The 72,089-nt window shown below is 40.8% G+C and overlaps 1 protein-coding gene across 1 annotated transcript; it reads left to right on the forward strand.

The window, feature by feature from the left end:
* The first annotated feature begins 12,273 nt into the window (after positions 1-12,273).
* ATG2 (metallopeptidase M24 family protein) lies at positions 12,274-22,994 on the forward strand. The gene is made up of 10 exons (XM_086502536.1): positions 12,274-12,439; positions 12,542-12,674; positions 12,826-12,910; positions 13,992-14,141; positions 14,386-14,539; positions 21,337-21,552; positions 21,626-21,762; positions 22,102-22,196; positions 22,402-22,581; positions 22,694-22,994. Exons 2-10 carry the CDS (start codon positions 12,578-12,580, stop codon positions 22,753-22,755), a joined length of 1,176 nt encoding a protein of 391 aa, XP_086358662.1. The 5' UTR covers positions 12,274-12,439; positions 12,542-12,577; the 3' UTR covers positions 22,756-22,994.
* Positions 22,995-72,089: the final 49,095 nt, after the last annotated feature.

Below are 72,089 nucleotides of genomic sequence, written 5' to 3' on the forward strand. Positions count from 1 at the left end.
CTGCACCATCAAACTGTGTCAGACCATAATGCTGGAAGTCAAATGAAAAATCAGCCATAATGCTCGCAAAAGAGCAACCAACAATGAGTAGCAAATGTCAACCAAATCAGCCCTAAACTGGCTCGAATCGCATCAACAAAAGTCTGCAAATATGGCTCAAAACCTGATGCAAAGTTGCACCAATAACCGTGCAAAACCTTGCACAAAATCACAAGTCAATATGACTCAATCGCGCATAAATATCTGACAAAATTTTGGCAGAGTCTCCTTTGTAACTGGAGCAAAATCTCAACAGTAAACCTCAAAGAGACAATAATATATGCCACAATGGCCAATCCGGGAATAAATTCGACCGGAATCACCTCACAAAGTCATACATATGAGCATACCCGCTCTTGCCGGAGTACCACTCAACGGCACCTCAAATGACATACATGTGAGTGATGATTGCTGCCAAAATACCTTTCAATCGATGACCAAATGTCTGCCAGATAACTATAGCAACATTTCGCAAAACCTTGCAAGATCTGTCGCTATGCGCAATGCGAAATACGGCACATAAGGGCATACACAAGTGACTCCAAACTCCAACGAAATGATGACTGAAAATCACCTGTCAAAGTGGGAGTAAACTCAACCACTAAACTGTCAAAGAGTAACCTACGGATACGTAGAAGCTATGGCGAGAACCTGGATAAAATCCAACAGAGTTTCTTCTATAAATTGAGCCAAATCTCAAATAATCTCAGCCACAAACAAATACACAAATCCATATATGGCATACATAAACCGCCAAGACCATGGCAACATAGCTCACTCTCGCATGAGTGGCTCTCTGGACAAATGCATATCCAAAAACCTGTGTACACCTATGAATTTGCTGGTTGCTGCAGAAAATACTCCGTGTGTGTGAGATATACCAAAAACAGTGTTTTTGGGACCCGAAAGTGCACAAATAAACCTGCTGCTGTACCTTCTGTAATTCAAAGCATAATTTCAACAAATAGACATCACCATCGCGTCCGGAGCGTGCCAAAACCCTGACCTAGACTCCTGGATCATGTAGATCTGACTCTGTATGACGAAGCTACGCAAAAAACTGCGTTTTAGAGCCCGAAAATGGCAAAAACGAGCTGCACACAGTCTTGAACCAGCTCCTGCTCCGCTCTGCGTGATGCAATGTCCTCTCAATGCAAGCTCCAACGCAAGAGCTTTGCCACAACAACATCCAAGCTCTCGAATGTCAAGCTCTCCTCCGCCGAGCACTTCTCTAACGAGCTCCACTGAGCTCAAAAGCTCCTCTCACCAAGGAAGCCGCAACCGCCTCCTCGACCAAGCTTGACCACACCAAGCTCCTAAGCTCCAAAGACAATGCTCCTCAAGCTAAAATCTCTCTCCGTGAAACTCCGCGATCGAACTCCACCGTCGAGAGCGAGCGAGCTATCGCCTCGAAGCTCTCAAAGCCGTCGTGCTCTCCGCGGTCACCATAGCTCTGATACCAATTGAAGGGGATCGGGGAGCACCACAGACGGAGAATGAGAGAGAGAAGGAGACGCACAGCACACAGATATGGGTGGGGAGACTCAAAGAGTGAGCAGCCCCCTATACACTTATGCTATGTATAAGGTATACAAGTCAGTGGGTGCCCAGACTCTGGGCGGCCAGGCAAGGCACATACGCCTATACCCCAACAAGATGTACAATTCATGATCTCAGTTTTGGTGATGAAATTGTTGCATCTGGCCTTTTGTGCCATGGGCTGTATAAGCTCACTTTGTACGACAAGTAAGGACAAAATCTTGCAAATGCACTTGAAGATTCAAGGATTGTTTGAGATGCAAACTATGGCATGCACGTTTTGGGCATTTGAATTTTGCCAGTTTGCTGCATTTGCAAAAATCTGATATGGTTGCTTCTTTGCCGCCTCTTGAAGCACATGTCAAACATCTTTGTGAAGGCTGTATTTTGGGTAAGATGCAGTGTTCGAAGTTTTTAAAGAATGGTTCAGTTAGAGCCACATGCAGGTTGCAACTTGTGCATACTGATGTTTGTGGGCCCATGCAAACTCTGTCCTTGGGCAATTACCTTTATTTCGTGACTTTCATTGATGATCACTCCAAGCATGCATGGGTATTTCCGCTTAAAGCAAGTCTGAAGTTTTTATGTGCTTCAAACATTTCTGACTATGGCTGAAAATGTATTGAAATGTACTATGGGCACCCTCCATTCCGATCTAGGGGGGGAGTATATGCACTTCTAGCTAGTCATGGGATAAAACACCAATGTACAGTCCCTTATACGCCTCAGCAAAATGGTGTTGTTAAGAGGAAAAATAGGTCACTTACGGAAATGGTACGATGTATGGTTAAAAGTCAAGCTTTGCCGCATTCTTTTTGGCTTTGGCTTGAGACCATCATGTGTGCCACTTATGTACTTAACAGGTGTCCTACAAAAGCTTTGCAATCTATTACTCCATATGAAGCATGGCATGATAGAAAGCCTTCGATTGAGCACATGCGTATATTTGGCTGTTTGGCATATGCTTTGGTGCCACAAACACGTCATAGAAAGTTGGATGATAAGGCTCTCAAATGTATTTTTGTTGGTTATAGTGCTGAAAACAAAGGTTACAGGTTGTATTATCCGCAAACAAAACATATTTTGGTTTCACGGGATGTAGTGTTTGTGGATGATTCTTCTGTTCAGCCCCTGCTGTCATGTACTAGAGACAGTAATGTAAGCTCACATGACATTTATAATACTTTGTTGCCTCTTTTTAGTGGTGGAAGTTCAAATATACATTCCAATGAGGCAAATATACAACCTATGGGGGTTTTCAAAAATGTTACAGATCAGCCTATTACTGATGCAGATGTACATGATGTACTTGGTGAGGAAAGGGCTAAACATGAGCAGGCTAGAGGTATGCCAAAATGGTTGGTGCATACATTGCATGATAGTAAAATGGATGCACCTTTGTCTAGTCGTACTCGTTCATGCTCTCGCCATGCATCTTATGCATCATATTGTTATGCTTTGGCTGTGTCTAGCTTACATGATCCTGAGGAACCTCTCTCTTTCGATGAAGCACATAATTCAAAAAATTGGATGGCTGCCATGCAATCAGAATATGATGCACTTATAGAAAATGACACATGGACTTTATGTGATTTGCCTCCTGGCAAAAAGGCCATTGGTACAAAGTGGGTTTACAAGTTGAAACGCAAGCCGGATGTTGAGGTTGATCGCCATAAGGCTCGACTTGTTGCAAAAGGCTATGCGCAACAAAAAGGCATAGATTATGAAGAAACTTTTGCTCCCACTTGTCATATGACTACTGTTGGTTTTCTATGTGCATTGGTAGCTCATTTTGGTTGGGATGTACATCAATCAGACATTGTTACTGCTTTCTTGAATGTTGACATATTTGAGGAAGTTTATGTAACGCAGGCTCGCAGTTTTGTCGTGAAAGGACAAAAGGACAAAGTGTGCAGATGTAAGAAGGCTTTGTATATGTTGAAGCAATCTCCGCGTGCTTGGTATGAGAAAGTTGACACTCATTTGGTCAAACGAGGCTTTTGTAATAGTCCAACGGAAAGCACATTGTATGTAAAACGTGAGGGTGATGTACTTCTCATTGTGGTTCTTTATGTCGATGATTTGCTGATCACTGGACCAAATGAGAGACATATTGCTGAATTTAAGGCTGATTTGAATGCTACTTTCAAGATGAAAGATTTGGGGTTGTTGCATCATTACTTGGGCATACAGTTTAAGCAGTGTGATGGTGGTATTGCCTTGTGTCAGAAAAGTTACATAGAGACATTGCTATGCAAGTTTGGACTTGAGGATTGCAAACCTATTGCCACTCCCATGGAAATAGGTTTGAAGTTAAGTCTACATGATTCTGGTGATCCTGTTGATGTCACTCTTTACCAAATTGTTGTTGGTTGTCTCATTTATGTATGCAACACGAGGCCGGATATTCAGTTTGCAGTCTCACAAGTCAGCAGATTTATGCATAGCCCAGGGTCTAAGTATTGGCAAGATGTCAAGACGATTTTCTGCTACCTTAGTGGCACTTTACATCTTGGCTTGTTTTATCCCAAGGGGGGATCATTGCCGCCACACTTACATGTTTTTTTGGACTCAAATTGGGCTGGTTGTTTTGACACGGGAGTGTCCACAAGTGGTTTTTGTTTCATGCTTGACAGTTCATGTATATCATGGTTGAGCAAGAAGCAACCTACTGTGGCCACTTCTAGTTGTGAGGCTGAGTACATGTTAGGATTATAGCTACGGTTGAGTGTGTATGGTTCAGACGCCTTATGGCTTATTTGGGTGTTGGACATGACACTGCCAACACTATCTACACTGACAGCAGAGTGCATTGGCAGTTGCGAGGAACCCAGTTTTTCATGCTCGCACAAAGCACATTAAGGTGTATTACCACTATGTCAAGGAGAGGCTCTCAGCAAAAGAACAACTTGGCTTATGTGCCAACATAGGACAACCTTGCAGATCTTTTCACAAAGGCATTGTCTCGTGAGAAGCTCAAAGCTTTACCCAAAGCTTTGGGCTTACTCCCCTTTGTGGACTGATCATGTCCTCAGGGCATGGCACTTCCCTTTACTCATGTGCCAGCTCTCGTTCACTGCATTACTCCATGGGGATTTATTACCATATACATGTGGTAGTGATGTGTGTGAACACACTAGGACCGCCGGGGCATTTTTTCCCTCTTTAGAAGGTTTTCTCCCCTTGTGCATTGTATATACGCCCATCTCTCTAGGGCTATCTATCTTTCCATTGCACACTAAGTAATACACTCTCAGTTGTGTGTCTTGAGCTTCCTTTGTCTTCTCCAAGCTGTGTGCCTTTCGTTGCAACCCTAATTCCAATTTTCATTATGTTTGTTTTCTTTAATTACCAAATTTCATTATGTTTGTGTGTGAATTATAATATTAAATCAAAATTTAAAATTAACAAAAATAATTTATTTCTATTTGAAAATGTGTGTGTGTGTGTGCATAGTGTGTAAGAAACCCGGGAACTACCGTACATGATCCTCCACCCAACCTCTCTTTATAGTCCTTGCCTCTAGGATCCCGCCTCTAGTGGCAGTCGGCCCTTGGCCCGGGTCCATGACCTCCCTTGGGTTTGCCCTTGGCATTACATTAGTCCCCCTTGGAGAAGCGTTTTTGTTCTTGAAAACAAAAGTGGTGATATCTTCATAAGCGACACTAATGTTTTCCACGATGGCATCCTTCATAGATCCAACTATTTGTTCGACCGAAACACGGCTTAGTAGGAGGTTCAATGAAACCAAGTAACATCTTGATTTTCCACATTGTTCTCCCTTTGCAACCGTCTTGTGTAACCAGCTCATATACAACATAGCGTATAGACTCCATTTAGAAATCACTCGAGTATGCTAAACGAGTTATCACAACTAAGATGTACATGAAAGAGTACCTCTTTTCACTTTCCATGAAAGTAATCGAGTGACGTAACTTATCAACAAAATATAAGTCCTTGGCTTGTTATCACTTGTCAACAGTGAACAACCCCACCATAACCAGTGTTCAAGGTTGAGAACTTGACTTAAACATGAGGCTCCAATTAGAGCAATAAATGCTAACTAAGTGGATTTCTTGGTGCTAATGTACGCACTTTGCATATCCTTTAGCACAAGATTACACTTTGTAATATGCCTAATCTGCCTATCTCCTTTGATAACGGACAATACCGAGGTGTGTTTCCCCACGGTTTACATGCAGTTGTCCAAAATGACTGGTAAACAGGAACCACTATGTTGTACAACATTGCTAAGGAATCAATAATGTCCTGCATAACCATCTTGGTTAACTTGAAAGATCTACAAGCACCCAAAGCGAGCCACGATCTCTATTGGTGATTGGTAGATCTAAAAGTAATCTCATAGAGATACTGCACATAGAGTGCAAAATGCTGCATAAGCAACAAATTTTATGAATACACATGCCGCTCCAAATCAACCTCTGCTAAACACTAGGGCCCATAACACCTAGTGTGTATGCATTGAGCAAAAACATATTTGAACCTATATATCCATGATCATACTTGCCAATACTTATGGCGAATGTGATGCTCCTAGCACACATGAAAAAGGATTATAGTTCTTAAATGAAACTAGATAATTTCTATTGCAATCATTTGCAAGCCTTGCTGAAACGTTTGAACCATAATAAAAGGTGAATCATAAGTCACATCGAGGTACAAACAATCAAACTTTTTCATTAACAACACATAGCCTTGATATATGCCTAAACAACCATCCGTTAATGTTGTTTAGTAACATTTGTAACCTTAACAAGTCGTTCTAAGTACCTGACAATTCTTAGCCATTGGAATTGTTTCTGATACGATGTGCTCAAAACGGTCTTATAAATGGATTTGACCAGCACCTAGGGACTTTGTCGCGACACATAATTGGAATAGCAGGCACCAGTGTCAGTTCCAGAGACTCATATTCTCCACATGTGGAATATGTCTCAACTAAGGATACCTAAAAGAAAACATCCTTCAAGTACGAGATGTACTTGTGTGTGGAGGTAACTACAAACACTCTACGAGGTGAGTGAGAGGGACCCTCATTGTCTTTGCTCCACACTGGCTAAAATGAACTCCTTGAGTTCCTAGACCATGTTGTATCCCATGTGACAACATGTGCCAAATAAAACCCTACAAGTGCGTCTATAGCTGCGTAATGCAGAAACTTATTTTGGACACTACAACCCAATTTTTTTGGCTCTTACATGACCTTGTCACCTCGCTTAAGAGTAAAAATGGATGAAAACATTGAAGTTTATGCATCCTACTTGGAAAAGTAAACAAAAAATATTAAAAAAGATACAAAACCAAAACAGATGCATACCTGGAGGTTGAACATAGTGTTCACTTATCCGTAGTGAAAGGCACCTGCCCAAATTTCTCGCATGCAAAGGACTAGGAACACTAATTGAAAATTAGTGAAATGCAACTAGCATTGCACATATAACCTTGAGTGTTACCTTTGCAATCCAAACCCCTCGGTTAAAATCGTTTAGCCCCTTGGTTAAACTGTGCAGGAAAAATGCTCAACTAGCAACTGGCCCTTGGCCTATGTCCGTGACCCCCCCCCCCGGGTTTGCCCTTGGCAGTTTGTGGACTTCTTTCCTTGAAAGTGCAAGTGTGAAGGTTCCAAGAATTGACCATCAACCCTTAATAAGTGATATAGTAATCACGAGTTGGGTCTTACCCCAAAAATGTACTCATATAGACACTCTTAGTGCTATAGATAAAATAGGAGATCTGTTGAAGCTGGAATCATATTCACGACTAGATCTTTTCCAGACCTGAAAATCCATAATCTTGGGGTTTTGTGAACAGTCGTGCTGCCCGAAATATTGGCTTCATCTATACTTGTTGGTAGAGATAAGCCCTTAGGAATTTAAGACGTTCAAAAACTCAACTTGATTTTCACACTTAAAGTGTGTAGTGCTAAAATAATGCCCAAAAAATTGCTAATGGCAAGACTCTTGCTTGTCCATTAGAATCGATGGGTACTCAACTGAATAGAATTATTCGATCTTAAAAGCAATCACTGATGGATTACAAACATATGACTCTTAGCATTCCAAAATAGGTGGCAATAGATGGCTCTTAGCCCTTCCTTTTATTATATTGAGATATAAAGATTTCAACAAAATCATGTTTAGTTTCATATTTCCCGTAGAGAAGTTGGAAAGAGAGAGAGAGAGAAAGACAGAATGTTGGATTGAGTAAAATCCCTTAGTCTAATTATATTGCATACCCCTTGCATATGTTCCAATGCAGACCATGTCTGTGTCATAGCTTATCCTAAAAGCATACAACAATGTGCGTGTGCACCTCTTTTGTAGAGAGAGGTAACATAAGTCACTTTTGGATCCACCTACCTTGGATGTGGCCATGATTGTACTAGGGTAACTTAAAGTATGGCACTTTGCCTATGAATAAACATAATTTTTTTTGTTTTAAAACATCCATAACTGAGCTCGTCCTTGACAGAGTAGATAGTGCTATAGCGGAAGTGTAAATAATAATGAGATGGAATTATGTCAATCTCATTGGCATACCATGCATGCTGAGGTGTAAGCCCTTGGCGATATTGATGGCCCTACAGATTGAGCCGATACCAGAAGTGCCTTGCACAATCGGGCATGGATACATCACAATTTGTTGTTAGTCTTACGTAGATTGTGAGCTTATATCCGCACATTGCCGAATGCCCAGAACTGTGTGCCAATGTCGTTGATTTGAAATGAATGACATGATCTTGGCACGGGTTAGAAGCCTTGCTTCTCATAAATGATGGCAAAGTACTTTGCTTTGTACAATAGGCAATCTTTGCTGACCAAATAGTTAAAATGTAAGAAAACAAGAAAACGTGAAATAGTCTAATCTGGTTGCCCTGCTATGGCGAATTGTCTTGAGTTTCAAAATAAAAAGTCGCTTTAATCTGGCTCATAGCCATACCTGCCGCTCGAGTGAGGTAGTGTATGTATCATATACGTCCTCGTGTGAATCCACTACAGACATCTTGGCAAGTTTCCCCCAAGTTTGTATGCTAATAGCATATTCCAAAATGTGGTAACCACTATGCCAAATGCCGAAAGGGAAGCTTTGCTTCTCTTTAACACTCATGGAGTTCTAGTGCTCATAGCGAACAAATTCCCTTGCCAATGTACAATGGCATAGCAAAAGAAAGTCGACCTTGTCGAGCAGTCACAAATAATTAGCCTGGTCAAATTGTGCAATGTATTGAAAAATAGAAAAATACTTGCAAGAAATGTACCTTATACTTTCTTGGCTTGATTACAGTTATCTCGAAGATTTGTAGATGGAGCCTTTCTCTTGTGATGTCATGGAAAAATGCGTCGGATCACGTGTGTCGACAATGAGTGGATCATATCCATGTCTGAGTGCATCATGGGCAGACAACTTGCCTAGAAGTCAAGCCCTGACAACTTGCTGGACAACTTCTTGGAATTGTAGTTTAATTGTCGGCCTTGCTGAGTACCTGTGCCTCCTTCATGAAGGCTAGCCACATGCTGTGACGATCTCCATGAGATTCTCAAGCACTACCATGCCCTGACCTTTTACTTGCGCGTTTCCTTCGCGGAAAAAGCCACACTTTTATCAAGATCGGTTCACAAAATCAAGTGTTGCTTGACAGTTGTCTTCACAATGCTTAAACAATAACATTTTTTTTCTATTGGCAGCACACACATTTATTGCATACCATGAATGTTGATCATATTCTTTAAAAAATGTGTCAACAAAATCAAAAGTTACTGCGTACCTTTTTAATTACTTGTGTTGACTTGCCTCGCCAAATATTGGTTCATGCCTCTGATCTATCGTATTCGACAATCAAGCAATAAACACCCTTTGAGCTGTGCTCCATTGGTGACAAGCTTTCATGTTCAGCTTGAGTTCGATAAAGACTTGCTTCTCCAGCACCGTGCTCTGCATGGATTCTGCATAAGTCCCATACTTGTCGTCGACCGTGTTAAAACATTTACTACAAATATTTGCTTGCTTCAAGTATCGCCCTCCTTGAGAGCTCGACTACACACGGCGATGCTTTTGAACATGACTACACGCCTTTGCCTTCAAAACAAATGCCCTCGCTTGTGGGTCCTCAATTGCAAGCTCTTGCTATTTGTGAACTCCGAGGTGTGACCCTATTGCCCGCATGCTTGCCTAGTTTATCTCCGAAGCTGTCGTTGGTGTCTGCAACCTCGAGTTTCTTATTGCGAGCAATTGGTGACATGTGGGCATGTGTCCCTAAATTATTTAGGGTGTCCAAGACACCCTAATTGGGTGCCTTGTTTTGAAAAGGACAAGAAGGCTACTAAGCTAAGAGTTGGCTTTCTCTTAAAGAGAGCGCGGTCCCTCATATTGCACTTGCCCTCAAAAGTGGGCTAAAAAGGAATCTCCTTGAGCAACCTTGGTACATGCTTGAGGAAAATAAGTCAACCTTGAAGGATCACCATTTGTTATGCATGGGGTATGATAGATGACCATCATGCCATGACTTTGTACGAGCTTAGTTTCACACATGACTTCCTATATGCATATGTAGCCATAAAGCTTGGGATTTGTGCTTATGAGATGGGAGAGCCAATACCAGCTGATGGAGTCTTGAAAGGCCAAGAGTTTCTAATGGTTGTTGAGTTCAAATTACATGTGCAAGGGTATGTGAACAAAGAAAATTTATCTCTCGATCCACTAAAAATTGAAGATGTCTTGTTAGGGGCGATATGTTTGATTGTATGGTACTTTATTTAAAGTTTCCATTCCGTTTTTTGATACAAAGGATAGAGGATCTATTTGATAACCTTCAAGGATCTAGCAAATTTAGTAGAAAAGACCTTAAAAGTGGCTACATCAATTTTTGTATTGTACCAAGAGATATTCACAAGACAATCTTCCATACCATGTTTAGCTTGTAAATAGTTGGTTATGCCTATGAGGCATAAGCAAATGTTCCATCAAATGACAAAAATAAGTTTTGGCAACGTAGGAGTCTTTCATGATATCACAGTCTACGATAAGTCCTCAGAAGAGCACAAGAAGCATCTCAATCTCGCCTTCCAAGCATTGTGAGATAATAAGCTCTACATTGACTATAAAAATAGTTCTTCTAGTAAGAGATTCTATCTTTAGGTCATATTATTTCAAAGGATAGAATCCATATGGATCAAGGTCCTGGTAATATACACATGGCATGAATTGAGACGCTTTGTAGGTATGCACTCCTATTATAGGAAATTCACGAGAGGCTATTTTCCATAGGTGGTCCACTCCATGAGTTAACCAAGAAGCATGTTAAGTATTGTTCAATTGCTAAGGAGGGACAAACTTGTGCTCAAAGAAAAACTCAACTAGGGTCGCTTGACTGCACTTGAACCCATGACCCGAGTCACAAAGGATAAGTGATCAACCAACCAAGCTAGCTCCTTTAGACCTTATATAGAGAATTTCTTATTGGCCTTTTGAGTTTGAGCAAATGTTTTCTTTTGAAGGTTTTTTACGGCTGCTTCATTTGTAATCTAGGTTGTCTTCAATAAGATCACAATTTAACTTTTTTCAAGTCTTGTTCTTAGCAAATTATACATACCCACATAGATTGTAAACCTTTTCATGCTTACAAATGCATCACCTTCTTTTTTGGTGCTAGTGTACAAGCCTTTCACTTTTTTAAGTTTTGCTAAGCATGCATGACATCCTGGCTCCATAAAAAGTGTAATCCTTATTGGACAAGAGAAAAGATCCTTCTTCACAAATAACATGTAAGATAAATGTAAGTGTCACCCTAAATCGGGAGGGGGGCAATTGGTTGCCCTCCCCATGCAAGTTGTGCAAGCATCACACCCCTCATTTTTTGCAGTCCTCCCTCCCACCTCTCTAAGGGAGGCAATGTAGGTGAGCCACTTTCGTTTTCTGTTTGGTCCTCTCTCGCAGGTCTCCTTTGTGTGTGGCAGGCGTGCGGTGCTCAATCAAGGCGAGCGGGGGCCAAGGATGGGGAATGTATTTCCTCAACAAACGATAGATCTCTTCGTCGAAGATGGCCAAGCTTTGGGATGGTTCCATGATGCTCGGTGTGAGGAAGACGTTCTCGAGTTTTTGGTGGTGGCTCCTTGGCGGTAGGTGATGGAGTGTTCAGACTCCCCCATGTGCGATTGGCTTAATGGTATGGTGGTCTACTGCTCTTTTCTTGCGCGATGGGTGTTGTATGGGAAGGGTTTACCCTGTGGCAAGGGGTTTGCCTTGTGTGGCAACCATCCATGTTTTTGTTGGTGGGCTTCTATTTTCGAGGGTGACTCCCTAATCAACTTGTTTATTTGTATGCTATCTTGGTACCCCTATTGAATTGTTGCTGTCCTAGCTCGATTTGGGCAGGACTTTGCAATGCTTTTATGTGCAGGTAATATAATCTAACTCACGTTCGTGAGTATTGCCAAAAAAAGTAGAAATGTGAGTATCACAAAAAGAAATGCACATTGAAGAAAGCCATGCCACACTTTTATATAAATGGTAAAAAAACTAGCGACTTTTCGATGTCTATGAACTTTTCATTGTCCTTACCATTCGACTCCCCTAAGGTTAATGTCAATTTTACACCCAATTAATGTTTTTCCCAAACTGTGGAGACCTACAAATTAAGCAGCCCCACACAGACACAAACTTCAAGAGGGTTGTATTGACATTCTATTACAATGGCTTAGGCCTTAGGTCACGCTTGGTTGATTTCACACGGAAGGCCAGCTTCTCCACCTAAAACCCTGGCCATTGTGTCTGCAAGCCCTTCTGCTTCCGGCAGGGCACGCCAGTTTCCAGGAGCTACCAACCGAAACCCTAGTCTGTACAGGTACGTGTCAATCTTTTGATTTTGCCAACAGGTTCATCCATTTGTCCTTGTGTAGGTAAAGAGTGTGCGTGCATACGTGCGTGTTGATTCTTTGCGTTGCAGAAGTAAGCTTCCTTGTGATTATACCTTTGTTGCACGATGTCGGACGAGGAGACGACGAAGGAGGAAAAGGAGCTTGACCTCAGCCATCCTGACGTTGTCACCAAATACAAGCTTGCTGCTGAGATTGTCAATAGTGAGCTCTACAACCTGTTAATACTTGAATTAGCTTCTGTATGTAGAGCTCGTCTTCTCGCAGTTTTGGACCTGCATATGTGTTGTAAGTATGGCATTTTGATTTTCTTTGAGGAGTTGCCAGTTCTTGACTGCATTTTTTGCCTTCTCAGAGGCATTGCAGGTCATAATAGCTGAATGCAAACCAGGAGTGAAGGTTGTTGACCTCTGCGAGAGAGGAGACTCTTATATCAGAGAGTAAGAAATCTTACATACAGTTTTGAATTTCCTTTGGTTGAATGCCCAACAATTTCTGTGATGACCCTTTATTAAACTCTGTTGATTACAAAGCGTCCAGAAATGTTTCAGTTTATGTGTTTCTCTATGTTGGTTGCAGTCATCTCTTGTGTGCCTTTGTTATTCTTCAGTTTCCGTGTAGTCATCTTTTTGCACTCCCTAGTCTAATATGCTTGTGTCAAAGGTGCAGATGCTTTGATGGTCTTTTAAGTCAGCACGAGTGTTAGTTGTGGCTTAAATCACCTTTACTTGGCATCTCAGAATTTTTTGTTGATTGCTCATTAATGACCATGCAAGTTTGACATGAACATTGCGAGCAATGGTGTAGAACTAGTGGGTTTCACAGCTTTTATGCACCAGTTTGCTCATGTAAGTTGAGACAAGTTTGTTTCCTTGATTGCCTTAAAATTGACCAAGAAAGTTTGACATGCACATGCAAGCATGGTGTAGAGCTAGTGGGTTTCACAGTTGTTTCCCTGGCTTGCTCACGTAGGTGGTTGAGACCAATTTGTTTTGGTTTTGAGGTCTCATGTATTACTGTAGAAATGTATGGTATGTTGGAGGGATAACTAATATATTTGTAACCTTTTTCAATTAATGGTAAATGTGGCTCTTGCTGCATCCAGAGTATTGATTTTGCTCAACCAGGTTTTCCTGAATTGCTCAGAATTCACAGCATCAGTGCTGAATGAAGGTTGAACAAAGTAATTAGGTTTTTCTGATTGAATCATTCACATTTTATTATGCTACTGTAGAATATTGACACAGTTCTTCTATATTTACCATTACATCATTGTCGATATAAGTGAAAATGCCATACTATTTAGTCATTATCTTGCTTCATCAAGGTGGTTGTATAGTTAATGTGATTCATGGTAGAGATGATTGTTATTTTGTGCGCTTCTACAATCATATTATCTTTAGCTTGCAAATTTCTTAATAGCCTTTATCATTTGCTCCTGAAAGAGAACATTGATGATGTTATTGTTTTGTGAAGAGTATTTCAACAATGGGTAGTTATTGTTTATCTTTGTACCGGCAGGCAAACTGCAAATATTTACAAGAATGCGAAGAAGAAGATTGAGAAAGGGGTTGCATTTCCGACTTGCATTTCTGTGAACAATGTAGTTTGCCATTTTTCACCTCTTGCGAGCGACGAGACTAGAATTTCACAGAGTGATATTGTGAAAATGTAAGCATTCTCCTTGAGTACTAAGGTGTCAAGTTTCTATTCTGTTTATGCTTTAGTCTCTGAAGCCAAGAAGGCCAAAAACTCACATTTTAGCGTCACCACGGAAATAGCAGACACTTTTTTGCTAGGTTGCATCTGTAAACACCTTTTTTGAAGGGCTTCCAGAAGGTAGGATTGAGCTATACAAACTAAAGTATATCATGCGACATGATCGTTTTAACAAATTTTTTTGTTCTGATCACAGCGATCTTGGTTGTCACATTGATGGATTTATCGCAGTTGTTGCTCACACACATGTAGTGCAAGAAGGTGTTGTGTCTGGTAGGGCTGCCGATGTCCTGTCCGCTGTTAACACTGCTGCGGAGGTTGCACTCAGGCTCATCAGGCCAGGGAGAAAGGCAAGCTGTTCTTCTTTTGTTTTATTGGATTGGGATCCACAAGAATGAATCGTTACTCATTACAGAAGAGATGTTTTTGCTGTAGAATATACGTAATATCGTCGAGCCTTCAATCTTTGAAGGAACATTTACTGTAATATCATTGTGCAGACTTTGAAACTTCTAGTATATAGCTAAGAAGTCGTGTCAAAAAGTGTGCCTCACAGAAAGATGATCAAACAGGGATTCTATGATTATCTTTCTGAAGCTCATCATAATTGATACATCGTGCATCTGTTTTCAAAACTCTCGTATTGGCTGGCACTGTAAGACCGACCACAACTTTCTAAAGTCGACTTCACAAACATCGTGGTTAGACGCAAGCTTCTACTATTTCTCTAGTAACTTGTCCAATTAGGGCGGTTTGCTTCAAGAAGGCTGAGACTTTTGAATAGAAACATCCATTTTAGCTTGCCAACAATTGTGCTTATTTTTTGGCTACATCTTGATGCAGGCTGCATTTGTAAGCTTTTGTAGGGACGGGTTGTACCAGATCATACTTTTTTGTGGATGTGCTTAGCTATAGTGCTTTCGTATTAGACTAAGCAATGGCATTTGAATATTGGATTAAATATGAAGATAGAGCATGGCTCATCAATGTGATTATCTTTCTATCATGGGAAAGAGATGACTTTATGAAGGGAGTATGGCTCTCGAACAATGGTATGCTTTCAAGATAGATCGAGATTTGGAAAGACATTGATGGATAGTTTGCCTCAAAATGAAACTAGCGTACCTAAGTGTCGGAACTTGCTCGTCTCTCATGAGTCATCCTTCGAGAGGTAAGCATTGCCACTCTAGAATCTTCATGATTTGTGCCTAATCCATTGAAACTGATTGGTGCTTCTGGTTAATATAACCCCTCTCGTCTAGCACTCTAGGTAATAATTGGTTAAAGGTTACATAGCTCAGCTCGCAGGAGGCACATGAACAAAAAATTCATAGACCTTGTCGAGGAAAAAATATTATGTTGAGTGTTTATTTGAAGAAAGAGGTTGAAGATTTGTTCATTCCATTCTGCCATGTATCCCCTCCTACTTTATGGCTAGAGATGTTTTGAATCCTCATAACTATAATAGCAAGAATACAAACCTCATGTGCATTGCAGGATATTGTAGCATAGTAGAGGAAGATACAATTCATACAATTAAGGAGTAATAGTATGTAATTGTCCAGTAGATATCATGAAAGATTGAATTATTGAATACAAGTATGGTAATTGAGGTACAAGTTGATGTGAACCCTCATGGGTATAGCATGAAATTATGATTAGTCGAATGCACTTACAAAGCAACACGCTTCTCAAAAGTATAGTGCTCATAGATTGATGCCAATAGGTTCCAAAGCTCCTTAGCATTTCGCCAACGCCTACACATGTTTTAATATTTTTGGAGTATTTTTAACAATGATGAAGTACGGAATATCAGAATTGACTTGCTCCCACAAAGCCCCTAATGCTGGCTTCACAATCTACTCAATAATGAAGAACTCGAGATTATATGAATCAAACATTACCATCATCATTATCACCCAATTTCAATGGTTCGGAAAAGCTAGAAGAGTGGGTGTCGTCACCAAGTTTTCAGCTACGTAGGTGGTATATGTTTACCTAAAGCAACTTGGATTCAGTCACATGATACATTTGTTGTAATAGACTTGGACACTCCAAGTCAAGAATCTACCGCGATAGCACAAATAACCACTTCAAAACAATTCACAGTTTACAATTGATTCGACACTGGCCCGGCGGAGTTCCGTGCCTAGAGATATTGGCCCCAAAGATTGGCGCCCCTCGGTATTTCTTTTTGTATTATCTGTGTTCAAAGTACAAGAGTGCGGGCAGACGCTCGTACTCAGACTTTGCGTCCAGATGTTCTGAGTTATGAGGCCCTTGCCAGCTAATTTAAAGAGTACAAAGGATGCCAAAAGCAGAGCCCCCAAAAGCTGCCATAAAAAGATGTCCCAAAAATAGACTTACAATTTTTTAAAGCATCTAAAAAATTGACGCTCTCTCTTTCCAAACTTGCGTAGAATAAAAATGCACTCTCTCTCATCAATTGCGTAGAAAATTCCCACGCTAAAGTAGCCCATTGCGTATCAAAAGAAGTCAAAAATCCGCCGAAAAATTGGCCCTGCTTTTCGGTAGAGTCCGTACACTGCCACGTGGTTGGTCCGTAGACTGTGCCGCAATTTTCGGGAGTACAGTGCCAAGTCAGCATTGTCGTTGCCAGCCAGGTCAGCATTTCAGCCCAGCACAGGGGTGTGCATTGGGCAGCCACGTCATCAGTTTGTGACATTTGAACCTCTTCCCTCCATAGTACATACTAGTAAGAAGTGAATGTTAGCGTCAAGAGAATAGACTTAGATAATCGGGAAAAAGTTTGTCCAGGGCAACCAACCCCAGCCACAACATATTGCCCAATAATGCTTTAGATTCTTGTGCACACATCAAAGTGGAAATTGTCACAGACTTGGATACCCCAAGTCGAGAATTCGACACGACACACGAGAGAATCATACTTCACAACTTGAAAACTTGAGTCGACATGGCTTGACGTAGTATCGTGTCCAAAGGTATTGGCCCCAAAACTTGGCGCCCCTTTCAATATTTTATTATTATGAGCAAAGTACAACACCCGAAGGGGTCTTCTGCTCTTAGACTCTGCGTCCAAATGCCGCGAGGAGTGAGGCTCCTTGGGCTTTTATTCTTACAAGGGATGCTCCAAAAGGAGAGTCCCAAAAGCTTCTAAACTCAAAAGCAACAATTCCCAAAAGCAATTGGTTAAAACTCAGCCCTGAAAAGCAAGCAGCCCAATTTGTGGAATTTCGTACAACAGTCACATCAGCATGTCAGCTTGTTAGGCGGAAATCCGTAATGCTGCAACGTCGTGGCACTCATCAACGTAGATTGCGGGTCCTATCGTATAGTCAGCCATGTCGTCTGTCGCACAGTTTGCCTGTACAATTTTTGCCACGTCATCAACGGTGTCTGGGCAGTACTGTCATGTCATCATTTTGTGACCTCTTGAAAGAATTATAATCGCCCTTAATTACGCCTGCAAAACAAACATAAGCTATAATCGAGTTCAATAGACCTTGACTTTACGTATCGACACACGAGACGACACAAATGCAACACGTGTACAAAGATGACAGTCACATCACATTCAGGTCATATCGCATAAAGTCTAGGACCATGATTCCTGGCAACGTATTTAGCAATCGCATCTAGATTCGCACCGGACTCACATGTCATTGACGTCGGATTAGTTAATCCCATATTACGATCATGTCTAGGAAGCTCATTCTAATCTAGGACCTTGATTCTTGGCAACGTATTTAGTAATCGCATCTATATCCATCTCATATCTCATTGATGTCGGATTAACTGTCACAAATTGGTGACGTGGCTATTGATTGCACACACCTGCCCGTTGGCTCCTGGTTGCCCATGGTACACACACTAGTTTCAGAAAACGCGGGGGATTGTTGACATGGCATGCCCGAAAAGTGCGGCGCGTTTCACAAGATTGATGACGTGGCATCCGCAGTCAATACATGAGTCGACGAGGTGTTGAATACACCAGGGTTGACAATGAGCATGTATGTGTCGTATATGTGTCGACAGGTGTTGAATACATCAGTGTTGACAGTAAGCATGTACGACATAGATGCAAACGAGGACGCTTGAGATTTCAAGAGGGGGGTATGTCACCAGCGTGTGACTACTATCTATCCTTTTTGTTGATTTCTTTCTTATTATCTATTTACTTTCACTTTTTGGAAACACCCCTCGGGAAATCTAACTGCCCTGCATTGCATAGCTAGTGTGGAACTATTCAAAGGGAGTCCAGGCTTGAGGGCAAGAGAGCACTAAGGTTGGACAAGGACTATGGTTAGCCAAGTGGGGTCATTGACTAGCCAAAGTGGAATCCTTTGCTACAGAGGCTACATTTCAGTTCTGGATGTGGCCGCAGTGTACAAAGAGGGTCGGATGACCTAGAAAGATACAATGGCAGCATCTCCTAAAATTTAGGGAACTGCTATTTTGGGACCTGAAAATGTGTTGACGTCATTACCTCCGGAATGCAAGGGGAACATTTTCTTACTCTACCGTGAAGTCAAATGGGCAACCGGTTGGGATATTTTTAGACGGCAACCCCGAAACGGGAAAATGCTTATAAATGTGCCAAGTGGCACCTTCTGGTGCACTTGCCTCATGCAACAAGAAGTGGCGCTGAATTTAGGAGGGGGAGAGCCTCATTTTCAGATTTGTCCCAGGTTAAGAGCTATGGAGTGCTTGCTTTCCCTCTTATGCACAGTGCGGTGCTAGGAGTGATGCCCTGCACGCTACGCACTGCCCTCTCTCTCCCCTTTGGCAGTATGTTATGCCCCTCTAGTGGGCTTTGCATTTGACCAATGTATAGTTGTGTGGGTTCATGCGCGATTGCCGAGGCAAGAGCCTCTTGCACAGGTACTGGATTAGCTAGCGGCTAATTCCCCCGTAGGTACAGATGAATTCGGAGAGGTTTCACGCCAGAAATCTCGTCCGATTCAAAGGGCAAGTAGCCCTACAGGTGCGGGAGCTCGAGGACTTGCTAAGGATGCGACCGGCACGCGAAACGGAGCCCGAAACAGTAAATTACAGCCTGCTGTGTATTTTTGCAGGTTTAGGGTTTTGGCCCTAAACGGACCCTAATACCCCCAGGAGGTTCGGGGACGCAAGGGGACTGCTATACAGGTGATCTGGCGCATTTTCAGGGCCGAAAACAGAGAATTCAGCGTGCTGCAGATTCTCGCCAGGTTTTGCAAAGTGCCCGTATGCGTCGGGAAAGTCGGTCAATGCGTGGGAATACTGACTGTGAAGGGCCCTAGTACAGTTATGCTGCCGAAATCAGGCCGGAACAGTTGGAATTCAGCCAGGTTTGTGCGGGGCAGCTTGTAGGGATCCACAACATTTATTCCCTCTTTTAAAGAATAAAGAAATACCGAAAGGGGTGCCTAAGTTAGGGGCCAATCTGGTGTCGGTCTTCTCATACAGGTGCATTCTAGCATCTGTATCCCATTCCCCTCTCTTGTGTCACTATAGCGCAGGTAAAATAGACGACTAATAATGGGTGAAAGCTAAATCAAGGTTTGAAGTAAAGTCTACCGCCGTTTTTGGATTGTACAGGCCGGTTTCAGTGTCTTGCTTTATTTTTATAAGTTTTAGGCCCTTCAGCCGGGGTACCATAAGTCGGGAACAACTTTATTGACAAGTTCCATTATTGGTGGCCCTTCTCTCCTTTAGGCCATACCACGTTATCACTTTGTGACATTGTCAGCGCGAATCACGGGCATTGGTACAGTGCCACTTCATCATGTCAGCGGGAACACGAAAGATCCGTACAGCCTTGCCACGTCATTAGTTGGCTGCATATTTCTTCTTTCTGGGCGTGTGTGCTTTATGATAGGCCCCATCGGATGGGGTGCCAGAAGTCAAGAACTCTTTTAATAATTAGGCCCATTCGACGAAGACCTGTAAGTTGGTAAGGCTTCTTCTTCTGTTTTTGCTAGGGGTTAGGCCCCTCGGCCAGGATCTGTAGGTTGGCTTGGGTTAGGTTGGAGGAGCCCTAAACTGCCTGGTCTTCAGTGGCTTGACACGTCAGCAGTTTTTGATAAAAGGCCCCTGGTCTTAGTAGCAGTGCACATGAAAAGCGACAAGGCCAAAAACTGGCGCAAGAAATAAATTCCGCGTTTTGCAGCAGTCTCTGCAGTGCCTGGTCAGCCTGCTCCATGAATCGTGCTAACATCCGTACAGTTTGCCACGTCAGCTGTTTTGCGGCTTTTTGTGTTGCAGCCATGTCATCATATCAATTGGCTCCTCCAGGGTAGCGGGGGAGCTGCGACATGCTTTTCTTCGACGCTGGTGCAGATGAGATCTGTTTTTTTGCTTTTAGCAGAGGTGAGATACAGTGGTAGTACCCTCCACCATGGTGGTTGCATCACAGGAGCTACCTTGATGTATAGCTTGATTATGGCCTAGGTCTTCTACTTTTCTATATTCATGCATACAGATTTGTACACCCCACGAGACAGGCTTCTTTTAGCATCTGTGGGGATTTTTGTACACAGTAATAGAGAGAGAAACAAGAGAAAAAAGAAAAAAGGTTTGCTTTGAAACCAATGTGAGGATTCAGTGTAATTCACAATTAGTTAACATTATAACTGCAACTGCCTCATATATCTCTAGGTTGCGAAGAAGTTCTATTTAAAGGTCGGGGTGGGGAAAAATTGGATCCTCTGATACGAGTGAACAATAGGGCAGGTCGCCAAGCCTTCATCACTTGCTCTATGCATCACCTCCGCTTGGCCTGATCAAGCACCGCACCATATTGAAATAGCACAGTGTGATCTCGCACATGCTCAAGAATGAGAGAAATTGAGCTTGGCAAGTCAAGCTTGAGATTGCTCCAATAGCTATGATTGAATGGATACAATGTTGGGGTGTTCATATTCTTCTCTAATGATTCTTCCCTACCTACTGCAGAAGGTCAAGAGACAAATCATGATTTTGTCCAAGCCGTGTTTTCATTAGATTCATAATTTTAACATTGATGATTGGCCAGGAAATTTAGAAGTTTAACATTTGTGATTAATTTATTTGTTGCTACTGCTATCTGTACCTGCAAAACATGCCATAATTATTATTTTTTCTTTCTCTGATCCAATTTAAATGCGTTTATCAAGATGCTTATGGTAATCTATGGGTATTGCAGAATAAGGATGTGACAGACGCTCTTCAAAAGGTTGCCGCTGTCTATGATTGTAAAGTAGTTGAAGGTGTTTTGAGCCACCAAATGAAGCAGTTTGTGATCGATGCAAACAAAGTAGTTCTGAGTGTGACGAATCCAGAGACGAGAGTGGATGATGCAGAGTTTGAAGAGAATGAGGTCTATGCTGTGGATATTGTGATGAGCACTGGTGAAGGCAAGGTAGTGAAATTGTCAATCAAGGAACCTTGTCAACTGATTTTGTAAATTATAACTGCTTTTCTGTTATGTGCAGCCGAAGCTTTTGGATGAAAAACAAACCACAATCTATAAAAGAGCTCTTGACAAGAATTATCATCTAAAAATGAAGACCTCAAGGCTTATATTTAGTGAGATAAATCAAAAGTTCTCTATCATGCCTTTCACAGCCAGGTATAGGTCCACAATACACGTGTCAGTGCTCCCTTTTATCATCACATTTTTGCCTTGCCCAAAAGGGGTGAGGCCTCAGTGATACCTTCCCTTCTTGTTAATAAGAAGGGGAGGTTATTTTAAAAAAAAATGCACAGTTTTTGATTGGTTGAAAGAGAGAAGATACTCATTACAAAGACAAGCCAGTGTATTCACATCAGTACTGGATCATGGAAAGGAGTCTCATGAGTCATCTATATAGTATATATAATTAGTGTATGATAGCTTGCCATTTACAGGCAGGCCTCGTGATTCTATCACTAGTTTTCTGAAATTTTTCTTTTGGCTATAATATGGTAGGTCCTTGGAAGAAGAAAAGCGTGCTCGGTTAGGGCTGGTGGAGTGTGTTAATCACGAGCTTTTGCAGCCATACCCGGTTCTTCATGAAAAACCAGGTTCTCTTTTGAACCATTCCTGCCTTGTCTCAAAGCTTTGCTTAAATGATGCCTTTATTTATGCTTCATCAGAGGTGAAGCTAGCAGTCATGATGTTGTGCTCATCCCTCACCTGTAGTCCATTACTCTCCACTTTTTTCTGGGAAGAGATTATTGTTACCATTCAAAGTGGACTGACAAGAAGTTTTTACTATATATCTTACAGGTGATTATGTTGCTCATATAAAATTCACCGTGCTACTGATGCCCAATGGCTCAGATAAGTTAACTGGCCATCCACTACAAGAAATCAATTGCAGCAAAGCTCTTGAGGATCCTGAAATCAAGGCATGGTTGGCCTTGGGAACGAAGGCAAAGAAAAAAGGTGGAGGAAAGAAAAAGAAAGGTAATACTGCCTAGAAACTTACTTATGCACTCCTGTAGGAGATCAAATCTTGCTTCCATGGCCTTCTTAACGAGAGGCAAGTGTTCTCAGATGTAGCATGTACTACATGCAGGTAAGAAAGGGGACGGTCAAGAGGAGACTGCAGATACTGCTATGGAGGGTGCAGAAGCTTGAGTCATATGCAAGTCAATGTAGCCATGTATTTGAGAAAGAGTACTGTCCCTTGGCAGCACATGAATTTTGCGGATTGTCCATTTTAACATTCTCTGAAGAGAGCATACACACTTCTTTTGTTGTTTAAACAGCAGAGAAAGAGTAAGGCTTTGTTGTCTATGGAATGTCGTTTCACCACTACTTTAATATTCCCATTGTGAATTTTTACATATAGGGAATTATGCTACAATGTTTCTGTTTGTTGATCCACACTTTGTCATTGCGTTGAGTTTCAAAAGTGTGGAACTATTCCTAATTTGTCCATTCTTTAGGATGTACTAACAGTTAATTATATTTGGAAATTTACGGATCATTCTTGCGAGAGTTAAAAGCCCTGAATCTATTTTGTATGTTTTTCTTAATGGGATGGGAATGTGATCAGTGCCTTTAATGCTCTACTTTTGAGTTTCATAAAGGAATCTACAAACAACTTAAATCAGCCATTTCTTGTAATACGAGTTCGGTATCAGTTTAGTGGTGAAGTGGGTTTTTTTTCTGTGTGTAGATTTGTAAATGTTTAGTCTTGGATTATTTTTCAGCTAGTTACACGCTTGAACTTAGTGCTTTGTGGTTCGGTGGTTGTGGTTTGTCATCGTAATGAGTGTAGGCATTGTATGCAATTTTGGGGGTATTATAACATGAAATTCCACAAACTTTGACTGTCGTTACCTTGTGGAGATGGTATGTTCTCGCTCGCTGTTTTCACACGCCTGCACAATTTCCTCCCATGTGGTGCAGATGTGTATCTCGGACAATGTTGAGTGCTGTTGTATCTTGCAATACTCTTGCTTGCTTGATGATGTCAAATGGATTTGTGGTACTGTAGGATTTTTGGATATATTGTGTTGCGGGAATAATACCAAATTAGCCGCATCTTTCCAGAACCAAATCAAGTCCTTTCCTTGGTCTGACATGCGTCATATGAGTAATGTGTCTAGTTCTGTATGGTGCCATGCAGTACAACTGCGCTTGCTGAACAAGTGGCATTCAAGGGGAGTGGAAGGTCATTCTACATTTTCTAAGCACATTCGATGGTGTGCTGAAGTCACTTTTGCAGGGTTCAATCCATAGTGACCGAGGCATGCTTGGCTCTTCCTAGACCAGTAGAAACTCCAGACAAGGTGCAGGTGGAGGCATGCAGGTTTCTCTCCAGTTGAGAGGCAATGATTGTGCTTCATGAAGGCTTCTCATTTCACACCGGCCAAAGGCTCGATGCACATGGGCTTGTTACCTGGAGATGTATTTAAAGCTCTCGACTCCAGAGCTGGTGGTTTTGCCAGTCAACAAGTAGTATTGGCCAACAGAGCTTGACCATGGCAAGGATCCGTATGTTGGTGAGGTTTATCATGTGGGAATCCAGTGATGGCTCCAGTATGTTCTCAATGGAAATGGTCAATGAATGATTGGTGCTCTAAAGCGGTTAATGGCAAATGGCTTTGCAAATGGATTGTGGTTCTCTGCAATGGTTCATCTGGTATTGAAAGCCGGGGCACCACAACGAACTTCATCTATATTGAAGCTTGCAGAGAAGCACCTTGTCTCCAGAGATAAAGACTCCAATTGATAAGGTTGCCATCAAATCTAGCTTTTCCACTCTCTGCATGCATTCACTTACGACATTTTGAAGGTGCATGCATGTCACACAAGAAGGGGACTTATACGCTTCTTTAGCGACTTTCGACAATAGGTTGTTGCTAGTAGGCCCTACTCTGGTACGAAGCTTGGTTGAATCCCTTAAAATGGAGAGCAGCTTTGACTTCTTGAAATTCTGGCTGAGGTTGCACAAAGAACGATGAGGTATGCTGGAGAGCACAAGATTAGTGAGTCGCTTTTCCAATCGAGATGATGGAGAGGGAGTGTGTATTTGGGAGGGAATTTCTTTCATGAGCATTTAGAGAAAATAAAAAAGTTTCAATATCCACTCTACATTTAAAGTTAGAATTTGACCATGGTAGGAAAGTGCTCATCAATACCATGGGATTATCAATACCTTGATTATGCTTTTTTTTTTTGGCAAAACCCACAATATGTGGGTGAATATATTAGACAAACCAAAAATTACAAGATAGTCTGTGCTCGACACGAGCCACGGAAGCCATAAACAACCGTCAGTTAACTTTTCGATGCTGATCAATACCTTGATTATGCTTTTGCTGTTTTTGTTTCTCCAAGTCACATTTCACCATTTGCATATCAAGCATTGAGAAAGAGATTCTTGCATATACTTTTGTCACCTTGGATTTGTGGTTGGATCATGATGCACCACATATGAAAGATCATGGGATTTTTATATAGGCTTGTACCGAAGGGTTTGAATTTGCCATAGCCTTCGACCATACAAAAAGTTCTAAAAGATACAAGCGGATCTCCAATCATTCCATTGTTCATAGTTTAAAAGGATTAGCAAAGTTCCAATAGATACCATATGCATTTGCTGTGTTAATGAGGTGCCATCGATATGCTATCAAGATATTTCAACAATAAGACTTCCTGCATTTGTCAAATTTTTTGTTTTTTCTTCGTTTTATGTGTTTTCACTTAGTTGCTTTTCTATATTGCTTGTTTTGCTGACTCTTAGTGTGCTTGTGTTTGCTTGATTGGACTTGATCCTCTATACAAAGTTTTCGTACAAGTTGTTTGCAAAAGAGTTTGAATCAACTTTGAATCTAGTTCTTGCTCTTAGCCTCTTCGTCGAGATGCCCTCAATTTTGCTTACTTTAATAGCCACCTTCAGTAAGTAGAGTAATTTCTTTAGCATTTGCAAACTCCTCTTGAGTGGTTTCCATTTGGGGATGTCTCTGCTTCCTCTATTGGTGGTTTAGAGGTTTGTTGATGGATTATTGGTGTTTCCCATTGGTCCATACATTTCTAGCGTAGATTGTTTTTTTGGGTTTCGTTTTGTTTTGGGAAGCTACCTTCACCGCTACTAACCTTCATGTCACCTCTCTCCCCTTGGAACATTTTGGTTGGTATGCTGTTGGTTTGAGGTGAAGTTTTAGATGCTACCAAGAGTTCTCTCTTATATAGGTTGTGGTCAAGGCATTACCAATCTAAATGTTCCCAGGGGAGATAGGCGACATGAAGGTAAGCAAGGGTGAAGGTTGTTGTTGGTTCAAGGTGTTCTAAATTTTAGATGCTGCTTAAGTCCTCTCTTGTGCAAATAGTGATCAAGGTGTGGTCACATTGTTTACTCTCTTTGGGAGGGGGTGTTTTCCTTTGGCCTTTTAAAAGTTCTAATAGTCTTTGGCTTTCCTTTTAACTCAAATGTATTAGCTTGCTCATGGATCGGCATGATTTGAGCATTGGGGTCAAATGAGTTGGGTCACTTAACAACTATTCTCTCAGTGTCATTGAATTAGTTTAGATGACCAAATGAGAAACTTCAAACTTCAAATGACTTCAGATGACTAGATGAGAGACTTCAGACTTGAGACGATCAGCTAATAGATTCAGACTTCACATGACTTGGCATCAAACTTCAAATGAACAACTGGATGAAAATGAAATGGACAATTTAGACAATGAATGAAGGAAACTCAGAAAGTAGTTTAGATTCAAATTCAAATTCAAATTGAGAGTACAGTTGGTTACAGGTGGAATCAAATTTTGGATTATAGAATTTAGATGCTACAACTAGTCAGCACTGATTGCTGGTGAACTCTCCTAAGCTCTAGAGTACAAGATACAAGCGTCAAGAAGACTAAGAGTAGATCAAGAGATCCCAAAATGAGATTAATAGGCTCTATTTATAGGTATAGACACTCGTTTCTGACTCGTCAGTAGAGTTTGGCAGTCTGCGATTGTCATTTCAATGTGCAATCTGGCAAACTGGTAGTAATTTTGGAAAGCCTCAACTTGTAGGGGACTGATCCCACCATCTACAATCCTCCTTTCCTTTCTTGAATTTTGTCATAAAAAAATTTATAGACATAAAGGCTTCATTTCTTCTGTTTGCGCTTCGGCTTGTCTGGAGCCTTCTTTACCTATGGTCGCTGAACGGTCTGAGCTAGTGTTCTAGTAGATTTGATCACCATCAGGTTTTGTGGAGTGCTAGAGGTTGCATTCTCCTTCACAATGATTCTCTAGATAGCCTCTTGCTCTAGTTGCTCCCTTCTCTGTGTTAGCATCTAGAACTTCGTAGGGTGTCAGTTGGTGCCATTTCGTCGTGTTTGGATCATATAGAGTCTTCTTTCCCTTTCTCATTCTTGCCCTCACTAGCTTGTGGTAGATGGATGTAGTTGTTATCCACCCAATTAGGTCTGATTGATTAATATTAACTCTAGCTTCAAAGAATTTCAAACACTTCCTTGAACTGGGGCTCATGACTGGCTTTGTTAGCCAATTCTTTCTCCCTTTGGGATCTTTGAAGCTTCTACTGACAGTTGAAGAAGATCAATCATGCACTTTATCACCCTACATGGTCTTTCCATTGGGCCATCATATCTCTAAAGTTGACCATATCATCTTTCAGTTTAGAGACAATATCTTTCTTTTCAGTGGCATTAATACCAATTTCCTAGCAATTTAGAGAGCATTGTTGCGCTCATTCCGATCACGAAGTTGGTCGATTATCTGAACATACGTCATTCTATGTGCTGGCTCATTGTACATTAGGTAAAGCACTGGATAGAACCTTGGGAGCTCATCTTCCTTCATTGGCAAGTTATACATCAATAGAAAGAATCTAGCACAACTTCAATGTAGTTCATGAAAATCTCATTTTCAAAAGTCATCATTTCCCTCATCTTTGCTATTGGATGCATTATTCTCTAGTAGAGAAGCTACCCTAAGATTCAAGATTCTTTTAGAAATTTTCATCTTCTGGAGTGTGCCCTTGACTTCAGTCCTTTTATCCTTCATGCACTTATAAGTAGGTCAATTACCTAATAGTACTTCCACACTTGAATCCTAAGACTCTATCATCTTCCTTATTTGAGGACTTCTTCCTTCTTCCTAATAGTACTTCCACCTGACTCTTCAGACTCTATTCATTGTTGTCATCTTCCTTATTTAATGTCAGCTTGTGGAATGATATACTCGAGGATTCGATCTAGCATTTGAACCACAATTGGGTGAGGAGGCAATTCATATTCTTCTTGCTCGTGGTAGCTCAAAGATTTCTACTAGCCCCAACATATAGCATCTCGTACCTCTCCATATTCAAATAAGAATTGTCATCTCATTGAGATAATTTTGAATTTTCTTTTCCCTTCAAAGCTTCTTGTTCATACTCAGACACCGATTTGAGAAACTTGAGCTTGTTTCAAAATTTGTTTCTATTCCTTTGTGTAAATACCAAGTGCTGTTGAGTTTGACCAGTCTATTGGTCTAGGGTCCGCTGTGGTTGGTTATCTGATGTTTGCTCAAGCTATATTTTTAGAGTTTGATCAGGCTGCTATTGGGATTGATGTAGTGTTTGTCAGCCTATCCAACTTCTCGCCTTTGATCTGGAGCTCCTTGGTCATCATCTTTAGACTTTGGATTAGACCTTAGATCTTGTTCAATAGTATCATCTTCTTTATCTTCTTCATCATCTTCCTATCCAAGCTGCCCTGGATGTACTCGTTTAGAGGTTGATTGGCTAGTGCATTTGTGTACTTTGCTACCAATCCTCTAGAGTACTTTCAATTTTGTGAACCACATCTTTCAACTCACCCACGTATACTGTGATGTTACCTTCATGGTCAATTGTATTGATGAGAGAGTGGTAGATGCTTGCTTTTGAGTTATAGTTGATTCAAATGTAGCTTTCTTCTCTTGAAGTTCTTTTACCAAGTTTTTGTTGATAATTGACAAATTGGAGTTAAATTTTCCCAATTCACGTTATCTTTTTCAAGCTCTTTTATGGACTTCTTGTACTGTTCCGCATTTACTTGTTCCTCTTGAAGAGCATTACAAAACTTCAAAACTTCATACTTCCACTCATCAATCTTGTTGACCTTCTTTGCTAGTTGTTCCCTTAAATGTGTCAGTTCAATACTCTCTCGACTGGTTTGAGCTTCTGTCATTTGGGTGAGATGTTCACTATTGTATTCTAGCCTGTTTGAATTGTGGCTATACAACCATCAATTATAGTTTTTTTGGTCACTATCATATCATACTTATGGTATTGGGTAAGATAGAGCTAGTGTGCCTAAAGTATCCAGCTGCAGTCGACCATGTAGTGGCTGTTTCTACAATGCATGAAGCCTATCAAGTAGACTTTGGGGACAAAAATTGTTGTGGTTGTTGTGTAGTTCTGACAAATGTTGGCGGCTAATTTCGTAGTTTTTTGTGTGACTTTTATCCTAGTTATCTTCTTGAGCTCTTTGTACAACTCGATTGCTGTTTTTGGGATTGTACATGGTATGATTACAATGGTCTTAGCATATGATAGTCCTTGTGCTAGATTAGTTGTCTCTTCAGCCTTCTTCTCTTCAGATGTTTCCACGGGTTTCTTAGCCTTTGCTTTCAACTTGTCCGAACACTCCTTTGATAGAATTTGTTTCTTTGTAGGTTGTTCTAATGCCTCTGCCTGGTCAGTCTCTAGACTTTGTTTCTTTTTGGCTAGTGTTGACTATTTTGGTTGGTCTTCTAGTCCCGTCAACGCTAGTGTCTGGTCTTTCTAGCCTTTTGGTGTCACTAGCTTCAGAGTGACTGCTTGAATGTGGGAATGATCTCGCACGCAGGTGGTCCAATAGAAAAACTACGACATATACTAGGCCTTGAATAAATTTTGGTTTTCACCTTGGCTATTTGAGCCACGACATTGTTGTATAATACAGTGCTCAGATTAATGGGGCACTTGCTATCTAGTGCTCTGGCAAGTAGTGTGCTGAATACTTTTCCAGAAACATACATGGGATTGTTCTTTATACTAAGGGATTTAGCTACAAACTTGTAAGTAGCTTCATGTTCCAAAGCTGATTCATGGATACCTTGCTATCCAAATTTCCTTTTTGTTCTCAGGTCAGGTACTATTATTCATAAAAACATTGACTACATCAGTTGTGTATACCCCTACACTTTTGATGATAGGAAGTCTGAAATTATGAGCAATTATAGTAGCATTTAGCTGAATCTACCTTCCATTAATAGTGAATGTAGGAGTGTCAGGATTGAATGTCTCCATCACCAACTCTCTGACTGCCATATTTATGGGTATCCTTGCTGCCTCCATGAATAATGTGATGCCCCAATTTTTAAGCAACTCCTTCTTTGCATCCTTAAACACATATTTTTCTATGGCTTGGTAGGATATTTTTGCATGCTGCTCTTCTTCTTGTGCAGGTAGTTTTGATGCAGCCAACTCCAATTGTTGTGATGCTAAAACTACCTTCCTCGATTTGGAAGTCCTCAATTTTCCCATAGCTAAATTCTGAGAGGTCCCTTGAGTAGAGAAGGAGAACTTGCTTGAGGTGGCTGGTGATGGAAATAGAGTGTAAAAAAATGCAATTTCTTGCTCAGTGCGTGCAAGTAAGAGCGCTTGTGCAGAGGACCGTGTGTGTGCAAAGGGCGATGAAATGAACTTAGGGTCACAAAATTTCCTCATGATGATTCTAATTCGAGCCATGAATGGTCCACTCGTTTTGCACCTTTGTTGGTAAAGAAAAAAAATTATTGACATGTCTCATGGATTGGTCCATCCTGTTAATGATCATTGGTGTGATTCTAAAAAAAAATTGCCCTTTAATGCACTACCAATTACCATTAGTCACTTCAGATATTGGCCCTCTTGTTGCTTAAGAGAATGGGCAATCCACTATCTGGTAGAGTTTTTAGATGGTATGACTGCTGAACCTCATGTTTGGTAGATTCCAAACTTTGGTCACCTATGTTCAGATCAGATCTTATACAAAAAGAATTCATTGTTTGAGTTTTAAAATCTAATAGATCTGATTCTTCAGAAGGGTGTTGTATGGTGTTTGGTATGCCCATAGAGCCAAATGAATCTTTTCATCGCAATGCTGAGTCGTGGGCAGGTGGCTGACAACAGATAGTAGGACATGGAATAATCCAATAAGACTTATGGTTTTTAGTTAGTTCAATAAAGTCCTTTATCCCAAAGTGGAATGTAAATAGCCTCATTTATGAGCTTTCCCTTTTTGGGACTATTATAAATACATGCCTAGAGGAAGCCAGCTCACTCTAGGCATGGGGAGAAAATTGTACCCAGTGCTGTGTGTGTGTGTGTGCACATGGCACCCTCGATCTGGAGGGGGGTACACGCGAGTGTGAGATGTGTTTTGTGCCATCACAATGTCCCTATTTGCAAAAGTGGTATCAGAGCCCATGCCTATGCTCACATCAATGAAGGCTACGCATGCAAAGATAAGTGCAACTTTGATCTTAAGTAGTATGATTATGTACAAAAATTGCTTAAAAATTTCCATCTTAATTGCTTACTAATCACATCTTAATTGCATGTAGCAGTATCTCTGATGGATTCGAATCCACATCTTCCTCTCCATGAAGAAGGAAGCACAACCGTTTGTGCTACAGAGAAGCAAGCGAACGGCACACGAGGACGTGTACAAGCAAAGCGTTGATGATGAGGGAAAACCATAAGCAACATCAGATCATAACTAGATCATGAGTGATGAGTGAGGACATTTGAGAAACTTGAAGCAACTCGGAGGCACATAATTGCTTTGGCATAGCACTATGGTTTTTGGGGCCTCTTGTTTGGCCGGCTTTGGAAACAAGCCCTTCAGATAGCCATTAAAAATAAATAAATTCCCATTACCTTAATACAATGAGCCTTAAGCTCACGCTTGACAGCGTGTAACCTACGCAGACAGGCAAACCAGCTTGCGACCATGCGTTCCCGGTGTCGACTGCAACCAAGCTTCCTATATTTATTAGTGCCAAAGCCTCACCAGACCCACGACACTGCACCGTTACTCCTACCTCAACGCAACTACTACTCCAGTACGACGACATCTGCATTTCTGACGATGCGGGCCAGCCATCGTCCACCCCACTCCCACTCGCCCTGAGCTACCATGCAACCTCACTACTTCCCCGACCTCATCCGGATGGCGGTGCCATGCACAAGTTGGCCTCTAATTGTCTCTCAATATCTCTCTTTTCCCTCCCTCTTTGCCGCCCACCTTTCCGATCTCTCTCTTCACCCGGAGTACACTCACTGCAGACAACTTCCACCGTGCACTCAACTGCAGACAATTGCTCAATCACCAACAACCCCTAGGACTCCCAACCACCCAAGAGCATCACTCTCCCCCACTACCGCAGAGCTGGTGATCGCGACGCCGCTCACCCACAACCACACGGGCTGTACTCACAGAGCCTTGTCACTATATGGCACGGCTCTGGGCAGGGGGGGATCTAGGGCCCAAATTTGGGGGCGTGAGGCGGCTTTAATCTCGGCCGTTGGATCACACAGTGAACTAGGGGTGAACTAAGGGGTGAAATCGGGGCAAAAATGGCGCCCCAAGTTCACTCCTAGTTCACCCCTAGTTCACTCGCCTCGCGGGGTGTGGGTCGAACCTGGGACATCTCGGTTGCCACACGAATGCCCTACCATCACGCTAGCGCGCATCGCTTTCCATGTTGGCATGGCACATGATCATACCCCAGTTTAGGCGCCCCTAGTTCACCCCCAGTTCACCCACCCCTAGCTTACACGCCCCTAGTTCACCCATCCCTAGTTCACCCCTAGTTCACCCATCCCTAGTTCACCCCTAGTTCACTTTGTGATCCAACGGCGGAGATCAAAGCCACCTCGCGCCCCAAATTTGGGCCCTAGATCCCCTCTGGCCCAGAGCCGTGCCATATAGTGACGAGGCAGAGCTCACAGAGGCCCCTCCTCAGCACAAAATTAGTTTTGCATGGTGGCACCCTTCGTCATCGCCTCAACTAGTTGCATTCGCCAGACACTTCACTGGATATTATCAACCACTGGTCCCTTCACCTCATTCCCAACCACTCCCCGTAGTCTCTTTTTGCTCTCCCTCTCTGCGAGTGGTCCATATTGTACTTCCCTCCTGTCTCTCTCCCCCGCCCCCCCCAACCCACAACACACACACATACCTTAGGAGCCATGCAGCACGACCTGCGTGTGGAAAGCTTACACCAACAGAAGAAGAGATAATAATAACATTTAGAAAAACAAAAAGAAACAAACCTCAAGGGTCCTTTCCCACACACACACACACACACACACACACACACGTTGTTTTTGGATGCTTCTTTGCCTTCTCTTCCGCACTCCCTATTCTATGATGCTCATCGATGCAATTTGGAGACGCTGGAAACCAGAAACAAACCTCAAGGGTCCTTTTCCACACACACACACACATCCTTCATGTTGATTACACATATACACGTTGTTTTTTGGAATGCTTCTTTGCCTTCTCTTCCGCACGCCCTTCTTCGCAAAGTGAAGTGACACCATTGACGCAGCAACCCAATTCTATGATGCTAATCGACGCAATTTGGAGATGCCTCAAACCACATCGCACCTCATCGCCACAACTTGAGGTAACCAAGTTGCATTGACACTTATCGAAGATGGAGCAAATTTGCCCTGCATCGCATACGCATACGGCGCTTTGCATATCATCACGTACTTTTGTAGCTCTACATCATGCCAAATGATGATTCTCTTCTTGTTGACCCACTTTCTACCGACCAACAAATCACGCTTCTCCAACAAGATGTCCAAGAGCTCCAACATCAACTTGCTGAACGTGACAAACGCGACCACGATGCAGAGCTCAGTGATGAGAGACTTGCCAAAATTCTCAAGGCCACTTTTGACAACCAAGCCGATCGTAAAGAACAAAAAATCAGTCGTCATGCCTTCACTTTCTTTCGCTATGATGGCCGCAAAATTGGTAAGGTCATCCTTTCTTGGCTTAGTGAATTTGATAATTACTTTGCTGATGAATCCTTCTCCAAGAAGGACAAAATCAAGTGTGCCATGAACCACATGACGGGTAAGGCTTCACTTTGGTGGAACTTCACATGCAACAACACACAACGCCGAGCCACTTGGCTTGAATTTCAAAACCAAATCAAGCACAACTTTATCCCACCCCAATTCCACTTGCAGGCTCGACCCGTGCTTGGTCTGCTTTCTCTTGGATAGACGGCGAGACAGTGAGCCGATACATTGATAGATTTTGGCAATGCCTACTGCTCCTGCGCATGATAGAGGATGTTCCCAAAGATACGCTTCAAATCAAGTATGAAGACGGACTTCAACGCGGTATTCAAGTCAAGCTCCATCCTTTGAAGCCCGCCACTCTCTACGAGGCAATTTCTTATGCACATGATGCTGAAAAGGAGATCAATTCGATCACGCATATGCTACAAGTTAATGCATAGCGGCATCAACCACCTCCTTTCAACAAATTTTCGTGCTTCAACAATAATCGGAGGTATAACCCCAATAATTATTAGACACCACGCACTCGCAATTTTGCACCTGAACGTGCTTTGACTGCTCCACGTAATACACCACATCCATGCACTGTCTTTAACTCTGGTCCACAACGCCCTACATTTGGGCAAACACTTCATCATTTCGTATCTCCAACGTCTGCACCCACCACTGCACCTCCCACACACAATCGTCCTCGTATAGTGTGTCATCGTTGTCACAGGATTGGCCATGTTATGGCCAAATTTCCCTCTCAATTGCCAACGTTCCAATCAAGTGGCTTAGCTTCACAATCTTGACACGAATATGAAATTCTACAATGGTTGGACTACCGATCCCTCACCTGTTGATCTCAACTCTGTCGCTCGATGCAACAGGTACTCCTATTACTATACAGTGTTTTTTGCGAATGAATGCTTCTTTAAACGATACATCAGTTTCTCTTTGCACGATGATGACATCACATCCCCCCTCCCATGGGCGAACTGCAAGGGCCTTTTCCCCAAAGGCCCACCCAACTCGCTCGGGACAAGTCACCATAAGGGGCAACCCCACCAGCAGCTGCAAAGTGTGCAGACACCCTGTCGTTCGCGCAGGGCAAACCCGGGCCTCCCTGCCCCCTTGCACCTCGTAGGCTGCATTCTCTCTCTCTCTCTCTCTCTCTCTCTCTCTCTCTCTCTCTCTCTCTCTCTCTCTCTTTATAGATTCGCCCAAGGAATGGGCATTCAACAATTAACTCCTAAGTCCTGGCTCTAGCTCTAGCCTCTCTGGCTTCCTGTGAGGTCCCTGCCCCTTGTCGAGAGGAGCGGAGTACCTTTGATAGGTCTCCAATCCTGATAAGGAAAAACCAACGGACATTGCCTTAGCTACTACGTAGCCACGGGCATGAACCGTTAGTGAAGGATTGGTCCTATCTCGATATGGCGGAGCGTGACCACCATAACCCTATCTAAAAACTATCTATAATCAATTATACCTAAAAGTATAAATCTTAGAGTGACCAAACTGTGCGCTTTTTTTCCCATGTTTCAGAAGCACAGCCGCCAAGGTTTGTCTCTTTTAAGATTTATGACTAATAATAAAAAAGTTCTAGCGTTGGAAAGTTACCCGACTCATCGGGTCCACCCGTCCATAGAATGATACCGTCGGGGTATCATTCTCCCACTTTCCACACCACAATCACCCTTCTTTTGTTATCTAATTACTACCACACTGTTTAAACATACATGTTCCTTTACTTTATTTATGATACTGGTTCGTTAAAACAGCCCTTCAAACAGTATTACAAACAATTGTCAAACAAGAAGTCGTCCAATTTTAAACCAACAACCCTTGGATTAGGTTCACTCAAGAATCTCTACTGGCGCTATTATGTCCGATCAGTATATATATTATTTATAAAAACCCTTGTCCTCATGAGCGTCTCATACCGCTCGACAAGTATTCGTTGTGCTAATCTGGACGTACTCCCGTCACAGCAACAACGGTGCCAATCTGGGCGTCATCCTCACGCCACGGCAAAACAAAACCGCAGTATCCAGCTGGGCTAATCTGGGTGTACTCCCACCACAACATCAGCGGTGCCATCCTGGGCGTCATCTCACGCCTCGACAACTGCCACATAATACCAGCGCTAATATGTAGAGAGACTTGAGAGAAACCATACCGAAGGTTTTGGACAAACATTCTTTCCTATAGCAACCAGTTTAACCAGACAATTTTTCCTACTTGTCAAATATACGATGAGTTTCTTGGGGTTAAGCTCCGTGGTTTCGGTCCTTGTTTTCTTTTCATAAGGTAAATAATATATTCCTATGGTCTCGCATATGCAATGATGCATAACTTGAAATGGCAATACTAACCTGTACCATAGCTCCAATTGGTCCGATTGGTGGAGACATAGCATTTTCTGCAGGAGTTCCACCGTTACTTGTACCGGCTTCATGATCATTACCGCTTTGTGTTCGAGTACGCTTTGGAGCCATTTTTTTGAACTACACTTATGTTATACACTTAGAACTTTAAATTGGTCAATTTCCCTAGTAATCTCCTTGTTTTCAAAGAGAGTCTGTAATTTGAATCCTCGCCAACTCGGATTCACACTTAGTATTGTTGTTTTACATCTAATTTCTATACATCAAATATTTGCTAATCTTAATTAATCAAAAATTAAGTGTGTAAATTACGAGTAAAAGTTGAGGAATGCATTACTTTTATGCATGACATTTCTAATCCAATTCTAACTTCAATTAAATCAATTTTTAGTATTATTCAAAACTCTATTTAACCTAATTGACAATAACATTGGTGAATGAGAATTTCATCATGTATAATAAGAATATGATGAGTTCTCTTATGTATTAACTTTCAATTAACAATATATAAGTTAATAGTGAAGATGTACTAACTAGAGAGAGTAGGTATACTTAGAGAGATTAGAGTAAGAGAAAACATACACACATCTTTTCTAAAGTTAATTGAATCTTACTATCCATTAGAAAGATTAGAGTAAAAGATAGCACACACACACACACATAGCTAATTGAATCTTACTAATCTATTAGAGAGATTAGAGTAAGAGATAGCACACACACACACATGGCTAATTGAATCTTACTAATCCATTAGAGATTAGAGTAATAGATAGCGCACACACACACACATAACTAATTGAATCTTACTAATCTATTAGAGATTAGAATAATAGATAGCACACACACACACATAACTAATTGAATCTTACTAATCTATTAGAGATTAGAGTAATAGATAGTACACACACACATAACTAATTGAATCTTACTAATCTATTAGAGAGATTAAAGTAAGAGATAGCACACATACACACATATCCTTCTTAAAACTAATTGAATGCTCAATTAATACACACCTTATTAGTCCACTAGAGTTTTTGCTTTCTTAGTGGTTTGTGGACGTCTTCTCTCTAAGAGAAGTGGTAGCACTTCGTGAGCGTTATAGAGGCAATCTCTATCTCTAAAGTGTGAGCATGGATGCTCTATTTATAGCAAAAAGAAAAACGTCCAACTTTTTTTTCAAAAAAAAAAAATATTTTTTTAATAAAAAAATATTTTTTATTTTTTTCCAAAAATCATATCCGTGTTTTTGGTACCCTTGTGGTACCCATGAGCTTGACCACTTTGTCATTATCATCAAAAGATAAGGCCACACAAGCCCCCCTCATTAAGATTAGTCAAGAGTAGCCTCTCCTTTTTCATGTGACAGTGTGTCCCACTTTGTCCCCTCCTATGTGATCCATGTGCCTTCATTTGTCATCCCTGTGTATTCTTTTGTCTTTATAATTATTTTATTTATTTCCTTAATGATACTTTACTTTACATTTTTAAGTTAAACTTTACAGTCTTATATTAACTTTACAATAGTAAAAGAAAATTCTACAATCAGTAAATAAGTCTTGCAATAAGTTAGTTAGTGATTCATATAGCTAAACATGTCAGAATTTTGTAGCGTAAATTTTAATTTCTAGGTTTCCTCAACCTACGATTCATAATTTGAACTCGAATATCTTAAATAAGGAGTGATGGTTCAAAAAAATACAAATGCGTAATAGAACTTGTGTGCAGTTTGAAAGTAGAGACCTTACACTTCCAGCTCAGTCTTTCTCTCTTTCTTTCCTTGGAAATTTGAAATGAGCAGCACCTCATCCATTCACTCTTGTCTGTGGCACGTGATATATGCATCGTTGTCTGTGGCACGTGAAGCGATGTTGTCTGTGGCACGTGATACAGGCAAAAGAAGCTCTCGCTCGCGTTTGATGCATGCTCGATCATGTCGCACGTCTACCAAGGTTGCCTAGGCTAGTACCGTCCCCCCCCCCCCCCCCCCCCCCCCCAATTCACAGTAGTTGGCCGCGGATGGTAGCAGATGAGGTAGGCACGATAGACACATCCTCACCCCCCCCTCCCCCCTCCACACCCCCCGCGTGCTTCAATATCCTCCTCTTGGACTGCTTGCACGCCAACCTCCCCACCGCCCCCTCCTCTCCTCCTCCATCTCCCTTGCAGACGTGGCCCGCCTCTTGCATATTGATTCCCCCCTCGACTGTCTCTGATGCCCAGCTACTGCTTGCACATCCCGCCTAGCTGTTTTGCGCGTCATTATCTGCCAAAAGACCTAAGAGCAATTTTGTTTGCTGCCCAAACAGAGAAAAGAAGACATACAAGTTGTGGGCAAGGTTCGTATCACACACATCCACACCTCCGTCCGGATGTGTGTTCAAATGTTAGATTGATCATGGGCTGCAATGTGTGGGAAAAAACCATTATTCCAAACATACAAAATTTCTTTTCTTGAATTTGTAAAGAGGAAATTAAAAAAATAAGTTTTAGTTTTTCAAATTTTTACACTATTTTTGTCTATTTTGGGATGGAAATTCTCCTTTTTCACTTGCCCTCAACCGGCATTTTTGAAATCATTTTTCCCGAACATTGATGGACTGTGAGGAATGGCTAGACCTATAGACGTTTACTGGAAAAATCATTTTGTTCCACATTCTTAATTTTTTTGATTTGTTATTGACTCACAAATTGCCTAATATTGCACTTTCTGACATGTCTGATTGCTCGTGTGTGGAACGGGCCTAAGATAAAGCTCTATCATTTTATAATGTAAGCCCATATCACACCAAGGCAATGGATGCAACTGACCTAGCGGAGCTTGGGCCGCACCTGGAAAAGGTGTGCTAAGCCTTTTGAGCCTTTGTCATAGAAAGCACGAACGAGTGTGTGTATCAAATAGGAGCTGATCACAATGATGGTTGTAAAGTTGGTATCGTGGGTGCAAAAGAAGCTCTTGATCATGCCATTGGCATTGCTATTGAGTTTGCATACAAAGAAGAAGAGGAGAAGAGTGACTTGTATGATGTGCAAGAAGACAACAATAAATACAATGAGGGTAAAAATGTGGAGACAAAGGCTATGCAGATGGTGGTATTGATGATGATGATGTTGAAGAGGCTAATGAGGGTCTGAATGTCCAAGATATTGATGCCTAGTGGCTACATAGAAGATGATTAGTCAAGTTTATGGTAGCATCGACCTCAACATATCTAGAAGATTGTTGAATAAGTCTTAAAGATGTTAGCGAAGGGAGAGGACTGGGAGGTACCTTATTTCCCATTGATATAGATATCTTAGTTTTCTAGTGGAGTAAATTAACTCTTTGAAATACCAAGAACAACACCCTCATGTGAAAGATTCTTTAATTGGCTTGTTAGGGATGTGTCTTATGGGATAAGCACTTAATATCCCCCCCCCCGGGTAGGCCCCCCCCTTCCTTATGCATACAATATGAGCATGAAATAATGGGGGCCTACCCCTATTGTACACGCTTATGTCTGACCTCTAAAAATCCCCCTCTTGTACATCCATGTGATACCATACGGAAATCCATAGTGAATCCCCCGGGAATTTGCAAACCTTTTTTTCCTTTGAATTGCAATATCTTGAGCTATACACCTCTGATTGGTGAGCCATTTGGATGAGATTGGAAAGCACCTTGAAGGCATTGTATACATGCTTAATCCTAGACTTTGGAAGATTTTTAAATCCTTACTATTATGCTACAAACAAAAGCGTCATGCCCTACAAAATACAAAGAACAACATGCTACAAGCAATAAAACCATGAATTTGCATACCTGAAAAATTGCATAGCACATAAATCAAGACTGCACGTGAACAAAGAGAGACAGATAGCGGGAGAGAGCGAGAGAGCACATGTAGTCACACCTCCTAGAGCGGAGTGCTACATCGGCATGGTGAGAGAGAAAAGAGGAGAGGAGAGAAGAACAACGCAGACACTGGGTGCAATCTCCTCCCATACAAGAGTGAGGATTTTCCTCTTGCACGTGTTTACTTATAGATTTTTGAATGCTCAAAGTGAGTACAAATTGGCCGGCTGGACATAAATGGCCAAAGCTCATAAAGAGCACTAACATCATATAATGTACATAAATTGTATATCCTTTTGCATAGTCCAATAATTTTTAATCGTTTTGCCACTTGTCAGCTGCAGTAAGTAGGTAATTATCAATTCCATTATATACCTCTCTGTCAGAAAGTAATTGTCCTCAATTCAATTGCAAAGATAAAAATCTACAAACCATACTTGTCAAAAACAGTGATTAGAAATCTGTGTCAAACATGTCACATAGTAGAAACTAAAATTTTATGAAACTAAAGAATAGTATTTATGTCTGTTGTTATCCACATATTGCACATATTGATATGATAGTACTGCTACAAACGAAAGCGTCGTGAGCCTTATAAAATATCGAGAACGCCATGCTACAAGCGATAAAACCATGAATTTGCATACCTAATGAATCACATAGCACATAATCAAGACTGCATGCAAACAAAGAGAGATAGAGATCGGGAGAGAGTGAGAGAGCACGTGCAGGTGCACCTCCCCTAGAGAGGAGTGCTACGTCGGTGCATGGCGAGAGAGAAGTGAGGAGAGGAGAGAAGAACAACGCAGACACTGTGTGCAATCTCCCCCCGTGCAAGAATAAGCATTTTTCTCTTGCACGTATTTACTTATAGATTCGTGAATGCTCAAAGTGAGTACAAACTGGCTGGCCGGACATAAACGGCCAAAGCTCATAAAGAGAACTAAAATAATAAAACTTACATAAACTGTATATCTTTTGCATAGTCCAATAATTCTTGATGCTTTAGCCACTTGTCAGCTGCAATAAGCAGGTAATTATCAATTTTACTACACTAATTAGCCCCCAAATTAAACTCTTTGGCCCAAAAAACCATCACAAACTAGACACCTCACACTTGATCTTCATACCTGACTTAGCCCATTGGCATGCACTTGTAGATCCCCTAGCACCGCTCTCTTCCTGTCCTAGCACCAAATTTGTTTGGTTGTGATATCATTATTCCTTCAAAGAAAAGATTAACCACTTTGTTTAGAGAGTTTTCTCTTTTATGTGTCATGTGAAAACTCCACTTGAAAGAAGAGTTATGGTCAAAATATAGCTTGCTGTAGTCAATATTTTGGACCTCAGGCTCCTTGAATAGCCACTATATAGACTTATTAGATGGGAAAATCCATTTAGCCAAGTCATGAACTTGATTTAACATGCTGATAAATGTAGTCATATTATTATTATCACTTCATGAGTGTGAAATATTAATCTTGTTATGTATGGGATTACTTGAACATGTAGAGGTGCTAATAGGGAGGAGTACCCTATAGACTAGTGGTTTTATTGTGAGGTTCATATATGTTTTATGGTATTTTTTATAAGTTGATTCCACTTGTTTGATGTCCATAAACTTATGTGTTATGTTTAGTTGACCCGAATTGTGTGGACAATTGTGTATAAAATGGCTTTCTTTTTGCATTATGGTTGTTACCATGAGTTTCATATAGGTAAAGTGATGTGGTGATGTGATAGTCCATGTTATGGGTCTAAACTTGATGCATTGGTATGAGGTTAAACACTCTATTGTATATCGTGTGCACATCTTAAAATAAAAAAAAGTTGTTTTGCAAGTGTGAAGTTATGGCATATGATTGATCAAAGTGATGGTGCTATTTTGCATCATGATTAGGATTATTTGGTGATGTTATATGATACATGAAACCTTGAATTATAGGTATGGTAGTCTCATGTGGATGTTTGTATTGGTTTTCACCCTTCTAAGTCATAACTAGCTCTATGTGCAAGGGGGTGATGTGTGGTTGTGGTACATCACTTGCATATGGATAAATACCCTTAATTGCTAATTTGAGTTTATGTTTATGCATTGGTCAAACTATTTTTGATGCATAAAATTTTGATCTTCAAAGGCCATGTGTGCTGGCTCAATTTGATTGCAGTAAGTATAGTCAAAGCTCCAAGTGGGGGAGTTGGTTCCAACCATGAATATGGTTTATGGTCAAGGATTAGACATCCCTTTTAATTATGGTTATGATTTTTGGTTGTGGTGGCCCAAGTAGTTTGGTTATGGATATGATGTCAAAATTTCATAGCCATGTTATGTACTAAGTGGTTTTGTAGGATGGATGTGCATCACCCAGAGTATGGTGGAGTGCTCACCCATATGATGAGACTTTGGATTATGGTTGTTAGCGGGTCGCCGCAATGGGCGTCTGTAGCATACCTTTTTGGTACTAACATAATATCAATATGCAAGGAAGCGACTTGGGATGGAGCACGAAGACATAGTGAGAGTGTCAATCTCACCAAAGTGAACTCAGAGGGCTATTCATACTACGACAAAATCAAATCAACCACTTCCTAGTCAAAAAATCAGTCTATGTCCGATCTCACTGCTCTAGGTTATCACGCCTTTCCGACATCCAAACAAATTTGGAATGCAACAAAACTTAAGAAGAGGTACTACAACACCTAGGGATACAATCTTACAAAGTTCTGCAGTAATCTGGGAAGGTACATAAATCACGATCCATCACAAAAAATGTGCAAAAAGCTGAAACAAGGAGAAAAGTGGATTACAAATTGTAACAGCAAGAGGCTCTCATAGTGAACTCCAATCCTTCCTTAGCTAATGATAATGTGTTTTCAAAAACTAAGGGTTTTCACTTAAGAGCTAAGGGGACTTTCCCGCAGCCATTCGGCATGACAAAATATATTACAATTACAAATCCTCAATAGCTGAATTACATCGCTTGTTTTGAAAAAATGAGTGAGTACTACAAGGTTTGGTGTACATCCACCTTTTACGTGTTAGTCCACTGTGTCAACCAAACATTGTCCCCTCCTATTCATTGCACGTCCTTGTGCAATCTATCTTTGAGTGTCTTTCAGTAGTTGATCGGTTTTCTTTCTAGCATTGCAGTGAGGGGCCTGTACTTTTGTACCCTTGCCTCGATCTCCACTTTTGTCGCCAACTATTTGAAAGGATTATTGTTGAGAGTGCTGTGATAAGCTACATGTCGGACTGGAAGATGTTTGGTCATGGGATTAAATATTGAGGAATCTACCGCAAAGAATCCTGTAATGAACGCCTCCTCAAAAGTCTGCATGTAGTGGGAAGGTAGGAACATGACTATCACATAGAATCCCATGATAAAATTTCTGCTTGGGATTTTTGTCTCCATATTCCAGCAGAGCCCTCTTGTGCCTTTGACAAAAATCTACCAGGGATGCTCTGCTACCTCTATATCATTGAATGCGGTTATGCAGGTGATTAGTATCTTGGAAATTTTTACGAGCATTTGGCATGCAAGATCTGGGATCTCCTTCATCATGTTGATGACCCCTCTGAGCGTCTGAACCATATACTTCTCTGATGGGGGGTTGTTATTGATTGGATTTGTTATAATCGGGTAGTTTATACTGCCGCGGTCTTTTGCTTTGCCAAGAGTAAAATCTATCCCGGGATCGTCGTCTATTGATGGGACAGTAAGTTGGGTCAATCTTGAGATGTTGTGGAGCATTCCTATAATAGGTTTCATATCTTGAGATGCCTCCTTCTTGGTGTCTTCCAACTCTAGCTCACGCAAGTTGTAGAGAGCTCTTTGACATTGGAATTGGAGCTTGATATGCTCTAAATAGGCATCAATGTTGAATGACTTGATCATTTTTGTTGCTTCCTCTACTATAGCTTGCAAATGAGGTGATCGTGGTTTTTGCTGGCTTCTTTGGCCCTGCTCTGAGGTTCCAGCCTCTTCTATCGTCCTGTCCTTAGTTTTCAGTACTTCAGTAGCAACTAAAATCGTAGTAGTGTCTGGCAGTGCTGTCTTTTTGTCTTGATCCGCCTTCTCTTGTGACAACACCTTTTCTACCCCTTTGTTCTGGAAGGTCTACAACTTCATCTTTTTTTTTTTTTTTGGTTCTAGCCTCTGAAGGTACCTCCTTGCTGGCCTAGCATGTCTTGCTCTCCCTTCTCTTCTTGGTTATCATCTTCTTCCTTGGCCTTTGTAGATTTGTCGAATGATTTGAGATCATCAACGTGTGGCCGCTTTGCCTCTTCTCTTTCTCTTTTCTCCATCTTTTGTTTGAGCTCATTTTGAATCAGTTGTCGCATGTCGCTGGCAATGTTCAGAGCCTCCTCCACTTCCTGTCTTCTTTTGTGTTGTTTGATTCGTTCTAGAGCTACTAATTGCCTGCGTAGCAAAGGAACATCTTCTTCTTCCTCTTCCTCTTTTTCATCGTCCGCTTCTATTCCCTTGCTTCTTTTCTCTTCGTGCTTTTGTTGTCGGATTCTTTCTCTTAGCGCTTTCACTTCTTCCATTGTTCTTCTGGCTTGGGTAATTGGGATGGCCTCTATCGACTGGGCTGTCCTCTTTTTAGTTTGAGTATATCTCATGGAGAATTCACTCCCATGCTCCTCATCTAAAGATCGGTATTCTGAAGGGATATCTCTATCTTTAGGCCCGGCTTCCTCACTATTCGGTGCATTTGACTCTGTCTTTTCAGTGTCAGTGTCCATTCTTGTTGTGCTCTACCTTGTTTGTTTAACCTCTGGTTTTGGCCTTGTGGATGGTCCTGCTACTGGTTTTATTGCTCTTTTGGATTTGTGAATCAGATCTATCTGTGCTTCTGTAGGTGGTAGATCAACAATCATTCCCAATGCTTGGTAGGTGATTCGAGTCAACATTGGTCCTGCGTTCATGTAGGTCTTGCTCTTTTGGCTTCCCTTAAGATTTGCTTCTACTATGTTATCGAGGAGGTAATTTCCAAAGTGGCAGTTGACTACTCTTCTTTCAACTAAGCCCATTGCCATTACCACTACCATGTGCAATAGTGGTCCAGTGTATCTTGGTGGCTTTTGTACTTTGAAATGTTTCAATATAAGGTGCAACGGCAATTTGTTCTTTGAGTAGATTAAATCTTGATATGTCAGCTTATGTCCTCTTTGCTTCAGGAAGGCTTTGTCGTTATCTATTGCTTTTGTCTTTTGCAATAGATTGTTTGTCCCTTGCTGCACATGGAGAGCTTCATTGATTATCTCTGTGGTGATATTCACTTTGACTGCCGCTTCATCTCTGTCAGTCAGGATGGCTTCCCCATTGTATTGTATAGAGCTTATGAGTTCATGAGCCCTTCTGAAATCCATCCCTCATAGCGATAATCGTAGAAATTTTTCCAGCTGTAGGCACCTGGCCCTTGCTTGCACTTCTGATTTTTGGTGGTGTCCATAATCCCTTGGAAAGATGGTAGTCTTTACTATCTTCCCGTCTGCTACTTGAAATCTTCCAATGAATATATTGGCTGGTATTGCTTCGAGCACCTGTTCTGTGATATGGGCCTTCTCATTTGAGGATCTATCTATAATCTCATGTGGTGGTGCTTCCCACTCCCTTTGTGCTTTCCTTCTTTGAGGCATCTAAGGCCAGTTTGAGATTGGAAACAAGATTTAGCAATTAATCAAAAATGTCAGAAATTTTACACAAACGCAAACTTTGACCGTAAAATGAAAAATGAGTATAGCTTTGTCAAAACTACCCCAAATTTGACCAATGCATCTAGAATTGCTATAGGCACAAGGGCATAAGGTAACATATGAATTATGGCAAAAAGGTACATGGATCATGATCCATGTTGCGAAGCATCTGGAAATTTCAATTAGTGGGGGTGGTTCCTAGCCACATCGGGATGCTACTGTGCAAAATTCTATGGTTTTGGGGTTTGAGGAACATGGATCGCGATCCATGTTTGGTAGCATATTGAAAATCTGATGATACCAGCTGGTAGGGCTCATCAAGAAGGTGCTTTGGTCCAAAAAATTTAGAATTTGGATCATTGGTTTGGTACTTGGTCCAATTTTTGGAAATCATCTCCACAGACTTAGAGAATTTGGCATTTTGATGAGGATTTTGGAATCCAAATGGCTTGAAACTTCATGGCTAGGATTTGGTGAATATATTGGGTCAGATGGTATGAATTTTTTTCCGGTTGGGCAAAAAGGTACATGGATCGCAATCCATGTTGGAAAGAATTTTGATACAACCTTTTGCACACAGGTTCCTATAGGTCTTCTAGCACATAGGTGAATTATTTTCAAATTTGGACATGTTTTTCTTGTGTTTGCTCAATTTCCCAGTTTATGGCCATGTTTTTTCCGTTTTGACCATATTGGTTTTTTGAGACCACTTTTGGACACTTTCTTTGACTGACATTTGTTGTTGCCTTGATTCTAGATGATTTGTGTCTGAAAAGCACAACTTTGACTAGCTTCCCACCAATTTTCATCAGTATCTGAATCTATCTGAAAGGTGAAACTGGTCCCAACAATTTGCTCAATCTTGCAAGTACTGTTTCGCTTTGCTTTGACCCTAATTACATCTTTAAGTTACATCTCTTTGATGATTGTCTTCCACTTTCTTCCGGACTTCCTTCTGTTCCAGCTGGTTTTGGAATAGAGTCCTAAAAAGTTCCATTTGCTGCTCTGGCCTGTGGGGTAGCTTCATACTCTTCTTCTATCCCTAACCCATGAGTTTTTTGTTGGAAACAGACCATCTTTTCCTTGATTACTGCCAAAAGACCATTTGTAGACTGAAAGTGACAAACCATGAAGATTTGATGATTTTAAAAGCCCTTTTTGCGACTATTTCTGCGTGGTTAGTCATAATTTTGCATCCTGAAGCTAGTGAACCACTCCTTCCCTAATTTTAGCAAAAAGATACATGGATCGCAATCCATGTTTGGAAGCATTTTGCAATTCCAACTAGTGGAAGTTGTTCCTGGGCATATAGGGATGCTTGGGTGAATTTTTTTCTAATTTTAGGGTTTGGGGAGCATGGATCACATTCCATGTTCACCTTTTGCGAGTGTTTTTTCACTGCCTAATTCTACCAGTTACCAGGGATCTGCTGATGAAAAGTTTTTGGTTTTGGGTGAGTTTTGAAATCCTCCATTGACCTTGACAGTTTGCAAATTTTGCAACTTTGATATGCTCTAATCTCTTGTTTTGGTGTTGTTTGTGCAGTATGAGACATACACAAATGTTCTTGTAGGGTTAATGATCATACCTGTCGAATCCGGTGTAGTAAGAGCTACCGAGGTGGTCGTAGTGGGCAGAAACAAAGTGGAAAACCCTATGCTTCTGTGGCTGTCTCTCTCTCTCTCTCTCTCTCTCTCTCTCTCTCTCTCTCTCTCTCTCTCTCTGCAAATGAGCTTATATTGCCCCATTTGGCTAATGTTCCCAATCTACCCGGAATGCCCCATTCATACTTACCTCCATTGATCATATCTTGTTGTTCATATCACCTATAGTTTGAAACATTCTTCCTTTTGATATTCGATCAACAAATAGCCTTCAATTTACAGTTTTGATCCTTTAGAAGTTGGCTTAAAATCCGTCGTGTGTCGAATCTTTGCATATTTGCTATGTTCGAAGCCCTTGCTTTAATGTTTCGACCTTTGCTTTCAAAAGTCAATTCCGACTTTCCTGGCTCAATTTATTAATTTTGATGATTATTTGTCGTTTTTAGCATTTTAGTAAAGAAAAATTAGTTATAATTATTATAGTTGGCCAAAATTTTGCAAAACTTAGTGTAATCTCTCGTACATACATATTCTTAACCTGGCATTTAGATGGTGTCAATATGGCTGATAAGAGTTAAAAAGTTTTGAAAAGTGTTAAAGGAAAAGAAAAGAAAACAAAAGAAAAGGAAAAAAAAAGAAAAGAAAAGAAAAGAAAAGAAAAGAAAAGAAAAGAAAAGAAAAGAAAAGAAAAAGAATAATGCTAATTTATACAAAATCATGATCTTGCTGCATTTTTTCACCCCGTCCTAGAGTGAGTCGCCCTAGACGATCATGTGTCAGAGTGCATGGGAACGAAGTATGTGTCTATGCATAGCCATATATTGTGGCTCTATGATGCGAATCGAGGATATGCATGCAGTAACAAAATGCTGTGCAAAAGATGGGTTCTGAACAATAAGTTCAGTGGTTTTTGATGGTGAGGTGATGGTGAAGCTGCGTGGTCCAAACATAAGTAATACATTAGAAAACATTCTCTTTGTTGGGTAGTGGCCTCTAGAAGTTGTGACTTTATCTTGTCGTGTGTTTGAGGGCTTTGTTTTGGTCGCCACCACTGAAATTGCTTAGATGTGGTCTTCATTGGCGTGGCATTTGGTGAGCTGCTCTGTTTTGGTTTCCATACCCACTTGATCTGTTTTGCTTGTCAATGTTGAGATTGGATTGGTCTAGGTTGCTTGACAAAAGCCTTGGTCGGTTTGGTGACGTCCGGTTTTTATTGATGCATTGTGGGTGGGCTAGCATTTCCTTGTGCTTGGGTATCCATAATTTCTTCGGATTGGTTTGCATAATGGCCTTTTTTACCCAAATTTTCGTGACCTTCGTTGGAGAACCTCACTGGATTGCATCAGGTGTTGATTGAAGAGGTTCCCATACATAGTCTGTTTGTACAAAGGGTGTGGCGAAAGATTGGTCATCTTGCATGAGCTGCAAAGTATTATCATGCCAGTTAGGTGTGGCTTGATAAGTGCGCATCCATGGCACTCCCAGAATAACTGTTTTGTTAAGATCCTTATCCTCGACTACATGAAACTGATGAGGATAAATTGTGCCGTCAACCGTTATTGGTAAATTTACATGTCCCAGATTGTTCATTATGCCTTTGTTGGCCACTTTGAGCCCCATAGTATTTGGCGTTAGAGGTTCCTCTATTAATTTTCTGAAAGTGGAGTAGTTGACAACATTTGCTATTGCCCCAGTATCTACTAGTGGACGTGGTGCCATGGGCAAGTTACAACATAATGTGTAAATCCATGCCGCCTAACCATGTAAGGCTTCATTTGTATGGATGCTATTGGGCGAGAGTTGATACAATTGCTTTGTTGGGCCTTTCTTTGAAGCTTTACACGTTCCTTCCGCTTTAGTATTCTAATCTGGCTTCTTGTTGTGCCTGTTCCTGAATGTCGTCGGATCGACTTTTGCATTGAGTTGCTGCATGTATTGTTTGGAGTTCTTCACGAGGGATTCACTAAGGGATACCGTATGGTATCACATGAGCGTACAATAGGAGGGTTTTCTAAGGCCAAATGGATAGATTTTACATAGGAGGGTCCCGTATGTAGGGGTTAAAAAGGCAATTTTGTTGCACACAGGTGGCGTCTCCCTATTACTACTAGTGATTCCCCCGTGGAGTTCTTATGGTGTCAGCGAAAGAAGATATTTCTTTAATCTACATCCACTCATCCAATTAGGCATCTCCTCTCATGCCAATGTTGCAAGCTTGATGGCACCGCTTTGTGATATATCATGCATTACAAAAGGTACCATCCCTTGCTTTTTGAGTTTTTTAGAGTGTTGTTTAAGGGTATACACTAAAACGTAATCCCCTTTTTGGAACTCCTTGCTAATCACATGTTGATCATGGAAAGCTTTCATTTCTCTTTTTCGAGCATATATCCCGGCTATCGCTCTGACTCGAGTTTCATCCAATTGCTCCAGTGTGTCTAGTCTCTCCTACAACTTGTGTCCTGTCCATCCTAATTGTGTTGTGATTTGTAGTGTTTTAATTAAGAATTCCATTGGGTAGAATTGCATTAATTCCGAACACAAGGTTAAAAGGAGTCGTCCCGATGGAGGTTTTAGAAGCTACTCTGTAAGCCCACAATGCGATGTGTAGATTTTGATCCCAATCATTTCTTGAATCATTTTGGTGAGCACCGTGCACCAGATTTTGCTGGTGCTCTTGGCTTGTTCGTTAGCTTGTGGGTGATAGGGTGCTGATTTTTGATGGATCACCATGAATTCGTCAAGTAATCTTTCAATGACATTGTTCAGGAAGTGTATTCCCCTATTGTTTACTATCTCAATGGGTAGACCATATCTTGTAACGATAAGTTCAAAAAGGAATTGAGCCGTAGTCCGTTCATCATTTTTCTATGTTTCCTTCTCTTCTGCCCACTTGGTCATATAATCTGTCGCTACTATGATTTATTGTGCGTGCGACCTATATGCAAGTGGTATTATGGGGCCAATAAAGTCAATGCCTTATTTGGCAAAAGCGCATACATCCACATTGGTCTTAATGGAATTTCATCTCTTTTTAGGGATGGTTTTGTGCATTGACATTCATCACATTGTTTGACATAGGCCTCTGCATCCCCAAACATGGTTGGCCACCATATGCCTGAGTGAAGTACTAGCTTTTCCATTTTATCAGCAGAGAAATGTCCCCTTGATTGGCTCGAGTGTTCTTCTTCTAGGATAACATAATATTTGCTTTCCATAGCACACAATCATAGTTGTTCATCCTTTCCCTGCTTACACAGTTGGTTTGCAATAAGTAGATAATTTTTTGCTTCTTCTTCTACAGTTCTCATTCTAGCCTTGCTCCATCCCTCTGGGAAGGTCTTGTTTCTTAAGTACTCAGTTATGTGAGTACTCCATTTGGGTGCTTGTGCTACTCAAAATTGGGTGATATGTTCCACTGGAGGTTGTTTTATACAGATATCACATGATTTTACATAAGTATGGATGTTGTGGTCCATGTTTTGCTAGTAGACTCCTAGTCTCTTTAGCCTTTGGTATGATTGTGTTTCCCCATTATTGTGAAACCCTATATGTTGTATGTGATCCTGTTTGAGGTAGTATTTGTATTTCTCTAGTTGTACACATAGTGTCAAAATCCCATCCTTACCGTGCTCGTATAGTCGTCCTGCTAAAAGCTGGAGATTTCTTATGCGATGGATTATTGATGGTTGTCTTTCCACCTGTAATGATCCGATGGTGAGTAGAGGGATGACCTTTTCACTCCACCTTGGAACCATTTCAATGTTAAACAGGTACAAATATGGAAGATCATCATCAATACCTTCAGGTGCTTCCCCATGGAACAGTCCCGAAAGATGATCTGCGGGTGTGTGTGTGTGTGTGTAGTCCCCTTTTTTACGGCTACGGTGAAATTAAACTCAAGCAATAAATAGTATAAAGCAGCAAACAATCCTTCCACTATTGCAAGGTTTGGCTACCAGATATACCAGTGCTTGGTGATCTACGAACAAAATGAATTTGTTTGCAAGAAGGTAGTGTCTAAATTTTTTGACAGCATATATCATTTCTAGACCTCTCTTTCCATAGTGGTATAATTTTTCTCCACGTTGTTCAGCTTTTGCCGACTAGAGTAGCAAATGGGAAAATCCATTCTCTTCTCTCTGGGTTGGGGGATAATATGCATCCTATGACATAGGCTGATGTGTCAACATGAATGTGAAAGATCTTGCTCCAGTCAGGGGCTTGTAGAATTGGAGCAAAAATTAGTTGCTGCTTCAATTTGTGAAAAGCCTGCTCGCATTCTTCTATCCATTCAAACTTAGCAATGAGGACATACAACGGCTTAGCTATTACAGCATACATGTATATGAAGCACCTGTTATACCCACAATGTCCCATCTTTCATTTTTGTTGGTCTCAATAGTGTGGCAATTATATCTATCTTTTCTTGATCATTGGAAATCCCGGTTTTGGACACAATGTAGCCCAAAATTTTACCTTGTCTTACCATGAAGACACGTTTTTCAGGGTTTAAGAAAATACTGTAAGTTCTGCACTTTTTGAAGACTTCCCTAAATGCCTTATGTGATCACTTATCATGTGAGAATGAATACAAAGATCATCCATGTATATCTCTAGAAATTGTATGAGACATCAATGCATGACTCCTTAATCTCTCTGAAAAGTGGCCAAAAGGCATTACCCTGTATGCAAATATATCCCACTTTGTTGCAAAAGTTGTCTTATGCTGATCTTCTGCTTTGATGGTTAACTAGTTGTAGCTGGAGAACCCATCTAAAAAACTATTGGCCTCTTTCCCCGCTACTCTCTCAATAACATGACCCATTATTGGTAGAGGATAGTTGTCTCGGATGGTGGCAGCATTTACCCGTTTGAGGTTTACACTGATACACAATTTGCCATTCTTTTTGCGCACTACCACAATTGGGGATACCCAATCGGTATGTTCAATTTGGTAGATAAACTCCGCATCCTTCCGCTTGTCTATCTCTTCCTTAATTTTCTTGGCAAAAGTCTCATTGTATGTATAAGGGCGTTGTCTACGTGGTTTGGCATCATTTTTAAGGGGTATCGTGTGCCGACAGATCTCTAGATCTATTCCCTTTAGGTCTTTGTAGGACCAGGCAAACACATCGTTATACCGTCTGAGTGTATCTATCAGAAGCCGCACTTCTTCTTCGATGAGGTCCGTGGCAATGTATACTGATTTAGGTTCCTCACGTGGTTCTACTAAGTTTACGCATTTGGCCTTTTTAGGCCCATCATATAAAGTTCCAGGTTCGTTTGGATCTCGTTTGGATTTCTGCACCACAATTTTTCTATCTTGAATAGTGTATTTTTTGTAGTGGGAAGGTGCATCAAACTTATCATCGTTTGATTCCTTATCAGTTTCCAATTCTGCTGTCCAAACTTCCTTCAAAGCTCGTTTCAATTCATTGTACTTGTTTTTGTGCTCAGTTTTGGACAATTTCGTTGCTTTTTTTTGTAATACTCTTCGTTTGTGGTTTTTGTGTGTTCTTCTTTTTCATTTTTGTTTTGGTGAGTCAGATTTCATGAACCTCTTTGATATCCTATCCTCAAGGCAATTAGTTGCTTCAACCAACCTTAAGTATTGTGTTTTTTCTATTAACAGAGGTACTGTGTATTCTTCCGTCTTGTTTCGTTTGTTCATGAGTTTTTTCTGATACCTACTTAACTTCAATGCCTCCGCCACAATCTCTTTTGTGATCACTACTTCGAATTTCTGCCCTTGTGGGTCTTTTATTTGGGCTGATCCATCCTCTTTGATTGTAGATAATAACTCATAGGCTTTCTGGAAATCTACACCGCACGGTTCTTGGTTGTAGAAGTCCCTGAAGCCCAATCTTCTGTTGGCTTCTTTTGTTTCTGGCGTTGCAACTACATCATATATTTCCCTCGGTAGCAATTGCAGCTCTACTTGGTGTCCTTTCTCGCTCTTGAACCTGCCTGTGAAAACCGTGGTGTTGTTCTCTTCAAGCTGTTCTCTTGACAAGTATGTTGCCTGACTGTCTTAACTGAACTAGGGTCTAGCTAGTAGGGTGGAAGCTCTTGCAAATTATCTTTCTGGGACACCCTTTCTTGGACTTCTCGACAGCTTGCATTGCTCCTGTTAGGGGAATGTAGTGCCAAGGTTAGAAAATTCTGCAAATTCTGCTATGAAATGTCCTTTGAGTCTAAATTTCTTACAAATTGAGTTCAATTTTCTTTAAATCAATATTGGAGCATGCAGAGATGCATAAAAACATGTAAAGATCAAAATCATACAGTCTATGCAAAAACTTGCAACAAAAATAATCGCGATTATTTACAGCTAGGATTTTTTTCCAACTTTTTGCATTTTTGACATGATAGACTTGAAACATATGGCATTTAGGTGTTCTGAGTGAAGTGTGGGTTTGAGTGCACTGGGTGGAAATGGTGCCAGATTTAGGCTTTCAATCTCTAAAACATTAGATATAAAGGGATTCTGAGATTTTCAGATCCAAACTTGCTCAAATTTGGTCAGTGGACTTGGGACATCATGTGTTTTGGTCCCATTAGGTCAAAGTTGCAATTTTTCTCCATTTTGACAAGAAGGTAAATAATTGTGATGATTAACTTTTTCATCAAAATGTACATTTTTTGGTGCAACTTGGCTTTAGGCATGATGTAGACTTTGTGTATGAGATATGGGGTGATTTGGATCAAAAAATGTGACAGATAACTCAAAAATTGGATTGGAAAGACTTCTTTGCATTTTTTTGACAATTTTCAAGTTTTTCTTGATCATTTTGAGGCTATAGACTTGTCCGCTACATAGTCCTAAAGCTATCCATCCAGTTTTGGCCCATCAGGAGTCAATTTGACTTCATACGTCGAATTTGACACCAGCCTTCGAGCTGTTTTTGCTATTCGAGAGCTTGCCTTGATTGTTTTCATGAAAACATTCATGTACATTGTGTATAGACCCAATCTATAAGCTGTCAGTGGAGTCAGAATCCAATTCTAGCATCTGGCAAAAACCTATCTTTTCTACTTGGAACCCCCTTTGACCCCTTTCAAATGGTCGTCTAGTGATATAGAAGTGTTCTATTATATAGGGGCATGCTACAGTTCAAGTTTCGTCCAATTTGGTTCAACTGGCAGGCTGTTATGGTCAATTTTTGGTCGTAGGACTTCGTGCAGTGTTGGGTTTCGAGGGTTTTTTCCTTGAGCTTAGACTTGCTACCGGACATATAGAATTGCTATTGATAAGCATAGAACTTACCCCTCATGTCTTGTGTGAGATAGCGCTGTAAAAGGGCAACTGTGCACTCTGAAAATGCATGCGAAGAAGGTCGAGGGTTCTCTTCTCCAAGGGCGACTAGTGGAAATGAGGCGATTTTGGGCTACCTTGGATATCTATACTCCCTGTTAGTCCTACTAGGCCATGAAATCTATATTAGACTCAAATTTCTTCAATCGGATTCCGTTAGCTCATTCTGTAAGAATTTGCGAAAGTAGACCTTGATAGCCTAATTTAGGCTTCCCGCTTTCATATGTCGATTCGATTGATTTTTTTTTGTGCATGCCCGCCTTGTCCTTCTAATCATCATCGTATCTTCAATCTTTCCATCTGAGCTCATTTGCTAATTATTATTAAATTTTGACATGTTTATTAAAAAAATCAAAGAAAATAAAAAATGCACTAAAAAAGCAAAGTGAAAATCCAATAATTAAGAAAATCCATTGAAAAACACAGCTTTAATATTTTTTGGTGGATCTTTTTATTTTTAAGTCCCAATATAAAAAAAATGATTAAAAAACAAAAAAAGATCATTTTTTGATGATTTTTTAATACTATATACATTATTTACACTCATCGGGGAGATGTTATCGGTTAAATTTTCCCTATTGATGACTTGTTAAGGGCATTATTAGGTAATTTTGCAAAAAAACACATGTTAACATCAAATTTTTCCTCCCTCTTCAAACATTGCCCTTAATTACTTAGTTCCCTTCCACCCCTCCTAGACAGCGTACTCCGGGACGACTGTGTGCATGGGTTGAACAATCGTGTCTTATGCATAACCGTGGTTGGCTCTACCATGCTTTGAAGATTAATGTAGTTTAAACCATTATGCTGTGTCAGAGTAGGGTCTTGAGTAATTAACTCAAGGGTTCCTGATATCAAGGTTTTCTTTTGTTGTCTCCCAAAGAGCAAATTTTGTAGCTTGTGTGCTTTTTGCTTTATCGTACCGTTAGTATGCTTTGGTGCTCTAATTTCTTGAGTTGTCGGTATCAATATTGGTGGTTTTTGAGATTTTACCCGCCATTGGTATCTTGGTTTTTCTGCAATGAAATGTTGTGGTTGAGCGTTTTGAGACTTAACCCTCCACTACTTCATCGGTTTTACAGTTGGCGGCAAAGATAAGTGCTCCTTTTTTCTCCAAATCTATTTTGTTTTAGGTTCCCTGCTCTAAGATGCTCTTCTTTGTGTTTTGAACTTTGGAACCTTCTTTGGTACAATAGATGATGTTTTGGGCACCCAAATTTGAATCGGCTTGTCCTTAAGCTGTGCTTTTGGTCCAAATTTCCCTGACTCCTTGCATGCTACTTATAGCATTTGCTTGTCTATAGGATTAGGAGATTAATTGCTTCGTGATTTGCTCTGCTGGTAACCTCCTTTCCATTCCTATTTGCTTGGTGCAATTGGAACAATGAGTTGTTCGCCTTTAGGTGATAGCTTGAGCTGATTGGTATCCCAATCTGGTACTACCTTGTACGTCTGCATCCATAAGATTCCAAGAATCATTGTTTCATTCATGTGTTCATCTGGTAAGCATACAAATTGATAAGGGCATGAACATCCATGTACTATCACATTTAAGTTGACTACTCCCAATGTCAGAGTTGGGTTATTGTGGCATCCTTCAACAGTTGATATTCTTACTGTCAAGGACGGACTTGTTGCTTTCTTGTAGGTGGAATAACTAACTGCATTTACTCGAGCTCCTGTACTGACCAATGCATTTCTGCTATGATTGTTCAGTTGTACTTTGATGCGAAGGTCCATTCCATCTAACCATTCTTCATCTGTTGATACTACATCTTTCTGTAATTCCTATAGTCGGTCATCTAGTTCGAGAGTGTTGATGGGAATAGTTATTTGTTGATTTTTGAGAGAAGCTTTCCTTTTGAGTACTCAAATCCGAGCTTCGTCTTGGACTTCATCAATGACCTGCTGTCGTTTATCTTTCTTTGCTTTGTTGTATGCATCTTTTCTAGCAATTCATTGGTTAGTGGCAAATTGTACTTCTTTAAACGACATCCACTAATCCAATTAGCCATGGGTTCACCATCTAGGGTGGACAACTTAACTGTCCCACTTGGAGATACGTCTTCAATGATAAACGGTATGTTTCCCTTTTTCTTAAACTTGAGAATGTGTTGCTTAAGGGAATAGACTAAAACTAAGTCCCCTTTTTTTAAGATTTTTGTAACATTTAATGGCCTAATAACTTATGTGTAGTGGAAATTAGCATGAACATAGTGGGCATTTCATTAGAATAGATTCCTAATGAGAATTACAAGAGTGCTTGGGTGGAGAGAGCAACAAAAAGCATAACACCTAGTTAGATAGCATCGACAATACTTTCAAAAGAGAGAGCAATTAAGCTATTGACAACAGTTGAGGACCGGATTTTCATGGAGCCGGTCCCCCCTCCAAAAGGCTTTGTATTATGGTTTCTCCCATCAAGAGAGACATTGTACAATACAATTCTTTGTGTTCCTTCAAGACTAGCTAGTGCAATGAAGATGGAAACTTCATGCACTAAGCAAAACACTTAACAAACACAACTTGAATTATCCCCGTTCTCAGACCCAAGACCTCACACCCCTTCGAAGATGGTGAGAGCTAGCAGGGTATGAGAGTAGATTGAGAGGAAGAAGGAGTATCTTACGAGAAAGATGTACATCTCCTCACATAATCACTCATATGTAGCATAGCTTAGCCTAGTAATTAGCTTGGTAGAGGAGATGAGCATGCATTGAAGCTTGGCTCTTGGTTGGATTTGCATCCACATGCCAAGAGAGTGTTGATGTAGGCTTCTATCTCACAAGCTTGGAGTAGGTGATGAGTTCTCCATTAAAGCTTGGGAAGAGATAGTCTTCTCTTTCTTCACACATGAGCTTGTGTGAGTGTGTGTGTGATAATGCTTTGCAAAAATCATCCCCCTCTCTCTCTTGGGCGAGCCCTCTTGCTAAATGCTCTTCCTGAAGCCTCATTGGCCCTCCCCAAGTCAAGCCAATTACAAATAAGCAGCATAAGTGATAGCCTTCTGACATGTGTCCCCCTTTCCCCTTTTGAGAGAGCTTTAGGTAATTAAATAATTAAACTAAACTCTCATTGGACCCCTTTGCCTCCTGGCCAATAGGAATCAGGCAAGCCATGGGGCTCCTGAATGCTCATTGGACCCATTGGGAGACTGCCCAATAGTCTTCTAGGAGACTTAATTCTCATTGGTTTCTTTTATTAAATGTTTTAAAATTAATTAAACTACATTTGCTCTAGCTTAATTTTCATTGGTCCACTTCAAGGGTCATCCAATAGAAATTGGGCACACCTTGTGGGCATCTGGCCTAGGGAGCTGACATGTGTCCCTCATTCCCTTTGTGTAAAGGGAGCCTGTGTGTGTGTGTGTGTGTGTGGCTTTCTCTCTCATCCCCTACCTTTAGGGCTCGCCCCCTGCCATGTAGGGATGTGCAAAGACTTTTAGGGCACACACAAAGCATCCAATTTTCCCTTGGGTTGACCTTTGGACACAACCTTTGAATTTTGGAACCTTAGCATTTTGGAAGTCTTAATGGGCTGAACCTTAGGGTCTTTTTAGCCCATTGTTGCACATGGCTCTTTTGCAGATGGCCCCCCCTTTGGATCCCTATTTTCCCTCCTTTGGATCCCTACTGTGGCCGGTCTGCTAGCTTAACCAATATTCTAGCCTTTTCTCCCCTGGCCTTCCCCACATTAAATGATCAGTTTAATATGAGAAAATCATTTAGGAGAATTAGATATTGATTATTATGACATTACCTCTCTCTTGAAATCATAGTCGTCCTCGACTATGGTGTAGAGAAGATAAGGCATGTTCATGAGTCCTTTTCTTAGCGGGTAGAGGATCCCTATGTTACCCTACGACATCATTCCACAATGGATGACTAGTCCATTTGGCGCTTGAGAGCCGGAGGCTGCCGCAAGCATGTCTGCACATTAGTCCTATCAGTCTTCCATAGTAGAGTGACAATCTCTATTTGGTGTTTGGGAACGTCGTCTCCGCAAACTTGATCTAAGCATGCATACTACCTCATTTTTGTGCACAAATAAAGAAAAAGAGAGTCTTATAAGACAAAAAATTTTTGTTCATTTTTAACATTTTGTACATTTTCTTACTCTTGGAAAGCATTGTAAGCATTGACAAGGTTTAGGTTATCCTTTAATTGTATGCCTTGCATCCATATAGCATCTTCAAAAGGATAATTCTTAAACTTAATAAGATATCGTCGGATAGTCTTACCGCCTCTTAGTACCTTGTCTTCATGTCGGAGAATGGACTCGGGCTGCAGCACCTCTTCTTGGTCCTCGATCTCCGGTGGGTCTTCAATAGTTGGTTCTTGAGGTGGCTCTCCTTTGTAAGGTTTTAATAGGCTCACATGAAAAGCATTGTGTATGAGCCAATGATTGGGCAACTTGAGTTGATAGGCCATCTCATTGATTGGCCTAAGAATCTGAAAGGGACCATAGTACCTTTTTGCTAGTTTAGCATAGTACTTTTGGTGACTCGTAGGATTCTTGCCCGTTGTGTGCCTTAATCGAGCCTTGGGAAACTTTAACAAGAACCAATCGTTTTCTTTAAAGGCTTGGGCTCTTCTGTGCTTGTTAGCAGCAGCCTTTTGCCTTTGCTGTGAGATAGAGATAGCATCCTTAATCTTTTGGAAAGATTCTTGTAGGTCTCGGCTATACTCATCTGCAGCGAAGATCTTCCCATGTACCTTAAGTAGCAAGGGACTTTTTGATCTTCCCTCTATTACCTCGAAAGGTGCTTTTCCTGTGGAAGTATGTACAGTGTTATTGTAAGCATACTCCACTAAGGGTAAGTACTTCTCCCATTGGGATCTTTGATCTACTTCCGTTACATAGGATTTTAGTAGATCGAGAATGGTTAGGTTAGCTATTTCACTTTGGCCATCAGTTTATGGATGATAGGCCGAAGAGAAGTTTAGCCTTGTTCCTAAATTCTCAAAGAGACCCTTCCAGAAATTACTGGTCATTCTAGGATCTCTATCCGACACTATGGACATGGGCAAGCCATGGTACTTGAAAATTTGTGAAATAAAGAGGGTTGCCATTTGATGGGCTTTGATAGTCTTTTTGACAGGTATAAAATGAGCTTGTTTACTAAACCTGTCTACTATCGTCCATATTCCCATATTCCCATGGATAGACTTAGGCAATCCAAAGATAAAATCCATGGATATGCTCTCCCATGGTGAATTAGGGATTGGCAAGGGTTGAAGCAATCCAAGTTGCTTCCCTCTATCAAATTTTGTCTTTTGGCATACCACACATTTGGAAACATACTCTTGTATGCTCACTTTCATGGTAGGCCAATAAAAATATGTTTCAATTCCCTTTAAGGTAGACTGAATCCCTCTATGCCCCGCATAAAGTGGAGCATGAGATTCATACATTACTTTCTCACATAGTGAGTTAGTAACGCATAGTCTATTGCCATAGAGAAGATAACCATCTTGTAAAGTAAATGGTTCTTCTTTCTTCCCTAATGCAAGGGCTGAAATCACATCTCTAAAATCGGGATCAATAGCATACTCATCTATCATTGAAGATAGATCATTGTGAGTTGCTATGGAAACCGCATTCACTCTCGGCCGTCTTGAGAGTGCATCAGCTACTTGATTATGCTTGCCAGCAATGTGAGCAATATGAAAATGAAATTGCGAAAGGAAATTTGCCCACCTCATTTTTTTGTCGGAGAGCTTGGTCTGCGTCATGAAGTACTTAAGACTTTGGTGATCCGTTCGCAGAATGAAAGGAGTCCCCAATAAATAGTGCTTCCATGAGTCTAAGGCATGTAGAACTGCAAGGAGTTCCTTTTCGTATATGCCTAGAGCTTGCTCAACAGGGTCGAGCCTTCGACTCTCATAGCCTATGGCGTGCCCTTCTTGGAGAAAAACAGCTCCAAGGCAATCACCACAAGCATCGCATTGGACCTCAAATGGTTTTGAGAGATCCGGTAGTGTAAGCACAGGTTGAGAGATAAGCTTTTCTTTAAGCTTTTCGAAAGCATTGTTCTCCTAAGCAGACCATGTATACCTAACGCTTTTCTTTGTTAGGTCATGTAATGGTCCCGCAATTTGTGAGAACTTTTTTATGAAGCGTCTATAGTATGCACACATACCTATAAAGCTTCTTAGTTCATGAAGATTCCTTGGTTTAGGCCATCCTTTTATTACCTCTAACTTGGATGGATCCATTTGGATGCCATCTTGAGAGATAATGTGACCTAAATACTGAATCTCTTGCAAGAAAAATTCACTTTTCTTTCGATTAACATAAAGTTTATTCTCTTTTAAAACTTGAAATATTACCTGGAGGTGTTGCTTGTGTTCCTCCAATGAATTAGAGTAGATGATAATATCATCAAAGAACACTCCAGTGAAGGTTCGATGAGGCCTGAACAGCTTCTCCATCCAACGGTTGAATGTGGCTGGTGCATTGGTCAAGCCAAAAGGCATGACAATGTATTCGTAAAGACCAAATGTAGTACGAAATGCGGTCTTTACAATGTCTTGATCAACTATCCTTATTTGATGATAGCCACTTTTTAGGTCAACCCTACTGAAGTAGGTCGATCCTTGTAGCTTATTAAATAGGTCTTCTACCCGTGGAACGGGAAACCTATTCTTGATAGTGATCCTATTTAGTGCTCTATAGTCGACACACATACGATGTGTGCCGTCTTTCTTTTGCACTAATAGCACAGGTGAGCAAAATGGAGATGAGCTTGGCCTAACCATACCCTTCTCAACTAACTCATGCACTTGCCGCATAATCTCCTCTTGTTGAGCTTGAGAAACTCTATAAGGAGGTTTATTAGGCGGTGAACTTCCTGGAAGAAGTTCAATTGCATGGTCATCATTACCTCGTTTAGGAGGTAGCTCACAAGGGATGTCGTCAATAAAAATATCTTGAAACCCCTTGAGAAAATTGGATAACTCTAATTCCTTTTGGTTGCTTTTATTTTCTTTTGCTAAAGCATTAGATTCATTTTGAGAGTCTTTAACAAAAATCATGTACACGGAAATAGAGCTCTTTATTGACTTGTTGAAAGCTGGTGTATGTACAATGGGGATGGTGTTACCCATTTCCTTAGCATCTATATACATGTCTTTTTCCCCGAACTTAAAGGAGATTCTCCTTTCAGGAAATTTAACATCGGCAGCCAGGCGGTCAAACCATGGTGCCCCTAGGATTACATCCTCATGCTTGAGAGGAGAGATAAAGAAGTCCTCTTTGCCCACATAGCCTTGGACATGAAGCCTCAATTTCCCGATTAAGGGAGTGACTGAAGCTTCTTGCCCCTTGAAGGCACTGTCTGCGGGTAGGACATCTCCCATCTCGTAGGATTGTATTCCTAGCTTGGTGGCCAACTCTATAGATATAAAATTGTGAGTAGAACCAGGGTTAAAGAGAATAAAATCATCATGTTCTCTTACCTTTCCCCAAGCATGGCATAGAGGAGACCCTTTGTGGTGAGTTTGGTGAGTCTCCTCCTCTTGGATTTCAACCAAGGAAGCTCTAGGAGGATCTTGGCGGTTGTTCTTTTGGGGACAAGCGCGGTACGCATGCCCTTGTTCGCCGCACTTGAAACACCGGTTATCCTTACGATAACGCTCAAGCTCTTTAGGAGAGAGTTTATTCTTACCTTTGTAAACTCCCTTCTCTTTAGCTTTGTTGGAGTTGCCCTTAGGAGACTTTTGGACATTGTCCTTCCCCTTAGGCTCATTGGAACCCTTATTTTCCGGGGGCTTATTATTTCTTTTTGCCCCCGTTTGGAAATTGATTTGAGAGGCGACCATAGTGTGGTGTATTACCGCCGATATGGTACGTGGTCTTTGGGAGTTGACATACTCCGCCATTTCTTCAGTTATGCCCGCACAAAATTGTTGCTTTTGCTCTCCAAAATCCAACTTTTTGAAGACAGTGGCTTTGAGTTGTAGGTCCCAAAACTTGTCTACATATTTGTGGATAGATTCATTGGGAGAGAGCTTTAAGCTTCGCCATTCGGTGAGTACTTTGTCTTTGGCATCGGTGGCCAAAAATTGCTTCATAATGGAAGCTCTTAAAGCTTTCCATGTTCGTGGAGCTTCACCGTTGGCTCGTAGGCTAGACCACCATTGTCTGGCGGACTTTTGAAAGTGCATAACTACATGGCATAGCTTAGAGGACTCCGTGAAGCCCTCATCTCCAAACGCCACATTGAATTGTTGGATAAAGGCCAAGACTTTGTCCGTAGCACCAAAGGTACCATCATAGGTAAGGAAAGAGATGCTCTTCCCTCCCTCTTTGAATTTCTTCAACTTGGAAGATCTCTTCCATGCGGCATAGGATTTCCTATGGCCTCTTCTTTTTGATGGTTCAAAGGTTGCACCAACACTTTCTTCAGAAGGTGAAGAATTTGAAGAAGGTGGAGAAGAGGGTGACCTCTTTCTCGCCTTTTTCTTGTCTTGATCTTTCTCGCTTTCATAAGAGGAAGAGGATGAAGAAGATGGAGAAGAGGGTGTCCTCTTTCTCGCCTTTTTCTTCGCTTGCTTTTTATCATCCCTCTTTGAATTATGGCGTGGAGAAGAGTGTGATGGTCTTCTCCGCTTTGGTGGTGATGGAGAGCGTTTAGCCCGCCGTCTTCGTGGAGCCATCTCCGCCGAGGTGGCGGGAGACTCGCTTCTTTCTCGTTCCTTCGGTGGAGGCTCTTGAGTTCTCCTTTGGGAAGGAGATGCATCATCAAGAATTAAGTTCTTGAGCCCTTCATATGGATCAGTTTAATATGAGAAAATCATATTAAATGATCAGTTTAATATGAGAAAATCATTTAGGAGAATTAGATATTGATTATTATGACAATTTTTGTGATTAGATGGGAATCAAAAAATTGTTTTTGTTTCCACTTTTATGCATAGATGTGAGCTACAGCAGTTAGCCTTTTCTCATCAAGCTTTTCAAAATCTTCCAGTCTCTTGGACAGTTCATGTCCAGTCCACTCAAGATCCTTAGCTACCCTTAGTGTTGGGAATAAAAAATATATCGGCAGTATGGCATCAAGACCATAAACAAGGTTAAAGGGTGTAGCATTTAAAGCTGTCTTGCATGAAACTCTATAAGCCCATAGAGCAGCATGGAGATTCAGTCCCAATCTGTCCATCCTGAACTAACCACTTTAGTCAATACTAAGCTAAGAATTTTATTTGTATGCTCAGCTTGTCCATTTGCTTGTGGGTGATAGGGAGCTGATTTGTTATGGATAACCATAAATTCATTAAGCAGATACTCAATTACCTCAATGAGGAAATGAGTTCCCCTATCACTAAAAAATTCTATTGGTAGTCCATATCTTGTGAACACATTCTCATATAAGAATGCGGCTATGGTTCTGGCATCATTTTTTTGAGTTGCTTTAACCTCGGCCCACTTGGTCAAATAGTCCGTAGCTACAATAATATATTGAGCTTGGGTTCTATAAGCAGGTGGCTGTATTGGCCCAATAAAGTCTATACCCCATTTTGCAAAATCTCTAGCCCCCATCACTGGTCTTAAAGGCATGCTATCTACACGAGTTGGCATTTTAGCTCGTTGACATGCATCACACCTTCGATTCTTTGGAATCTGCAAAAAGTGTTGGCTACCATATGCCTGCCATTAAGATTGCTCTTGCGGTGGTCTCACTAGAAAAGTCACCTATAGCTAATCCAGCATGTGCTTGTTCTATAATGGGAATATATTCGTCTTCATTTGCACAAAGATTCAAATGTTGATCTTTTCCTCTTCGATACAATTGGTTTCCAATAAGAGCATAGTCTCTTGCTTCTGTTTCAATTGCTCTTTGGCGGCATTTACTCATATCCTCAGGAAATGTTCGGCTTGACAAGTAAGTAACTAGATAGTTACTCCACTTAAGGAAAAGTGATATTTGGAACAATGTTACATGAGGTAGGGGTGCATGTTTTTGGCATTGAGGACAATTTTTCACAAATGAATGAATATCCCTCCTCATAGTTGGCCAAAATACTCCAAGTCTCAAGATCCGTTGCATAGTTTGGTCTTCCGCAAAGTGAAGTCCTACTATGGTAAAATGTGCTTGACTTAGGTATTAGGTTTTCTCCTCAGGATTAATGCATAAAAGCAATATTCCATCGTGATTTCTTTTGTACAACCTTCTAGCTAGTGATTGATACATAGCCAATTGCTCAATTAATCCGGTTGTAATAGGAAGTAGTATTTTCAAATCTACTTGAGCTATGGTCATCAAGGATACCATGTTTTCCGACCATCGAGGTACCATTTCCATGGAGAACAAATATGCATCTGGTAGATCATTGTCTACTCCCATGGGTGGTTTCCTGATATAATCCTTGACAAATGATTTTCTCTTAGATGAGTGGTGCCCTTTTTCACAACTACAATGAAATCAAATTCCAAAAGAATGATGAACCATCTCAGTATTATTTCTGTGTTGCACGGCTTGTTGACCAAGTACAATGAGGCTTGGTGGCCCACAAAGAACACATTTGTTAGCTAATAGTAATGTCTATACTTTTTTATGGCATAGATCATTCCTAATTCTTCCCTTTCTGTGGTTGTATAGTTTTTTTAACCATATTAAATTGTCTACTGGCATAAGAAATAGGAAAATCAATTTTCCCACCTCCTGGTTGAGCTAGTATACACCCAATGGAAAAATTGGAAGCATCTACCTGTATGTGGTATATTTTATTCCAATCTCGTGCTTTCAATATTGGAGCTGAAGTGAGAGCTTTCTTAAGCTTCATGAAGGATTCTTCACACTCATCAGTCCATTCAAAGTGTGTAATCAAGCTATACATGGGTTTTGCAATTGTAGCATATATGTAAATGAATCGCCTGTAATATTCACAATGTCCCATGAAAGCTTGAACCCCTTTGACTGTTGTTGGTCTAGGCAAATTAGCAATAACATGAATTTTATCCATATCAGTAGCTATGCCATTTTTAGACACTATATGTCCAAGAAATTTTCCTTGTCTACCCATAAATTTGCACTTTTCAGGATTTAAGCAAATCCTATAAAGTCTACATTTTTTGAATATCTTTTTGAGGTGTTCAAAATGATCAGCTTGAATTGATGAATGTACACATAGATCATCCATATATACTTCCAAGAAATTCTAAAGGTGAGAGGAGCATCAATTAACCCAAAAGGCATTACCCGATAGGCAAAAATACCCCATTCAGTTGCAAAGGTAGTTTTATGTTGATCTTTGGGGTCAAGCAAAAGTTGATTGTATCCCGAAAATCCATCTAAAAAGCTGTAAGCTTCTTTTCCTGCAACTCTTTCTAAAACATGCTCAATGATTAGAAGAGGAAAGTTGTCTCTAATGGTAGCTGCATTCACTTTCTTGAGATTGACACACACTCTTAATTTTCCATTTTTCTTGGGTACTACCACAATTGGAGACACCCAATATGTGTGTTCAATTTCATAAATGAATTCGTCTTCCTTTAGCTTTTCTATCTCTTCTTTGATCTTCCTGAAAAATGTCTCATTATAAGTGTATGGCCTTTGTCTGCTTGGTTTCACATCATCTCTCATCGGTATGGTATGTTGATACATTTTTGGATCAACTCCCTTGAGATCCTTATAAGAACAAGGAAAGATATCTCGATATTCTTTTAGTAATCTTAAAAAAAGCTCTTCCTCCTCTTCCATCAGGTCGTTTGCAATGTAGGCAGGTCTAAGCTCTTCTCCTGGTTCAACCAGATCTATCCTTTTTGCATTTTTAGGTCCTTCGTAGGACTCACCCTGTTTTCGTAGTTCCCTAGGAGGTTGTTTGACTATGATTCTTCGGTCTTGGAGAGTATATTTCTTGTAATGGGATTGAATACTCATTACATCTTTACCTTCCTCCTCAATGGTTTCCATTTCAGTGGTATATATCTCCTTTAGAGATTTCTTCAACTCTTGATACTTTTTTCTTCGTTCAACTTGTGTCAAGGTTGAATTCTTCTCTTGGTATTTAGGTTTGGCTTAAGTTTCCTTTCTCATTTTTCTCGATATTTTTGATATTTTTTGCTTCTCGTTTAAAGGATATCTACCAGCAATTTTGTCTTGGACACAATCATGTGTATCTATCTGTATGAGAAATTGTGTTCTACTGGAGATTGATGGCATAGGTCTAGCTTTTAAGTTTCCCGTGTCTCTTTTTCTTCTATACCATTTCTTTCTTCTCGGTTTTTGGTTTGAAAAGTCAAATTTTTTTTCCTCTTCTTCTTTCATGAGTAGTTTAGCTCTCACATGTTCTTTTTTCGACCCCGAATCAGCTGATGTAGCTGAATGTTCTTCTAACTCATCTGTTGCATCATAGTAGAGGTCTGAAAAGACTTGTTGAGCCTTCATCAAGTCCTTGGATTCTAGAATTTTTTTTTCAATGTGGAGGGTTGAGATCATCGAGGCGACATTAAGATTTTCCCTTATCTGTCTCTAAAAAGCTACCTAATCATTTATTCTTTTCTCCGAGTATTGCAGAGATGCATTTGCCACATCAAGATGCACTTGGATCTTTTGTACCGACAGAGTCATGGTTAGGAGATATTTGTTACCTCTCTTAGTTGTTGATCTTTAGTCTTGTAGGCAACAGATAACTTTGTTAGAAGTTATCCTAGCTCCTCCAATTCTTTTTGCTGCTTCTCTTTGGACAGCTGCTGTTGTTCTACTTCAGTTTTCAGATCTTTGATCTGTCTCTTTTGATCTCAAATGATATTCATCCTATCATATAACTCTCCTTGTAGAGCATCGACCAGCTCAAGATCTCTAGCCTTAGCACTGTGGCTAAGTGTTGCTGTTCGCATTTTTTCGATCATCATCTGCATATGTTTGGCAAATTCATTAACCTTCATGATGACTTTGTCATTTGTCTCCCACTCTTCAAAATGTGTAGGCTGCCTAGCTGTTTTAGCCGTTTCAGTTTGTGGCTCCTTGGGTGGTTATGTGGTGGTTGCTTATGGTTGCGGTGGGGGTTCTACCTCTCCTTGAGGCTTACGATTGCCTCAGCTGATTTTACTTCTTGAGGCTTTGTGGATGCCTCGGTCGTTTCTGGTTGGGTGGTCGTAGAAGGTGTGGTCTCTGCTTGTTCTTGTGCTTTTGGATGTTCAAAACCTGCTGATGCCTGTTATTCAGGCTCTTCCTCTTTGGCTTCCTCGTCCTCATTGGATTTAGCTGTAGATGATGGGTGAGGGCTTGGCATTGGATGGCCTGCCTGCTCCGTAGTGGGTGAGGTGGTCTTTGGAGACATCTCCTCTTGGTAGTGTTGTGTCTCACTTTGTTTTGTAGCCTCCTCTTGTCTTTGTTGTTCGGTTGCGTCTTCCCTTGCTCTCCTCTCGGCTTCTTGAGCTTCTTTTAACTTTAGTGCTTCTGCCTCTGCATACATTCTTTCAAGGAAGTCTGCAGGATCCTCTGCTTCTTTCCTTGCAAGGTTCTTGGTTCTGGGTCCCCTTATCTCTCTTGGAACCCACCTTTTCATGTCCCCACCTACAACTTGGTAGCTTCTTTCATAATTTTATTTTTCTCTTTCAAACCTCGCCTTCTTTTGTTGAGGTTCTTCTTGACGTGCAACTACAACTTTCTTGTTTATCTCTTCTCATTGTCTGAGCTCTCACTGCTATGAGCTTCATGTGAGCTTTTGGCAAATTCTTCATCTGACTTATAAACTCTCTTTGATGAACGGGTGGTTCTGGGAGAAGGTTGTGCAGACACAATCCATGTGTTCTGATCTGGGGCTAATGGAAAATTGTCGACCATGCCAATAGCATGGTATGATATTCTTGTCAGTACTCAAAGCACGCCTAGATATGTGATTTTACCTTCTTTCTTGGTGTCCTTCAGTGTTTTCAGCACATACTGTGCAGATCGATTGGATGCCTGGTTGTAGACTTCAACAATTGGGTGAAGGTAGTCGCAACCGCATGGTTTTGGGTGGTGTACCTTGGCGGTCTCTTTGCTAAAAAGTGGAAGTGCTGATGGTATAGATGAGTTGGTTCTTCCACTTGCTTTTGGATGATGTTGGCAAAAGTTACAGCAGCAGTCTCCTTGGTGAATGTGCCTGCTATCTTTTTGTGTCGGGCCCGCATTGTCATCCCTTCAATCGGCAACTTCAATGCCTCGGTCACAATCTCTTTTGCGATCACTACTTTGACTGTCTACCCTTGTGGGTCGGTTATTTGGGTTGATCCATCCTCTTTGATTGTAGACAATAACTCATAGGCTTTCTAGAAACCTACACCACATGGTTCTTGGTCGTAGAAGTCCTTGAGGCCCAACCTTCTGTTGGCTTCTTTTTTGTTTGACTTTGCAGCTACATTATACATTTCCTTCCGTAGCAATTGCAGCTCTACTTGGTGTCCTTCCTCGCTCTTGAACCTACTTGTGAAAACCATGGTGTTGTTCTCTTCAAGCTGTTCTCTTGACAAGTATGTTGCCTTGGCCATCTTCACTGAACTTGGGTCTATAGCTAGTAGGGTGGCAGCTCTTGCAACTTCTCTTTTTGGGACACCCTTTTCTTAGACTTCTCGGCAGCTTGCATTGCTCCTGTTAGGGGAATGTAGTGCCAAGGTTAGAAAATTCTATAGATTCTGCTCTAAAATGCCCTTTGAGTCTAAATTGATGACAAATTGATTCCAATTTGCTTCAAATCAATATTGGAGCATGCATAGATGCATAAAAACATGTAAAGATCAAAATCATATAGTTCATGCAAAATTTTGCAACAAAAATAAATCATCACGATTATTTACAGCTGGGGATTTTTTCCAACTTTTTGCGTTTTTGACATGATAGACTTGAAACATATGGCATTTAGGTGTTCTAAGTGAAGTGTGGGCTCAATTGAGTGTATTGGGTGGAAATGGTGTCATATTTAGGCTTTTAGTCTCTGAAATAGTAGATATAAAGAGATTCTGAGATTTTGAGATCCAAACTTGCTCAAATTTGGTCAATGGACTTGGGACATTATGTGTGTTGGTCCTATTAGGTCAAAGTTGCAATTTTCCCCCATTTTGATAAGAAAGTAAATAATCGCGATTATTACTTTTTCATCAAAATGTACATTTTTTGGTGCAACTTGACTTTAGGCATGATGTAGAATCTGTATATGAGATATGGGGTGATTTGGATAAAAAAATATGACAGATAACCAAAAAATTGGATCGAAAAGACTTCTTTGCGTTTTTGACAATTTTCAAGTTTTTCTTGATCATTTTGGCACATACTTGAAATGTGGCATGCAATAGGTGTGGACAAGTGATAGATGAAGTGAAGGTACCGTTTTCAAGCCAGAAAAGTACAAAAGTAAATAATCGTGATAATTTACAGGAGTCTTTTTTTTTTCAAAACTTGATAATTTTTTGACCTAAACATATTCAATACATCTAAAACAAGTCCTAAATTGAATTTGGTAAAGTTTGGTCGTGTCAGCATCACTTCATGCTTTGTCGAGTCTGAAATAACCGATTTTTGTGACTAGATGGCTGTGGAGTTGGTTAGTAACTTTTGAGGCTATAGACTTGTCCACTACATAGTCCTGAAGCTACCCATCCACTTTTGGCCCATTTGAACTCAGTTTGACTTCATATGTTAAATTTGACGCTTTGTAGCCTTTGAGCTATTTTCTACTGTTCGAGAGCTTGCCTTGATTGTTTTTATGAAACCATCCATGTACATTGTGTATAGACCCATTCTATAAGCTATCTGTGGAGTCAGAATCCAATTTTGGCATCTGGCAAAAACCTAGCTTTTCTACTTGGGACCCCCCTCAACCCCTGCCGAATGGTCATTTGGTGATGTAGAAGCGTTCTATTATATAGGGGCATGCTATAGTTCAAGTTTCATCCAATTTGGTTGAGCTAACAAGTCGCTATGGTCAATTTTTGGTCGTAGGACTTTGTGCACTACTGGGTTACTAGGGTTTTTTCCTTGAGCTTAGACTTACTACCGGCCATATAGAATCGATCAGTGATAAGCATGAACTTACCCCTCATGTTTCATGTGAGACGGCGCTGTAAAAGGGCAACTGTGGACTCTGGAAATGATGCGCGAAGAAGGTCGAGAGCTCTCTTCTCCAAGGGCGACTAGTGGAAATGAGGTGATTTTGGGCTACCTTGGATATCTATACTCGAACTTCCCAAACTAATTTTCCCCAAATTTCCCTGTTAGTCCTACTAGGCCGTGAAAGACTCAAAAATTTCCTCAATCAGATTTCGGTAGCTCATTCTGCAAGAATTTGCGAAAGTAGGCCTTGGCAGCCTAATTTAGGCTTCCCGCTTCCATTTGTCGATTCGATTGAAATGTTTTGTGCATGTCTACCTTGTCTTTCTAATCATAAGTGTATCTTCAACTTTTCCATTTGAGCTCATTTGCTATTTATTATTAATTTTTGACCTGTTTATTGAAAAAATCAAAGAAACTAACAAAATGCACTAAAAAAGAGTCCCAATATCAAGAAAAATGATAAAAATAACAAAAAAAGATCATTTTTGATGATTTTTTTATAGTATTTACATTATTTACACTCATCACGGAGATGTTATCAGTTAAATTTCCCCTTTTGATGACTTGTTAAGGGCATTATTAGGTAATTTTGCAAAAAATCACACGTTAACATCAACTGTTTCCTCCCTTTTCAAACATTGCCCATAATTACTTAGTTCCCTTCCACCCCTCCTAGATGGTGTACTCCGGGACGACTGTGTGTATGGGTTGAACAATCGTGTCTTATGCATAGCTGTGGTTGGCTCTACCATGCTTTGAAGATCAATGCAATTCAAACCATTATGTTGTGCAAGAGTTGGGTCTTGAGTAATTAACTCAAGGATTCCTGATGTCAAGGTTTTCTTTTGTTGTCTCCCAAAGAGAAAATCTTGTAGCTTGTGTGCTCTTTGCTTTATCGTACCATCAGGATGCTTTGGCACTCTGATTTCTGAGCTGTTGGTATCAATATTGGAAGGTAAGGGGTTATATTCATCTCAGAGGAAAGGCAAAAAGGGCTGCTGTAATAAGCACAAAACAGCCTTAGCCTTTAAGGAAAATGATATCTTGGTTTTTCTTTAATGAAATGTTGTGGTTGAGCGTTTTGAGACTTAACCGTCTACTGCTTCATCGGTTTTACAGCTGGCGACGAAGATAAGTGCTCCTTTTTTCTTCCAAGTCCATTTTGTTTTATGTTTCCTGCTCGAAGATGCTCTTCTTTGTGTTTTGAACTTTGGAACCTTCTTTGGTACAATAGATGATGTTTTGGGCACTCAGATTTGAATCGGCTTGTCCTTCAGCTGTGTTTTTGGTACCCAAATTTTCCTGACTCCTTGCATGCTACTTGTAGCATTTGCTTGTTTATAGGATGTCTACTTGCATTCTTCTATCCATTCAAACTTAGCAATGAGGGCATACAACGGCTTATCTATTACAACATACATGTATATGAAGCACCTGTTGTACCCACAATGTCCCATAAATGCCTGCACTTCTTTCATTTTTGTTGGTCTCGATAGTGTGGCAATTATTTGTATCTTTTCCTGATCACTGGAAATCCCATT

Source organism: Adiantum capillus-veneris, chromosome 27, assembly GCF_014529385.1.
Source record: "Adiantum capillus-veneris isolate H3 chromosome 27, ASM1452938v2, whole genome shotgun sequence".
NCBI lineage: Eukaryota > Viridiplantae > Streptophyta > Polypodiopsida > Polypodiales > Pteridaceae > Adiantum > Adiantum capillus-veneris.

What these genes read in the sequence shown, in the direction of transcription:
- ATG2 (XM_086502536.1), top strand. Translation starts at nt 12,578, where the DNA reads ATGTCGGACGAGGAGACGACGAAGGAGGAAAAGGAGCTTGACCTCAGC. An exon ending in ATCATGCCTTTCACAGCCAG is followed by an intron (nt 21,763 to 22,101) that starts GTATAGGTCCAC and finishes ATAATATGGTAG; the next exon opens with GTCCTTGGAAGAAGAAAAGC. An exon ending in TGGAGGAAAGAAAAAGAAAG is followed by an intron (nt 22,582 to 22,693) that starts GTAATACTGCCT and finishes TACTACATGCAG; the next exon opens with GTAAGAAAGGGGACGGTCAA.